Here is a 65,385-nt window from a genome sequence, read left to right on the forward strand (position 1 = left end):
GGGTTCGATTCCCGGCTTGGGTCACTGTCTGCGTGGATTCTGCACATTCTCTCTGTGTCTGAGTGGGTTTCCTCTGGGTGCTCCGGTTTCCTCCCACAGTCTGAAAGACGTGCTGGTTAGGTGCATTGGCCATGCTAAATTCTCCCTCAGTATACCGAACAGGTGCCGGAGTGTGGCGATTAGGGGATTTTCACAGTAACTTCATTGCAATGTTAATGTAAGCCTACTTGTGACTAATAAATAAGCCTTGCAATGGTTCCATGGTCATCAGTAGATTCTTAATTCCAGATATTTTTTATTAAATTCAAATTCCATCATTTGCCATGGCAGGATTTGAACTCGGGTCCCCCGAAAATTAGCTGAGTTTCTGGATTGATAGAATAGCGATAATACCACTAGACCATCACCTCTCCTGCTATCACATATTTATGTGGTTGATCCAGATACATTTCTGGTTACTGCTAACCCCAGGATGTTGATTGTAGGGGAATCAATCATGGTAATGCCATAATATTAAGGGGAGGCGTTGAGAGTCTTGGCTTTTTGGAGGTGGTGATTGCCTGGCACTTGTGTGACACAAATGCTTACCTGCAGTTACTTAGAATGAGGTCACTCCTACCTTTAACATGAACAGAATTTGCTGAGACAAATTGCCATATTGTTGACACAGCCAACTATCTTCTATAGAAGGCCTTGCATCAGAAAGCACTGGAACATGAGCTAAAATTACCATCATGGGTTGTGTGCATCACTGGCTAAGCAAATATTTATTGCCCTTGAGAAAATGGTGATTCGCCTTCTTGAACCAGTGTGCTGTAGGTACACCCACAGTGCTGTTGAAAGGAGTTCCAGGATTTTGATCCAGTGGCAGTGAAGGAACAATGATATAGTTCCAAGTCAGTCCAAAGATGTGCAGATTAGATTGATTGGCCATTCCAAATTGCCCCTTAAAGTCCCAAGATGCGTAGGGCGGCACGGTAGCACAGTGGTTAGCACTGCTGCTTCACAGCTCCAGGGTCCCAGGTTCGATTCCCGGCTCGGGTCACTGTCTGTGTGGAGTTTGCACATTCTCCTCGTGTCTGCGTGGGTTTCCTCCGGGTGCTCCGGTTTCCTCCCACAGTCCAAAGATGTGCGGGTTAGGTTGATTGGCCAGGTTAAAAATTGCCCCTTAAGAGTCCTGAGATGCGTAGGTTAGAGGTATTAGCGGGTAAATAAGTGGGGGTAGGGCCTGGGTGGGATTGTGGTCGGTGCAGACTCGATGGGCCGAATGGCCTCCTTCTGCACTGTAGGGTTTCTATGATTCTAGGTTAGGGGGATTAGCAAGGTAAATACGTGGGGTTACAGGGATAGGGATATGGCTTGGATAAGATGCTCTGTCAAGAGAGTAGGTGCAAGCTCAATAGGCCGAATGCCCTCCTTCTGTACTGAAGGGAATTTATGATGGTGTGTGGCTTAAAGGAGAACTTGCAGGTGAAAGTGTTCCCATGCATCTGCTGCCCTCATTCATTTAGCTGGTAGAGGTCGAAGGTTTGGAATCTGCTGTCGAACAGGTGAGTTGCTGCAGTGCATATTGTAGATGATACACACTGCTGCCACTCTGCCGGGGCGAGAGAATGAACGTTTAAGGGGCTGAATGGGGTGCCAATCAAGATTTGTCCTGGATGATGTTTAGCTTGTTGGGCTGTGTGAACCTTATGGATGGTGCATGGATTCTGGGGATTCAGGAGGCCAGTTACTCACTGCAGAATTTCCAACCTCTAACTCTTGGAGCCTTAAGCTCCTGTCACCAGTAATTTCCAGGCGAGGGGATTTCAGCAATGGGCATGCTGTTGAATGGGGAGGTGTTTAGACTCTCTCTTGTTGGGATGTGGTCTCTGCCTGGCATTCATGCGGCATGAATGTTACTTGCCACTTATCACCCCAAGCTTGAATATTGTCCAGACCTGGCTGCACGCTAGCAAATTGTTTCATTACCTGAGGTTATAAGTGAAATTGAATATTGTGTACTCATCAGCAAACATCCTGTCTTCTGACCTTATGATGGTGGGGCAACTACAATGATAAGGGAGATTCTATGTTATCTACATATACTTCCAGGAGGCAGTTGATCAGATTCCACACATTATTAGCTAAAATGGGAAAGTATGGAATTGGAAGTGGCCATTTAACTTGGGGTGGAAGTTGGTCAGGAGGTAGGAAAGACTGGAGATAAGATTACATCGATGGGTTGTGACAAGTGGTGTTCCCCAGGGATCTGCTTTGGGAGCCTCACCTTTCCAATGATTTTTATTTCTACTCGAATGAAAGAAGAGGGCTATACATCTTAAATTTACAGATTACACTGTTAGAAGGGATGGTAAATAAAGAAGATGGGAGCAGGAAGTTGAAAGGGGACATGAGTGAACAAAACTATGGCAGATGGAGTTCAATCTGGGCAAGTGGCAGGTCAATCAAAAAGCAAGGAACCAATTGCATCCTCCAAGCTGTAACCATGCACTCCCACAGTGTTGTCTTGTATTTTTTGGGTCAGAGGTCTCAAGTCTTACCAGCTGTCTTTTGGCTCCAAGTAACTCCCTATGCTGTAAGCTAGGTTATACCTGAGAACAGGAGTCATCCAAAGTCATTCTATGACCGGACATGTTGGAGTAGCTAACATTCTAATTTCACCTCCTGGTACATAGTATCTGGTTTCTTTGCAGAACACGGTATAGCTGAGATCAATACTAAGCTTTTGGAGGACTACACTAATAAGGTACATAGAACATAACAGTGCAGTACAGGCCCTTGTACAGTTGCGCCGACCAGTGAAACCAATCTAAAGCCCATCTAACCTACACTATTCCAATATCATCCATATGTTTATCCAATGACCATTTAAATGCCCTTAATGTTGGTGAGTCCACTACTGCTGCAGACAGGGCATTCCACGCCCTTACTACTCTCTGTGAAGAACCTACCTCTGACATCTGTCCTATATCTATCACCCCTCAATTTAAAGCTATGTCCCCTCGTGCTATCACCATCCGAGGAAAAAGGCTCTCACTATCCACCCTAATCCTCTGATCATCTTGTATGCCTCTATTAAGTCACCTCTTAACCACCTTCTAACGAAAACAACCTCAAGTCCCTCAGCCTTTCCTCATAAGACCTTCCCACCATACCAGGCAACATCCTGGTAAATCTCCTCTGCTCCCTTTCCAATGCTTCCACATCCTTCCTATAATGCAGCGACCAGAACTGTACGCAATACTCCAAGTGCGGCCGCACCAGTTTTGTACAGCTGCAACATGACCTCCTGGCTCCGAAACTCAATCCCTCTACCAATAAAAGCTAACACTCCGTACACCTTCTTAACAACCCTATCAACCTGGGTGCCAACTTTCAGGGATCTATGCATATGCACACCGAGATCTCTCTGTTCATCCACACTACCAAGTATCTTACCATTAGCCCAGTACTCTGTAATCCTGTTACTCCTTCCAAAGTGAATCACCTCACACTTTTCCGCATTGAACTCCATTTGCCACCTCTCAGCCCAGCACCGCAGCTTATCTATGTCCGTCTGTAACCTGCAACAACCTTCCGCACTGTCCACAACTCCACCGACTTTAGTGTCATCCGCAAATTTACTAACCCATCCTTCTACGCCCTCATCCAGGTCATTTATAAAAATGGCAAACAGCAGTGGCCCCAAACAGATCCTTGCGGTACACCACTAGTAACTGAACTCCAGGATGAACATTTCCCATCAACCACCACCCTCTGTCTTCTTACAGCTAGCCAATTCCTGATCCAAACCGCTAAATCACCCTCAATCCCATGCCTCTGTATCTTCTGCAATAGCTTACCGTGGGGAACCTTATCAAACGCTTTACTGAAATCCATATACACCACATCAACTGCTTTACCCTCATCCACCTCTTTGGTCACCTTCTCAAAGAACTCAATAAGGTTTGTGAGGCACGACCTACCCTTCACAAAACCATGTTGACTATCCCTAATCAAATTATTCCTTTCTAGATGATTATAAATCCTATCTCTTATAATCCTTTCCAAAACTTTGCCCACAACAGAAGGCTCACCGGTCTATAATTACCAGGGTTGTCCCTACTCCCCTTCTTGAACAAGGGGACATTTGCTATCCTCCAGTCTTCTGGCACTATTCCTGCAGACAATGACAACATAAAGATCAAAGCCAAAAGCTCTGCAATCACCTCCCTAGCCTCCCAGAGAATCCTAGGATAAATCCCATCCGGCCCAGGGGACTTAGCAATTCTGGAAAATGTGAAAATAGATAACACCTCCTCCTTATTAACCTCAATCCCGTCTAGTCCAATAGCCTGTATCTCAGTATTCTCCTCGACAACATCGTCTTTTTCCTGCGTGAATACTGACGAAAAATATTAATTTAGCACCTCTCCTATCTCTTCAGGTAGATAAGGGAGTTTCTACATTATCTACATATATTTCCAGAAGGTATTTGATCAGATTCAACACATCAGCAAAGATGGAAAGGAATGAAATTGGAAGCGGCCTTTAAACTTGGGGTGGAAATTGGTTGGGAGATAGGAAAGAATGGAGATAAGATTACATTGATGGGTTGTGACAAGTGGTTTTCCCCAGAGATCTGTTTTGGGACCTCATCTTTCCAATCATTTTCATTATTATTTAAACAAAAAAAGAGTTATATATCTAAGTTTGCAGCAACTTAGAACTGTAAAAATTCCTTGATACAAATTAGTGGCATTAACAAACAACTTGAATGCAACCGAATACAAATTGATTCAGTGACTTTGCAAATCTTTTAATGTACTCGACAGATGCTATTCCAGCAGATTTTTATCTGATCCAATTGCTTTTCCCCATTAAGCATTTCACACTGTAACCCAATAAACTTACTCAATAAACGGATTTTCCCCCTTAAAAGGTATTGCTATTTTAAGGTCCACATCATGTATTTTCCTGGCCACGAGCAGTCAGATAATCTGCTTACGTCATTCTCTAAACAATCACTGACAGGTACATAAGTCTAGTCCAGAGATAAAACCAGTTATCTTTAAAAGCAGTAAAATAAGTCCCATTTTTATAGCATCCTTTGAGAACTCACAATCTCCCACAGCACTTACAGCAAGTAGTTACTGCTAGTTTAGGAAATGCAGAGCCAATTTTTGCACAGGAAGCTCCTGCAGACAGCAATGACCAACTCATCTGCTGTCTTGGGGAAAAGTGACATACTGATGCTGGAAATCTGAAACAAAAACGCTACAACAAATGTCATTAACTTTAAACAGTTTGTTTCTCTCCAGAGATGCTCCCAGGTCTGTTTCAGGTGTTGTTGAGGTTTAAGGTTTAAGTAATGGCCACAATGCCCAGTCCCCGTCAAATAGTGCCATGGGATCACTCACATATATGAAGGCATACATTTCATTTGAAAGACAGTATGTCATCGGTCATCTTAATGAAGACATTAGGTAAAAGTACTTTTTCCATCTTTACTTAAATTACTTGTTTTTGCTTCGTCATCCATGTACCCATTCTCATCTCTGGAATCTTATCACTTTGAAACTTCAAACTATCGGTTTTGCTTTATTTTTAAACCCGAGTCGTTATCCTAATCAGTTTATTTTGAAGTCATTTTCCAAATCTAACTTTTTCATATTGTTTGGATACCTTTTATCCTTCCAGAAGATCAGCTTGCTATGAAGATTCTCCAGTCTTGAGGAATTGCGTGCTTCTTCTTTGAACTGGTTCCAGGGCTAGAAAATCTCCCATGTGTTTCAGTAACTAAACACTACAATACTGTGATAGAAACATTATAGTTCCAGTATGAATCCGCTGCACTTTAACTATGGCATTTTCCACATCAGTTCTTCCAATGCCTTTCAATACTGTCCGCACCGAGTATTGTGATCAACAAGAACATCAAACTGTGTCCATTCCATTTACCACTATTTAACCCCCCCACTCCACCCCCTCAATAGAGCCCCTTTGTCATCAATTTCCACATCCAATGCTCATCATGCATTTTCAGGGAAATGCCAACAAGCATGCCTTCCTCCTCCCTCGCTGTATTCAGAAAGGACCATTCTCTCCAACACCGTGGTCCACTGTCATCACTCAATACATTTCCACTTCAAGTCCAAATGAAAATCCACCCCCCACCCACCTTCTTTGCCACTATGCAGCATCCCAAACACTTAAAAGTGACTTACTTATACTCCTTTTAACTTAGACCTGCTGCACCACTGGGGAGACAATGCCGAATGATCTATTATTTTGTTGAACAGCAGCAAACATGTCCCTGTGGATTCTGGATGCTTACCATTTTAATTCCCATTCCACTCTATTTTGCACACTCAGAGACCTTTCCACCTTTTGCTCTTTCCTCCCTCTGCATTTGCTTGTAAACAGTTAATTCTCCAACTCTGTCCAGTTCTGATCAAAGGTGTACCAGAAACACAAATTGCTTCTTACTCGACAGATGCTGCCTGCCTCTTGGGTGTTTCCAGCATGGTTATAATTCTGATTTGCACCACTGCAGCGTTCGGTTTTATTCCTCTGAAATGTTATCTCCTGCTTCAGCTATTTAACCGGCAAGCTATTAGTTTTATCGCTGTTTGAAGCAGCTGGATTCATTCAAAACCAGGTTTGCCAAAATTCCTATATTTGCAACTTCCATTCTTATGCTGCAATGTATGGACCACCTACATCACCCATTTAGAAAAAATTACAGCACTCTATCTGCCACTGCTTCATCACAAAGATGTTCTCCAATACATTAAGGCAACCCAGGAGCTATGTAATCAATTGCCACTGCTGCCCATTTGGTAGCATCTACAAACTTTACTGATTTGAATCATCTTTCTGAATTCAAGTTGATGTAAATTGGAAGCACATTTTTGAAAATGGAATTAGAGGTCAGCTTGGTACCAAATGTGTAACCTCCCTCAATCTTCAATCCCCTCATTTACTTGTCTCGTATCTTAGTGCTGTGAGAAATACTACTGTATGTGGAGAGATTTGTTTTGAACCCCTTTAGCTAATGATTTCCAAATTCTTTATATAGAAGTTACAATTTTATTTAGATTACTGCTAAGATTGCTCATGCCTTCCTGACATTTAGAAGGAAACTTTCAGCATATTATCTTATGGTCATCTTCAGTTTGAATCCAGCTCACCATTTTTAGTATTCAGTTGTCTTCTGATTATATCTTTCTACAATACTGAAAGATTTTACATTTCAGATCTGCAACTTTACTTTTTCCTGTTATCTTTTTACTCCTTTAACCAAACATTGAGCCGGTTACTTGAGTCAATTAAATGAGATTCAAGCTAAGATATCAATCTCCTTGTAGTTTTCTATTGCTCTCATATCCATAAGCTCCAAATGCTCTACATTTATTAGCACCGAGGAGTTTGTTTATTGAGGGAAGGGGAGAAAAGAACAATGGGTTCAAAATAATTTGGTTTGCAACTCCTACCCCAGAATCTGTACAAAGGGTGGCAACTATAATACAGAATGTACACATTGCTGGTTTTGTAGCAAAATCCACACACAAATCTTTCGTTTGTATCACATGTCCGCCATAACCTCCAGTTTTACAAGGTCATAATTTAAAAGACTAAAATGTAGTTGTTAAACTTACAAATTTAACCAAAGCCGGAAAAGTGAAAAGAAGTTGACGCACAAACATTCTTTCTTGGCACAACAAAACAATCATAGTAACATTATTTACAATATTTACAACACAAGAAGTATTATTCCATTTCCGAGAATCTGGCAAACATAGCTTTTCGAACAGCATCTTTATAGGTATCTGCAGTGTTGACACCATAAGAGCTTCCACGTGTTCCAAGTCCAGCTCCTTTCATTCTCAATTGTGCCTGTTTAAGGATCAAGATCAGGCCTTTAGTATCGAGCTCAAGATGAATGCAAGATTACATTACATGTAGATATGAGAGAACACAATAATTTATTGTATTGAGTACAGAACAGCTACATTTTTAACATTTAATTAGGGGATTTTCACAGTGACTTTATTGCAGTGTCAATGTATGCCTACTTGTGACACTAATGAATAATTAGCCTCATGTCACTTAACAGCTTTCCCCACCATTGACTATTCCCAATGGAGGAGCAGCTGATCTATAACCTTTGCCGCCCACACAGCAAGCTAACTGGAAAGCATGGCAGAGCAGCCGCTCACTAGTGGTGAGAAATGGCCTTGCAAAACGTGGACAACAAATGTCCTTTTGCTGTTTCCTCCTCCAATTGCATTCATGATTGGCAGTTGGCTGTATGATAGCAGTTCCCCGACGCATTCGCTCCTGAATCCAAGAAGCTGTACCACCTCAAGTGCCACTTTGAATGACTGGGATTCTACCAACCAAACTCTGACCCTGCCGCTCCCCCACCAGTGCCTTGTACAAAATGGTTTGAGACAAATAAATACAGCAGGACTCCCCTGTGCCCCAGTAATACATTCTGTTGGAAGTTCAAGTCCCCACTGCAGAATCTCCAGTAAGAGCTGACTAACATACCTCAATCGGAGCAGTGATGCCTTGTTGGTTTCGACCAAGTCCTGAACCTTCTTTCCAACCCATGGCTTGTAACATTCGGCTTCCAATATTGTCACTTCCAATGCCATCTTTAGTTGGCTGCTCAAAATCACTGCAAAAAAGATGGAGACATTTTTAGGGGAAGACAACTTAATTCATCTGTTAATATTGCTACTTATTTTGAGAAAGCTATTAAAGTATCAATGGTCAAGTATCAATATCCTACTTCTTATGTTCTTAATATTGCCTGTTTAAATTTGGCATGAGGGCAGTTAAGGAATCAGCAAGTTGCAGATACCAGTCAACTAGGAGTAGCACAGTTGATTCGCCACAATGAAGGAAGGAGAAAACACAGAAAAGGGCAGCAGTTCGGCTCTGCAGCATGTCAGTGTATCATGTGCCATTGCTGAAGATGCAGGTTCCTCGTCTACCATGGAACAGCGCAGACTGCAAAAGTTCATTGGGATTGTCTAGCAAAGCCTTTTATTCTGGCAGATGTGAAGGGAAAAAAATCATCGTCACTCTAAGGACCAAATTCAGAGGAAACAGCGGGTGGGAAAATCGTGCGACCTAGTCCCTCAAGATTGAAGACAGGGAGTGGTGGTATCTCCTGAAATATGTGGAGATTTTTTTGTCTGGGGTGGTAAGCCAATGAGGGTGGGGGAGCACAGAGAGAGAGAGAGAGAGAGACACATACAAAGCCAATTGAAGCCTCGAGAAGATATCCTCTTCGGCCAGTTTTTTGTAGAAAACAGTATTTGGCAAAGTACTAAGCAAGTCACCATCATGTCACTCTGGAGCTGATATGAGAAGCCTGGAAAGGAAGCAACTTTGCATAATATATAAAAAGGGCAAAATATTTCTTACACAACTTGAGGTGCAAAGAACTTCTTCCTCTTGGGTTCTGGAGGCTCTGGGATACCATATTTCTCTCTCCTTTCTGCTGCCCTGTCTCTGTACTTCATCTGTGGAAAAAGTTAAATTTTAGCGATATTAAATTACTTTCAGGAGAACACTATGAGCTTGTGCTTTTCAAGGCTGCAACAACAGGTGTACCTCTCTTTCAGTCTTCTCTAAAGCTTCAAGTTCTGTATCTGTCATCCTTGCCCTTCTGTGAATCTCTAGATTTTGCTTTTTTGGTAGAAGGGATAAAAAGAAAAAAAAATTAAAAAGCCATTGTATAATTTCAGATGATACTTTTTAAACATTTAACGCATGCAGTCAATTTTTCTTTGAAAGAGTTATTATATATACCTTGTGCAGTTCAGAGAGTTGCTGGTGTCTAATGAGTGTCTCTTTACTGGGAAACTGTCTCCTACACAAAAGGCAGGCTATTTTCTTCCAATCTGTCAGCTTCTCCTCTCCATCCTCAGTCTTTTCCTGTTCTTCTTCAGTATCACTCTCTCCACTGTAAGCTGCCACCAGACCTTGCTGTGGGCTTGCTTTTCTCTGAATTAAATGATAAGCAATGGTTTGTTCATGCACCAAACACGAAGAAATACTGCACAAGATCCTTGTAAATGTAGTTTCACAGGCAAAGGTGGTCAAACAATTTACTGCAGTTTAACATCCTCAGTTATGTTATTTTAAATGATTTACTCCATTCTTACAAAGCCAATGCTCAGAATGGACTAGGCAAACCCAAAACTATTCCTTGCTTGCTCCAAAAACCAACTTCAAAATCCAATTGAATCCAATTCAAGGTCCCCACAAGGGAGACAAGATCCAAGCTGACAAGATGAGGCATTGCACCCCATCTTGGGCTTGATCAGATGCTTGATCGAAGCCAAAAGCCCGATAGTGCATAAATATCTTGTAATCAATCACCATCCAATTATCACTCAAATCACTTGCAACTTTATCAGAGTAGACATCACTAATAATCTGTGGTGGTTGGTGTCTGACATACTAATCACCATAAAGGTGCAAAAAGAAATCCTCCAATTAATTCAATGAGCATGAAAGGAATCAAGACAATTTACTCCTCTAAGTACCCTATCTGAACCTACAATTTCAGTCCTGGGCATATCCGATTTCATTTTAGAAACCTTGGCTTTCATCATTGTGCTGGAATCTAATCACAAGTGGCTAACCTCAACTGCTCAACTCTAAGATCATGTGTACTTGATTATATAAAAAAATTTACCAGTGAAAAGAAATGCATTTGTCTTAACAGAGGTTTTGGAATTATAGTGTACCTAATGAAATTCCTAACCCCCTCAGTAAAAATGAGCTTAAGATAGTCAGCAATTCTACACTTCAATATTGAATACTCGTACTGCCACCCGACTGGAACAGAACTTTTCTTCTATAAACTCACGATGATCTGATTCAACCAATTTCCAATCAAGACTATATCTGAAGTTTCACACGAAAACAAAGTGTTCACTAAAAACTGTTGCTGCAAAAGCAAGAAGTCACTTGGAGCCTAATCCCAACACTACAAGTCTAAGGGCAGCATGGTGGCACAATGGTTAGCACTGCTGCCTCACAGCAACAGGGACCCGGGTTCAATTCTGACCTCGGGTGACTGTGGTAGGCATGTCAGGGGCTTTCAGTGCATCGGTGCGGACTCAATGGGCCAAAAGGCCTCTTCTGCACTGTAGTATTCTGTGATTCTGATTCTTCTACACAGTCTAACCTTCAGCATATAGTCCTCTTCATCAGGAACAGCAGACCTCCTCAGTACTTCGATTGTTGTTGGTGACCTCTCTGCTGAAGTACCCTGCTGTAAATAAGACAACAAAACATTAATTGCAGCATGTGGCATATATTTCTGTGCAAGTTCTATCAAACAATAAGTACATTCCAACGGTCAAATAAAATTCACACCTTTTTCTCAAACAATGCAAAGCCAGCATCTGCCGCTGCAGACTCCTTCCGCTCATCCTCTCGAAGCCCCCCAATAGGCTGGAAGCTGGTTTTGAAATTTTCTTTCTGTTTGTTCAAACTCTTAGCCCACCGTTCCATGTCTTTGGCAATCTGAAAAGGCATCATCATATTAGCATCTCTTTTCAGGAGCAAATAGTGAACAGAAACATGCATAAACAGGAGAGCAATAGGCAACAGAATTAGCACATGAACTCAGTGTGCAGTGAACTGATTCATTAAGAGTGCTGGATAAGAGGCTTATAGAACTTCAATCTACTTTTGTTCTCGTGCCTCCGCTATATAACAAACTCTCCATTTCAGCAAAAAGCAATGAAAGAAAAATATTGAAACACATGACAAAAGTAAATTGAATTTCTGTGAGCCTCTTGTCCAGCACTCTAAATGAATCAGTTCACTGCACACTGAGTTCATGTGCTAATTCTTTTGCCCATTTGGTATATTCATCTGCTCCATAAAATGGAGGTGAAGTGGACTGGCTCTTGCCGATTTTGGAAGGAATGAGATCCAGGGCTGAAACTCGTCACAATTTGGGATCATTGGCCAGTTGAAAATATCATTTTAGGAGCATGGATGAAAACGCGAAAGCCAAGTTTAAACCTAGCTGGAGCTGGAACCGACAGTTTTCATGCAGCCAGGCCTTGGACTATCAAATTCCCATCGAAACCAGACATGCCTGGAACTGCTTGGCCAGGTTCTGATGGCCACATTGTTTCAGAACAAACCGTTGTTAACACCTCCAGTGAACCTAGTTTGTTAGAAGAATGCTACGCAGACTTGGTGGCACCCAGCTCAGTAGGAGGCCAGAGGAAGAGCCTGGCGAGGACAGCACTTGACAGTTGAAGGTTCAAAACCATGTTCTGTGACTTCCAAATACAGAAAGTAGTCACCTCATTGGATTGTCCTGTCCCTGCCCGAAGTAAGTATTACAATACAGGCCACAAAATCTTTGAGAACGGCGCGATGAGAGGGATAAAAGGAGCAACGTGGAGCCCCAGCTCTCTCTGCTTTTGCATCTTCTTCAACAGCATCTCCAGAGAGCACCTTTGGCTGGCAGCGAAACAGCTTCTCCAGCTGCTTGTACCTCGTGGCGGAAATCATCAGACTGACCAGACCCAGAAGCCCACCCTGGTGAAATGGCCCGAAGGCCAGAAGTAGCCCTGGATGAGAGGGGAAGCCCAAACTGACGATTGCAGATCCTGAAACATCAGCCAACACTCAAAGAACGAGGAATAGCCTGTCCCAGCCTTACTGAAGGTGTTACCAGTCTTTTCAGACAAAGGGTTCAAATACAGTGATAGGGACCCATGAATAGGGTGTAGCAAACACTCAGAAGAGCATGTCAGAACGCTAGCGTAGGTTTAAGACTGTTTACTGAAGAGTCCTGTGAAGAGATTGAATATTGTTTTCCCTTGATAAACCGTTCAAATAAAGTTGTGTTGGACCATCACCTGACACCTGTCCCCTTTGTCTATCTCACCGTGTAACGCACCCGAGTTAAAAAGGGTTACTGCAAACTGGTCAAGATTAATCAGGGTACATTTACTCACCTCTCACTTTACAACACCCTTGTTCCAGATTCTCCAACAAGAGGAAACATCCTCTCCAGCTCCAATAGCCCTCAGAATTTTAACGGTTTCTATCAAGTAGCCTCTTACTCTTCTAAACTCTATAGTGAATTTAAACCTAACCTCGCCAACCTTCCCTTATAAGATAAGCTGTCCATCGCGCAAACATTCTCTGAACTACTTCTAACACATTTACATCTCTCCTTTAAAAAGGAGACCAATATCGCACACAATAATCCAAATGTGGTCTCATCAATGCCTATACAAAAACATAACCTCCCTACTTTGTAATCAATTCCCTTCACAATAACATGGACAACAGGTACTTTTGTTATCTCATTTCAGATTCAGGAACTCAAGCTCCTGGACGCTTACCCTAAAAAAAACAAGCTCCACAAGATTGGAAAGAGGTCGTTAAGTCAATTGTGAAAGGGGCAATTGAGCACAAAGCAATTTAACTTTTAAAACAAATCGAGCTGATCAAGTCTTGGTCTGATTTGGTGCCAAAAGTAAATGTATTCATCTAGCTCAACCAAGACAGAATGACATGGTTCATTTTATTTACTTTTATTTGTAAGATGGGGACAAAAGCTAAATTAAAATGCGATCATTAGAACTGCTCTCTCTCGGTCCTAAAATAGCATATCTAGGTGTTATTCAGTTTCTCATTCTGAAGATTAGAGATTTGCACATGCAGGGATCAAAACACCCTGCTCTTGTAACAAAGGTTCCCATTGCAAATTTAGATAACAGGTACGAAAAGAAAACTTGCTATTGTAGGAAGCAACGTGGGATCACTTATACGAGACAAGTGACATTACTCAGAATATATTCAAAGGTGGACCTGAAACACTTTAAATAGTGCTCTACACATCAGAGACATCTGCTGTGCAATTTTTTACCTGCTGTGCAGTTTTGCTCTTTGGTTTTTCTTTCTTCTCTTTACCATCTTTATTAGCTGCACTAGCAGCAGCGTTCTGCTGTGCAGTATATTCTGATGCAGGCAGGTATTTTTGCTTTGCTCCATCCCAGTACAAATATTGTTGAGTTTGTGAATTATAGTAGTACTGAAAAAAGGCAAAAAGAAAAGTTTGTACAACTGCATGATCTATCAGCATCTGGTGTTGCTTTCAAACATCATAGTGATCACTTTTGAACATTAATAAGCACAAGATTCAAGGTGGGGAAGGAATGATATTTTTTCTTGAAACAATCAAGAAATAACATTGTAGAAAGATTTGAGTTTCCTGGGTCTTTGAGAAAAAGCAGCACCCAATAAATCAGTGATCACAGAAAGGGTCTTTTATATGCTTCCCCATCATTGAAGGAATCATTAAGGCACCACCAAATGAGGGAAGATTATTTCAACTACATTGTCACACAAAATACGTGGTACCTTGTATTTGGAAAGGCCAGCCATGGTTCAACTCCCACTCCGAAGACTTGAGCACATGCTCCTGGCTGCACTTCAGCACAGTAGTGAAGCAGTGCTGCATTACTGGAGATTCTGTCATTAGGATTGACGTAAAAGATCCTACGACAACATGCGAAGAGGAGTAGTGAAGTTCTCCCACCATCCTGGAAAAGGAACTATTCCTCAACCACCAAAGCAGATTATTTGGTTACTTAACTCTGATACTTGTGGGACCTTACTGTGTGAAAATTGGCTGGTGCAGCGATTGTAAACAAACACAATGATTACACTGGAAAAGTAGTTGTGCAAAGTGCTTTGGGACAACTTATTGTTGAAATGAAAATCCTCTTTCTTTTGTATGGTATAAACTAACAGTTTCAATGGAGAGAGCTTTTACCTGAGAGCTAGGATCATAGTAAAGTCCAGTCTGTTGATCATAGTAAAACCCAGATGCATCATCGTACTGGTAACTGGAAAAATCAGGCGCCGCTGTTAAAAAGGCATAAATAAATTTAGGGATTAGGTGCCAACTAATTGACAATATCCAAAAGCACATTCAGAATTGGAAGCTGTGTGTGGGTATTTTAGTTACAGATAAAACACTTTCAATCATTTACTTACAGAATTTGGCTTCCGAAGCAGTGGTACCTGGATCTGTAGCCTGCTGACCGGCAGGTGTCGATGGTTGTCCAGCATCTGCCTGCACAGTACAAAACAATACCATATCATTGCTCTGTAACTTCAGTAGACTTCACATTTCAAGCATTCCTTTAACTGGCATCAAGTTCAAAAGATTAAAATATATTCACAAAACATTTCAATATTTCAGAATGCAAAGGAATATTTCTGAGCATTAGGGATCAGAGAATGTAATGAGGCACCCAGGACCATTTCCAATTCACTCCTTCAATCCTATATATCAGCTTATAGAAGGGGGAAAAAGTGCTTTTCCGAAACGACGAGCATCAAAATACAAAAATGCTGATCCTCTCACTCTCTCCATCGCAGAGATTCAATAAAGGGATTCATGAACATTTGGGCAATGCACAAAATAGAACTGGAAATTATGTTCAAAAGTCTGTGATTTGAAACAAAACACAGCTTTCTTTCCATTTCAATAACCTTTATTTTCTGAAAGGGGATGCAAGGAAAAACAATTATATTTTGAGAAATGTTTATATGTTTGTTTAGTGTGCGTCATGGGAGAGCGATGTCTGCGCACTGCACTGAGCAAATTCCTATATCTTAATAGCAAATCACTGACCCAAACATCTAAAGCCTTGTCATCAGAAGAGATAAGATTGTGGTCAACACTGGGACCAATGCAGGGATATGGCTTTCCCATTACCCAAGCGAGAGAAACACCGGATATCTTTGATGTCAGAGCCTCTGAAAAGTCCTTTAAAGTTCTTAACATAATGCTAATGGCACTTTTACCAGTGAAGGCATTTTTACCAATGAAGATGGCAAAGCAACTTTTCAAGAAAAACTTCAGTTCTCTGCTCAAATTATCTTACCTGAGCACTTTGCTGGTAGCTTTGTGCTCCTCTTGAATACACCTGAACCTGTGATACAGGCGTATTTGTAGAACTACTAACAGCAGGACCTGCACAAAAAACAAGTTTGTTTTTCCTTAATAGCAATCTATTTATGTTGTGCAATGCATATTTAAACAGATAAAAGCATTGGCTCGACATAAAATATTCGAGCTTCTTGAATTTAAGCAGCATATTTTTGATACTATAAACAGACCATGATTACATATGCAGTAAACCATTTTAAAATTTCCATTCTATATTCTATCCAACATTCTTCCAATTCCTTATCTTTGATTCACGGGAAACATGATTATTGCTGCTGCAGCAAAAAAAAACTATCAAACTCGCAACTGTCACTAACCAAATCCTATTAATAAACATTCAGATTGTTTCAAATAGGAAATCAGCTACAGAATACATAAATGCCTAAAATTATTCGGGATTCTACAGTACACTGCAGAAATTAGTCACTAAATTGAAACAATTTTGATTTGTTGGGAAAGCAGTACAAAGAGGAAAAAAAAAAGAACGTCAAACCTAACAATCTACCATATATTTCTGCAGTCAACTTCAACTACACAAACTAACTACACAATCTACTGCTCCTGTTTCTTATGTTCTAAATGTATAATTTTGAAGCTGGGAAGCCCTTGCCACTATATACAAATCGTGCACATTTAACCAGTTTAGAGGAATTGAATTCCAAACATCTGTAGCTAATTGCATTCCAATGATTCAAAACAGTTCACAACATGCAGCACTGTAACATGCACAGCTTTTGAAAGTGCATGGACCAAATCCTGTTCTTTGTACATAACCTTTATGAATAAAACAATTCGCACAACCAACACAATCCTAAATTTGATTTAGATGCCAATTATAAAAGGATGGCTCAAAACTGAGGTTACAAATCCAGGGTATTATGTTTATGTATCCTATGGTGTTCTCGAGTTACCATGCTGTAATGTTAAGTTAAATATACTTTTCATACAAAATGCCCTCTCACATATCCGGTGTTACATGGATTGCAATACTCTACTACAAATGTACAATGCACACGATATAACACACGCCAAGTGCACACTCTCCAAGGGTGTTTTTCTACAGTACATGTAGACAGTACAACAATCACAAATTCACCATATTTCCAAACCTCCTTGTGACCTTTCTGCAATCAGCAACATAACAGAAAATAAATTATATCCACGTGCATGTTTATTCAAGGCAGCTTCTAAATTATGCAAACACAAATGGGATTGTGTAGGGAGCAGATAATGGTAATGGAATGTATTCACTGCTCCATTACCAAACATACCAATACAGTAACCTAAAGTAAACACTGTTAAATAGATTCTAGATACATTTGAAACGGCTGTAGGTGGACAGGGCTCATCAAGTTAGCTATTTGTAACTTGCAATTTACAAAAAACCCAAATTAATTATGCATTTCTCAGGACTCAAAATGACCAACACTTGTGTCATTTCTTCTTTGGCAAAACCGGATTGAATGGTTTAGTAAAGGAATAACATTGCACCAACCTCTCAATTCAGTCTTTCATTCTGAAAGGGAACGCTGACACCCTACCTGTGAGAGTAGCTGCTGCCTGGTATGTGACAGGTGGTTGTTGACTGGGGTCCACAGAGCCTTGTTGAAAGTACTGGTATTCCTGCGAGTACTGTGCCGATTGCACACATTTCATAGTTAGTGTGGTGCACATAGAAGAACTCTAATTAAGACTGCACTTTAGAATATTCGTATATAAAATACATTCACGGCACTGTCCTGTGATTCCCAGTGGAATAAAACTCAAAACTATTAAGGTACACAGCAGAATTCATGGATTTGTTTTTTCTTGCCCCTCGTCCCTTTCCCTTTTCAGCGACACCTTTGCCAGCAACATTGCTTGGATGAGAAAACAGGACAAAACCCATTCCCAGGTTTTTGTTAGTGTTGCTCTGGAACTGGTAACGAACCCACAAAATCGGCCCTGATGTGACTCCTTTTTGGCAAGGAAGTCCTAATTTCTCCTTGTACAGCTCCATCACCCATACCCACTGTTGGCAAAACTTATTCTGATTTGGTTTTAACCATTGAGACTTCTTGTAAATACTGACATCCAGTAACACTATATTGTACGCATCACAAAGAACACATATACAGTAATGTAAGATAATAGCATGGCCCAGGACAGAGGTTCATCATAAACTATTCAAGCTTTGCTTTTGCAGTTCAAAACATTAGGATGCCTGGGACAATTCAATTTATCTGCCACATTTTAATTTTCATCAACATTGGGGAACAGGCAATGCTGACTGCACATTGAGCAGCATATCCACGCATATCACTTTAGTGACAAATGCTGCCATTTTAATGAAAATTGGCTTACTGGAGATGAATTATAATGATCATGCTAAGATATGGAGAATGTTACATATTATGAATTTTTAAGTGAAGGGCACTGAGCTCTGTAGCAGGTTGAAACAAGTTGTTAAAATCGAAGTTCACTGCACCCCAGGGTGGAGTGAAAACATCTCTCGGTGGCTGTAAAATTAAGTAAGGCAAGTTTGGGCAGTATAATTCCCTTCCAAAGGGTCGCAAGCACAAAATAACCAAGAAACTGGCAACCAGTTGGAAAGCTCATCGAACTCAGCAGCTGGCCCAACCAAACATGATTTGGCAGGGTAATTAATAACAGCAAGTACCCAAAGTGGAAAAAATTCCTCAGACTCTGAACACAAAGAGAATGTCTTCATAAGTTTTTTTTTAATTCCCTAGGTCAGAGATAGGATATCATCTGCTGCACAGAGCTCACAACTGACAAGGTCCCAACTCAAGAGTGCTTCTAACAGTGTCAGCATAGTGTGCATTTTTACAAATTATGCTGATATCATGAAGATGGAAATGGGCAATCTGGATAGAAGCTGAGGAGGACATGAACACAATTATCACAGGACTCTGGAGTGTAGGAGGCTTAGGGGTGATTTTATAGAGGTCTATAAAAATAATGAGGGGCATAGATCAGCTAGTCAATGTATTTTCCCAAAGGTAGGGGAGTCTAAAACTAGAGGGCATAGGTTTAAGGTGAGAGGGGAGAGATACAAAAGGGTCCAGAGGGGCAATGTTTTTCACACAGAGGGTGAGTGTCTGGAACAAGCTGCCAGAGGTAGTAGTAGCAGCAGGTACAATTTTGTCTTTTAAAAAGCATTTAGACAGTAACATGGGTATAGAGGGATATGGGCCAAACGTGGGCAATTGTGACTAGCTTAGGGGTTAAAGAAAGGGGCGGCATGGACAAATTGGGCCGAAGGGCCTGTTTCCATGCTGTAAATCTCTATGACTATAACTAACTGGATTTCACATATCATTGCTAAAAACCTTCATTTAGTGGAAAGAAAACTAAACTTGGAAACTTTTTGTTAAATTAATTAAAGAGATGTTTATTGGAGTGATTTTCCTGTCAGATTCTCATGGAATGGGAGGACATGGAATGGAAGCATCACCACGTCTCCCACCCGGCAAAGAATTTCTGACTTAGCCATGCCATTATGAAAAAGGGAGTGCACATTTTGGCACATGATAGGAAAGGAAAAACATTAGTACCACCAGGACAGATTGTATGAATGCCTTAGCAGCTAGTTATAGAAGATTGGTTGCTTTGAGGCCCTGGCAGTTGGTAAACACAAGAAACAAACACTACAGCAAATTCAGAAAAGCTTTGAAAATGGCAAGAACCCTAGTGTACCTTAGTACACAAGAACAAATCCCTGTACAAAAACTGATTCCAAAGAAAAAGCTAAGAAAAGCTAAATAAAAAGCTGAAGAATTGTTGGGCACTATTCTGGTGGCGTTACCACAGCAGTTAATATTTATATTAATAACTGTTACGACAATTTAGTTATCTTTCCATTCAGTTATCACGCGCCACGCTACAGGCTCCATGTACAATGACACTGCCAAAAAGGTGTGCAAACAACCTGCTCCCAAATCTGCTAGTGTGCTCTGTAACTAACCACTTGAGTGAGTGACCTTTGGAGGCAACTTATGATCGATTCCATTAATGTAGTATTTTGCCACTCAATTCCTCCCTCCACAGCCTTACTCAGATAAGGCAAAAAAAATCAAAGGGTGGGGGTGCTCACATGCTGAACAAGTGACAGGAAGAGAACACCCAAATCAAAATCTTGCAGATCTTCAATCATACTGAAAATCTACTGCTAATTGGGATTGCTTGGTTTTGTTTTTGAGTAAAAGAGGGCAAAGATCTTTTGGTGGGCAACTGAAGTACTGCATTATTTCCAGATCCAGGGTTCAAATCCTGCAATTTTACTGGTTCATCAGAAATAACCACTGGAAATTCATACAACAGTTAACAGAATGACTTAGAAGGAATAAAAGGATAATTTACATTATAACTTTAAACACAAGCTTTGAATGTGTAAGCAACTTAAGCAGAGGGCAGCCAATTACCGAATTTTAAATTACTTCATTCCCTCAGACTTAATGATGTAAAATCACTAATCCCAAGAGGGTTTTGATCTCAATTGTTAACATATTAGTGGTCAATAGAAATATTAACTGTGTTCTTGAATGTGTGCTTAGGACACAATTTTAAACAGTCACACTAATGCAACATGCAATAAGTGGTTTATGGTCCCTCTGTGATTTGAGACTTTACTGCGCAAAGCTTAGCACCTTACACTAACTACCCTGGAGTAACGGAAGTCTCTCTTTCCCTCATTCCCATGGTTGGTACAAAGTTTTATATTGGATTGTACTTATTGCCCTGGATCCATTACCAACCTGTGTATAATGTTGACCATAGCTATCCAGTCCAGATGGCGGGGGGTAATTGTAATCCACTGGATCTGAACCTTGCTGAGCCTTAAAGAAATGTTATAAAATTGAACAAGTCAAAAACAGAAAGCATTTCAAAAGCATTGAGAAAAAAACCTAAAAATACATGTTAATATCAGCCATATTACCATGTGTGCACTGATTTGCTCAACTTTAAAGAATATCACATTTCCCGATGTTTTCTTCTACCAAGCTTTTATGTTGTAACACAATCTTGAAACAGATATTTTGTAAAGCATGTTCTGTCACGCAGCACCCCGGAGACACTTAGAACATTTAGAATCACTCAAGAGACTTTATATACACAACATTCACAAACAACCAATCTGTCAGCTTTAGGACATCAGCCTTGGTCCATTGTTAGAGCACCAGATTACCGACTATATATACACTAGACAATCTTACCGTGGAGCAGTTTTAGGTACTTTGCTTGTAGCATGATGCTTTAAATTAAACCAATAGAATGTGCAAAAACAACTTGGGATGATTTACTCCCCCATTTCACTTTAATGTGGGACGGAAAGTCTGCACTCAAGGTACCATAGCGACTCTAAAAGAATCTAAATATTCACAGATTCTATTTGTAGGTGCTTGGTCACAGATACTGGGCTGTTGTGGTGCAATCTGCTGAAGGAAAGCCCTGTATTTTATTATACAATACTACCAACATCAGTCAGTACTTGGTTACGAAACACAACATAATATTCCCAGTTCACAATATATTACTGAATTATATTGTTTGCAATTTCCACTATTTTCTCAGTACCTGAAGAAAATCCTTTAAAAATGTGTTGAAAAATGTATACTCTTTAGTTTTACCTGGCTTGATGACCACTGAGCTGCAGCAATGGCTGTACTTGCGACAGTCATGGCACTGATCCGATTTCCATCACCAAGGAAGAGGTCCCTGAACAGGAAAACAAGCTGAACATGAATCAAATGGTCAAACTACACGGTCATTTTTGATTTTGATCAAAGCCGATACTGAACAAATCTAGCTTCCATAACTGATTCAACATGGACAACCCAAACATCTATTTAAAATTGTGAGACGTCTTGGAAGTGTAACGAGCCATGCTAATTCTGACAGCATGACTAAGTGACTGTGCATATAGAACTTACTGCTACTTCTGAGTGGCACAGAAGTGTGTAACATCAGATTGCTAGGAGGACCTACACTTTTTCACACACAGGGTATTCAGTACTGAATAAAGTACTGAACAAACTTACTATGAAAAGGAGAAAAAAGACAGGAGAAACAACAAACTCAATTTGTGCCCTTATCCAACAGAAGGGCTTTCTTTAAAAAGCAAGCATAGGTTATCTGTACGAATTACGTGCAGCTCCAATCTGATACACGAAGTAGTGTTAGATTTAGAATTTTCCAGTGAAATCTCTAAAGGCGAGTCACTGGAAAGTGTGAAGCAGAGATCAAGAAAGAGGAGGGAGGAGGTAGAGAAGATCAACACCCATCATTCAGTTCATGGATATTTTTGCGTACCTCCAGCACCTGGAAATGCAGCTGCAATGTGGTCTATGGTTCCAGTCTGTGGCACAGAGTTGGTTTCAAACCCTTCTTACTTACTCAGTCTCCTGAATTCTCAAACTGATGCGAGTCCAGAGCAACACTGACAGTTTGAGGACAGGTTTCCAGCTAAATATAAATTTTGGGGTGAAGTAAAGATCTGAGGTGTAATGGTATCAGTGCCAACCTTAAAACTAAGACCAGTTTAGCAGTTAGTTACTTACTTCCTTGCACTCTTTGCAAAATCAACACCAATAGTTTTGCCATCAATGCTCAGTGGTGGCTGCAAGGACTGCAGTATCTGAAGAAGCTGAGACGCCTCCTGTAAATTGCAGAAGGGGAGTAAGACAGCGAGTGGTCAATTTAATTGCACTAAAGATGCGTTTGACTCAGAGGGTCATCAGATGCAATATCCATGGTTTGATGGTGTGGTTCGACAGGCAAGTTTCCAGTTCACCCACATTTCCTTCGGGTGGATTTATTGGATTTTAACATTGGCATTCTTTTAAGATTTTGAAATTGTTCACTCCTAATTCAGTATTATTAATAATTAGCCTCACACCGCCAGGGACCCGAGTTTGCTTCCTGGCTTGGGTCATTGTGCGGAGTCTGCACGTTCTCCCCGCGTCTGCATTGGGGGGGGGGGGGGGGTTTCCTTCAGGTGCTCTGGTTTCCTCCCACAAGTCCAAAAGACGTGCTGGTTAGGTGCATTGGCCATGCTAAATTCCCCCTCAGTGTACCTGAACAGGCGCCGGAGTGTGGCAACTAGGGGATTTTCACATTGCAGTGTTAATTTAAGCCTACTTGTGACACTAGTAATAAATAAACTTTATTTAGTTTTAGTGAGCAGCAGTGTTCATCACGAAGCAGGAGTTAAAATAATTTGTCCTCCCTCCTGTTGCTCTATTCGGCTAATCCTAGAAAGCCAAAGCAATTGGAAACTAACACCAGTTCTTATTTGTTCAAAGACAACACTTGCACATTAAGTGCACATGGAAAGATGGGGATTATGGTGAAAATTTACATTCCCTTGCACACAGTACAGAAGCCAGACATGCACCTGAATCAATGGCTCAAAGTACTTCACATAAATTAAATGGCAACCATCATTAATTGGAAGACGTGAAATTATTTAATGCATCCCAAAAAGGATCAAATGAATGAACTGCACTCCCAAGTCCACTTACTCAGAATAGGCCTGTTTATGGAGGGCGAGCAAGACATAATATGAAAACAGAAAGCCAAAAATAGCAAAGCTGTACTCTCAGCAAAAGAGATTACTTTGGGAGAAAGCAAGCACAAGCAGCTGTCACATTACTCAAGAACCTGCTTTAAGCATTTTACAACAGAGAAACTTTTATAAATGGTACAAATTGCAGCTTCTAGGATAGTGATTTGACAGTGATCAGGCAAAAGAATTGCTTGCCTAAACAGAAGACAGTAAAATTAATCCATATCCTTGTCTAATTATGCATTTTTTGAAAACTCGACCTTTTAAAAAAATACGCAAAACATGCAAGCAGTAACGTGCATACTTTCATTCCAAGTATCAATATCACAGGTTTTAAAGTTTATTTATTAGTGTTACAAATAGGTTTACATTAACACTGCAATGAAGTCACTGTGAAAATCCCCTTATCGCCACACTCTGACACCTGTTCGGGTACACTGAGGGAGAATTTAGCATGGCCAATGCACCGAACCAGCACGTCCTTTGGACTGTGGGAGGAAACCAGAGCACCTGGAGGAAACCAACGCAGACATGGGGCGAATGTGCAGACTCCACAGACAGTGACCCAAGGCGGGAATCGAACCTGGGTCCCTGGTGCTATAAGATTAACCACTGTGCCGCCCCAATAGACTTCATTAGCTCTTTGAGGCCTGTTCATGTTACCTAGACTTTGAGCATTAGCAGAATACTTTCGGGAGTGGATGGGGGGTGGTGAAAGGACAAACTTCATCACAGCAAACCCTGACTCAAACACATATCTATTCCCATTGGGGTGTAAGCAGCAAAATAACCTTGCTTCTGTTTTAGTTGTGTTAGCATCACAGACTAATATCCAGATTACGCCACGATTTACATGGGTAGTGCTGGCAAAAGCAGGCATGACCTGCTGATATGGGAGTTTGTCTCCCACACAGACACGGGGAGAACGTGCAGACTCCACACAGTGACCCAAGCCGGGAATCGAACCCGGGTCCCTTATCGCCACACAGCTAACCACAGTGCTACCATGGGAAGCCAGTGTTGTAAAAGGTACACTTAGGCCATTAGGAAATGTAACATATATATGTTTTTCATCTTTGAGATCCAGAAATTGAACTGGTTTTCTTGTAATGGAAAGTAAACCTCACGTTCAGAGTGAAAAATTATGCTCAGTTCCTAGTGTGCACGGGTCTGAAGAATAAAACTGTCAATTGGTATTAAATTTTTGCAATTTTATTCAGAAAGACATGGGACAGCTGATATGGGAAGTGGAGAATGTCACGAGTAGCAGGGTGCTCTGGGTATGTGTTCACATTGCTCATTGTGCTAATCTGGGAGCATTCAGGTCTTCTTTTGAGTATTCCTCAATAAGGCAGCATAAAATTCAGCAAAACCAAAATATAGTTAACAGAAGATACAACTCATATCACCCACAGATTGAGATCACTGTGGTATTTTGTCTGAAGTATAACCTGCTACACTTCAGCATTTGCAGGTTTCTCTGAGCAGATGCCTACTACCCTCTCAGCTCGCAGAGATGTATGGTGACCAATGCAAGGAGATGAAGAAATCAGATAACTCAAAAACACATGGCTTATCACTAACATATCAATTAAATGATGAACAATAAAAACTCACCACAATAGATGCAAGCTGCACAAAAGCAAATCCCCTGTTCAGTTGGGTCTGCTTATCCTTAATCAGCCGAATATTGGAGAGAGACAATGCAGCATACGGAGAAAGAGCATTTAAGATGGACTCCACCGAAGTGTGGGAGCTAATGTTTCTTAAAATGACAGCTGTTTAAAAAGAAATGAAGATTTATAAAAATTAGCAAGAGGTTAACAGAGCAAACACTACATATACAGCATATCTGTACAGCTATTTATGGTTAATCTCAGAAATCTGGACATCAATATTGAATACAATTCATGTCTGTGTACAGTTCTGGTCACCCTATGATAGAAACGATATTATTAAACTAGAAAGTGTGCAGAAAAAATTTATTAGGATGCTACTGGGACTTGGTGGTTTGAGTTATAAGGAGAGGCTGGATAGACTGAGACTTTTTTCTCTGGAGTATAGGGGGCTTAGGGCTAACCTTAAAGAGGTCTATAAAATAATGAGGGGCATAGACAAGGTAGTCAATATCTTTTCCCAAAGATAGGGGAGTTTAAAACTAGAGGCATAGGTTTAAGGTGAGAGGGAAGAGATACAAAAGAGTCCAGAGGGGCACTTTTTTCACACAGGGGGGTGGTAGTAGAGGCACTCTTTTAAAAAGCATTTAGACAGTTACATGGGTAAGATGGCTATGGAGGGATATGGGCCAAACGCGGCCAATTGGGACTAGCTTAGGGGTTAGAAAAGGGGGCGGCATGGACAAGTTGGGCCGAAGGGCCTGTTTCCATGCTGTAAACCTCTATGACTCACTACCTTCTAACAACACAGTTTGTCCAATGCATAGCTGACAGCAGAGGGAAGAGTGCATGTTAAATATAAGCAGGTTAGAATCATTGTGCCAAAGTTATCTGCTGTAAGATTAACAGCTAATGGCTGTTTGGAATATGTATTTCACAAACTCACTGTCACAGAACCAAGGAATGAAACACATTCAAGAGTTAAGAGCTATGGAGAAAATGACCAAGAAAGATATATTACCCCTATTTGCCCCTGTCCAATCCAACTAAACACATGTGGCCACTTGACCAAATGAAATCATATTTTAATTGTAACAACAAGATTCACAATGGGGATACTCAATTCCAACCAAAACAGAAGAAAAACCGATATCACAAGAGGACAACATATACTGAGGTAACAAAATGTGCTCTTCTAGAGTTAAGGGACTTGGCTGGACTTTTACTCTAATATTGGGCCACAAAGTACTTGATGTTGTGTTGCAATGGGAGAGTATCCCATTGCCATATCTATTACAGAAAACACTCAATTTCACAAATCTAAAAAGATGAAATAAAGCATTTGTTCACTGATTTTTTTTAAATTTTGCAACACTTGCACAGCTCTGTATCACCATATTACAATCCCAATCCCTTGTGATACACGGCAAATACAGCACTTAATGTGACATGTACACCTTGTCCCATTTATGAACTGCAAATTCAACTAAGCATTTTCTTGATCTCAAGTCAATGCGTAAGCAGAATGCGAATATGCACCAAAAGCAAATTCCATCATTCACCCTGCTTCAAAACAATATCGGTTATAATTAGGTGTGCTGTGCACCAATGTTTCCTTAAGCAGTACCACAAAATTAAAGTTCCCATACAGGCCATTCACGAGAGGCTTCATTACATGCGGCTGCACAAGATAATTTAAAGGGATTATGCCCAAACCAGTCTGTGATGCATTCCAAAGAAAGTATATTTAATATTTTACAATTTTAAAATCCAGGCTACGAAGCTCTGCTTAAGCCATGAAAATGAATGGGCTCATGGCTGCTGACTGCCTGCAAAAGCTGAACAAATACAAGGCTTCTCAATGATTAGGGATGGACAATGAATGTTAGCCTAGCCAGCAACACCCACATTCCATAAATGAATTTTTAAAAGATGGATGAATAATTAAATGAATATAGACTGTAATTATGGAAGAGAAGAAAGGAACAGGAGAAAGATTTATAAGTTTTGAAATATCTTTCTATGGTTTAATATAAATCATAATCTTCCCACCGCTATTAATGTAGTGCATGATTTATTAGTGGAAAGTTATTGAAAACCTAAATCGCAACGATTACCAAGAAATTCTGCAGCTAAAATACACCATAAATTTTCACAGAACTGTTTTTAAAAAGATTAGGCAGGAAATGCTCAGAAAACCATTTGAACTTACTATCACTGTAGTAATCAAGTGACTGCTGAACTTCGACTGATGCAGGGTGCTGATCCTGTTCAGACTCTGATTAAAAGAAAAACAGGTGCTAAGTTCCACCATAAAATGAGGAAATCAGTGATTTTTAAATAAACTGGAAATCGTGCAACAGTGCAAAAGATATCATCTGTTTCATGGAACAATCCTGTAAATTAAAACAATTCTCCTCTCAGTCCTAAGCGGCTGACACTTCATCTTGAGACTGTGCTCCATAGTTCTAGAGTCTCCAACCAGACGAACAGCCTCTCAGCTTCTACTCTATTAAGCCCTCATTTAAATTTGTTTGTTTCAAGGGTATCTCAGATTTCTAAATCTCAGAATATATATTCTCTTCTCATAGGGCATTCCTCTCAAACCAGGAATTAAATGTCAATCTTCATTGCATCCTTGCCAAGTCCTTTAAATTTCTAGTCAGCCTACCATTAGTTTTTTTATCTGAAAGAACATTTCAAAGTGGCCATCACACAAAGTGGTGATAAATATTCAGGTTTTCTGCACAATCACGTTGCACTGAGGTGATTCAAAACAGTTGAAGAAACTTAGACATTTCAAAAACAATGATCAATGAGCAACTGTACAGCATCAAATGTAATCCTGTTAAATTTTAGTAACATTTTTAAGTTACTTATCCAACAGAAGATACTTCACAGTGAAGCTGCCACCGATTATTATTGGGTAACTTCTCTAAACTAAATCTCCCCCTGCAAAACCAACTGGAGTGAGGCTCCCTTACTTATAAACTTCAGGGAAAATAAGATCAGCACTTAGGTGACAGATATCCAAATTCAATCAATCTGTTTACATTCAGCAAGTGTACAATGATTAGTTTGTTCAGGCAAAAAGAGGCCATGGAGTGATCTTAAAATTAGAATTAGCATGCAAATTAATTGAAGCATAGAGGTGGGGAGGAAAGGGTCGACGTGGACTGCATTCATTCTAAAATAAAGGCGACGCTGATTAGGCGCAGCAGCAGCAACGCAGCAGCGATGGTAATGTGCAGGTAAAAGCATTCCATGTTTCAGAAACCAAAAGCAGTCAATGGATCAGATGTAGAAATTAACCATACTTCCAGAAGCAGTCCAAGTGGAAATTCAGGGTGGTGGAAAAAGTTAGTCAGAAACATATAGGTTCTGGGAGGAATCATAAGGAATGGTTTTGGTTTTTAAATTGAGAAAAGGAAATGCAACTCACCCGGAAATTAGTTGGTGTTATCATGTGAAAAGCTGGTCCATGTTACCAAGGTATCATACAGAATTACATGCAGCATAGAAGCGAGCCATTTAGCCCAAACAACATCTATGCTTCACTTGAACATCCTCACACCGTTCCTCATCTATCAGCATATCCTCATTTCCTTTCTGCTGCATATGCATCTCCAGTACCCCCTCAAAAATGCATCTCATCTCAACTATACCCTGTGGTACCAATTTCCATATTCGCACCACTCTCCAGCTAGAAGTTTCTTCTCAATTCCCCATTGCGTATCTTGATGACTATCTTAGATTGATGGTTTCTGGTTCTGTTCTTCCCCACAAATAGAAACACATTGACACCAGATTATCAAAATACTTCGAAATTTTATGAGGCCTCTAATGGGTCACCAGCTTCAGAAAAAAAAAGACACACAGCCTGCTCATCCTTTCCTGATATAGCTATAACCATCTCTCAGTTCTGGTTTAATTCTTGTGAAAAAAATTTGCACCCTCTCCAGTGCCTCCATATTACATTTCTAACTTGGTGGCCAGAAGTGTAGAAAGTACTTCAATTGTACTCTGACTATGTTTTAATACAGGTGAAGGACAACTTCTCTACTTTTCAATTCTATCCCTCTAATAATAAACGATATTGCTTGGTTTGCTTTAGTTATGGCCCTATTGAACTGTCACAACTTCCAAGTGCATTTGTACTCTTAGGCCTGTTTGCTTATCTACCCATTTAGATTCTAATTTCTAACATGTGATTTTTTTAAAAACCAAAATGTAAGATTTCACGATTATCTGCATTGAAATTCTTTTGCCAATTATGTGCCTATTCTACAAGTTAATTACAAATTCTTGTTTGCTGCAGTCCTCCTCAGAGTTGACCATCTCTCTCAATTTGATACAATTCAAATTTAGAGCTATGTTGTTGATTCCCAAGCATAATCATTTGTGTGAATTGTAAACAGTTGTCCCAGCAATAACCCTCTCTAAATAACTGGCCTTTACCATACCTCAGCTTTGTTTTCTAGTCCGGTCTATTCGACCATTTGTTCCCCAACTTAAGCTCCAGCCTTATCCATCTGTCTATTATGTGGTAGTTTATCAAAGACCTTTTGGTAATCTAGAAACATCTACATTTCCCTTGTCTATTAGCCCTGTTACTGCTTCACAGAATTCAGTCAAACAAGACTTTCCCTTTTAGAAATCCATGTTGGCTATTCATTATTATATTTTTGGTTTCTAGATGTTTTTCTATTTCCTCCTTTAGTCGGGATTTCATTCCTTTTCCTACTACTGATGTTAAGCCAACTGGTCCACAGCTTCCTGGAAATGTGATCTCTCTTAAACATTGGTACAATGTCAGAATGGTATGTGAATAATGAAGAGGTAATCAAGGAGAGACTCCTGTATCATAATGAAGGTGGCTGTAGACAAATCCAGTTAAGTTCAGCTTCTTTAAATGGAATTTAAATTAGAACATGGCAGTGAACCACGACGGTGACACAATGCAATTCAGTGCACTGCCAATTCTGGATAAGCACTGAAATCGATATCAGCTCATATTTACTTACCAGATTTCGAAGCCCCACATTTGAAACATTTTTCTCGCCTCTTGAAGTTATATATGCCGCACTATATTTGCAAGTTTATAAAATTTACAAACATCAGAAACTGATTTATACATGAAGTATAATTTTAAATTAGTAACCAATACAGAAAGTATAAAATTACATTCCAATATGGCAGATAAAACGTGTAGTGAATATTTTACAACAACAATTTATATTTTTACGGGGTCATGAATTAACAACTATTTCATATTATCTCTTTCCAACTAACTGAAATTTACTGAGATTAGATACTGGGAAAGTATTTTAGTTCTAATGCAGTAAAATGACCGCATTCAACATATGGAAATTTAATTCATTAAAAATTACTTTTATTTAATAACTAATTGTTCAAAAGGTTATCTTTTAAACATATTACCCCACCCTTCAAATAATCATGGCATGTTGTAATATATTAATATTTTTAAAAAGCATTAAAATAGATCCCCACAACACCAAATCTATATAACTACTATTGGTGTATAATCAAAATACCTTGCCACAAAGCCAATCTTCATAAGCCTTTGGTCGTGGATTGCTGTAGTGCATGGTGACATACTTCCCTTGTATGGTCAGATATTTCTGTAAAAAATGAATGATCATTTAGTACTGTTTCAAGACAAAAGTATCAATATTCCCATGGCAGTGCACGTGTAGGGAGTTACTTCTCCCAAATTAGTGCGTGAATGCACAAATATGCATTTATGGACGTATTGGGAAAGGGAGCTCAGGGGATTAGGTTACCTACACTTAACCCGTCCTTATTAGTCTTCAATAAGATGGAAGCAGGCCAAGTCACAAGGTCCAGTAAAAATAAGCGATCTGGAGTGAGACACGCTCTATTGTGTTAATGCTTGCAGAAAAAAATTTAAATTATGCTTTATAATTATACAGATTTATTTTAAGTCATGCTTTGCCTTAATGATATGAAAACTATTTTCCTTTTTTAGCATTACTGCTAACCTTAGCAGAATCTGTTGCCTCATCTAATATCACTAATAGAGAGTTTCTGACCTACTGCACGAGTTGAACAAAGTTCAAGTAGCGTGAAGGTGCTGCTTAATCATAGAAATCATAGAAACCCTACAATACAGAAAGAGGCCATTCGGCCCATTGAGTCTGCACTGACCACAATCCCACCCAGGCTCTACCCCCATATCCCTACATATTTTACCCACTAATCCCTCTAATCTATGCATCCCAGGACACTAAGGGGCAATTTTAACATGGCCAATCAACCTAACCCGCACATCTTTGGACTGTGGGAGGAAACCGGAGCACCCGGAGGAAACCCACGCAGACACGAGGAGAATGTGCAAACTCCACACAGACAGTGACCCAAGCCGGGAATCGAACCCAGGTCCCTGGAGCTGTGAAGCAGCAGTGCTAACCACTGTGCTACCGTGCTGCCCCTCGTGATGAATCTGTCGTGACCTTGATCTGGTCAGATACTTTGTCCTATATGCTATCAACCTCTATTGCATCTTCTTCGAAATCAACATGCACTCCCTTATTTTTGGAAAGCCATCTGTACTTTCAAGCTTACGAATTCAAGGTGGACACAATAAAATTTGATTTGCATGTTTTGCTTTTGGCAGTACAAGAGGGAAAACAAGCCCTACATTTAGTAAAAGTTTGCTGACACTACTGAAAGCCGATGTTACTGGATAGAAACACCACAAGCACAGAATTATTACAAATTAAAGGCGCAAAGGGTTTACAAAATTTATATTAAAACACAAGTTGTGAACTGGGGGCTTAGTTTACAATGCACTTTCAGGGTATGCCCGAAGTCATTTAATCAGTCAGGAACAGCAAGTACTCATCTGCTGCTTCTGCTGAGCCAGCCCTAGTAGATAACCCAGTGTAATCCAGGAACCTTGGGGATAAAATACTTATCCACAAATCAGCTCACCATTGCAACCCAAAAGTGGAAAATGCACTATTGCTGATTAAATTTCATGCTGTTAAAAATCCTCCAATTTCAATTCAAACTCTCATGCCTATATATTTTCAACTCAATGCTATTTTCTGTTGGCTAAACAATGGACCCAACAATATAAAGCTACAAAAAGATGTCGGAATTTCTGAATCAAATCAATAATAATTTCATAAAGAATCCGACTAATAAACTTAAGCATAAGATTGCTGGCTATACTTTGGAGTTAAAATGCAATTATTTGATAGATTACATCATAATATACAATATTCCCGCCATAGTATAAATTGTACAGAGCTTTATAGAACAGCTTGAGTAACGGGTAATTGGAGGATTTCTTTTCAAGGGTAAATATTTTACTTTGCAGAGCTAAAACAGGCTGCACAGGTAAACCTTGTTCTTTCTAAAACCTGCAGACTTTTTAAAAGAACTATTTTCTAGATTAGACATGAGAATTTACTCTGCATACCAAATTTCTGAAGCGATCTCTAATACTCCTACCTTTTCAAACTTTAAGGGAAGGTCTGATAATTCTTATTAAAAAATTAGAAATGTGGAAAAAAACTCGAAGCAAAATGGATTAACACACTGACTTTTCACTGGAGACTGTAATAATGAATAATCTTAATGAAGTGTGCAAGTCATAGCAAGCCAGTTCCATAGCACAAAGCTGGCACTACAATGTCATTTCCAAACTTTGGGCAATGATCAATTCTCCATTACTGTGCATTACACTATCTCCAACTTAAAAAAAAACAGGGAGTGAGTTTGTTGTCAAACCCCTTCCAGTAATATTCTCCTGCACACCATATGTTATATAAATGGATGCAAAAAGAGTGGAAGTGACTAGCATCAATTTTGTAGATGAGATAAAAGAACAGTAGTGTTACAAAAAGTTTAAAGTTTTATTTATTAATCACAAATAGGCTTACATTCACGCTGCAATGAAGTTACTGTGAAAATCCCCTAGTCGCCACACTCTGGCAGCGCCTGTTCGAGCACACGGAGGGAGAATTTAGCATGGCCAATGCACCTAACCAGCACGTCTTTGGACTTTGGGAGGAAACTGGAGTGCCCGGAGGAAAATCACGCAGACACGGGGAGAACGTGCAAACTCCACAAAGTGACCCAAGCTGAGATTCAAACCCAGGTCCCTGGTGCTGTGAGTCAGCAGTGCTAACCACTGTGCCACCATGCCGCCCTAAATTGTGTATGCATGTGTGGAGGCACAACCCGACTGGCAAAGATATGCTGCAAACATCAAAATTATCCAGCACCCTATTGAATCAGAACTCGGATGCCTTCCCATATCACTTAATGGGACTTCAGACTGGGTTTCCTCAAACCTGCAACTCATCATTATAATGCACTGAATTGACACTTTGTACTTGAACCAAGAGAAACTGATCCCTTTTCTTAGCTAAATGCCGGCAGCCAGTTTAGCAACATCACCCCACCTGAATGAAGCAGCTGTCAAAAGTCTGGTGATACAAAGCAAACCTACCAGGCATGTATACAGAATGCAAACAGCAGTATGCTACTAACACATTTGGTACCCTCTGGAATCAGTCTTCAGACTAGCCATAGCCCAAGCTGTTCAATAAAGCTTATTGTTGCAAGATACAATTTATATTGTGCTGGAATATTGTTTATTATGGCATAACATATCAAATAATTGCATTTTAATAACTGAACTCCTCATCAATAGAGGAATTATTTTCCACTCCCATCTGTCACAGAATCACAGTTAGACATTATCTTTAAACCTAATCCCCTTAATGTGCCTTAATCCTAATTTAGTATCTCCTACTGTACTGCACTGCTTACCACATCCATCCCTGCATCATCTCAACCACTCCTAAATTATGGAAAATTTGGTGTTGTGAACTCACGACCATTTAGTAAAAGATCCATACTGCCAAAAAACACTCACGTCAAGATTCTTACAGGTGTTAGAAGAGTCTTCCACCCAAAAACATGGGGCCAAATTTAAATCCAAGCCACAGGACAGTGTTTGCTATCCCATCTCATTAGGCTACTTGTCAAAATACAACTCAGTTGCAATTAAAATTTTTCAAGTCATTCCAAAACTGATTTCATACACATCATAGTGGCAGATTTCAAGGCAGGTAACTGAGGTCTGGGAGCAGATCCCTCAGCTGCCTCCAACAATGGTACAATGTGCATTTTGAAAGGAGCAGAAACTGGTGAAGAAAGGGTCTAAAATAACTCATTTTTCATCACTTACTACTAAAGCTTGTTCCTGACCTTTTGAAGCTCAGCAGCAACTTGCTTCATATTTATGTTTTTTAGACTGCTCATGACCTTGAGTGTATCATAAAATTTAATTTGTACTTTAATAAAAATGCCTTTGACACAATGTCATTGTTCTGTATAAAGCACAAATACATAGATCTGATAACAAGCACAAAATGTAGTAAGCAATTTAGAAGTGGTTAAACACAAAGTAGCATAGTTCACTTCAGAGGAAAATTGTTTTGCTTCAGCTTTTGCTTTCCTTTACCAGGAATGCCCTTGGATAATTTTGGATATGAGGCATTGCACCACATTAGTGTACTAACACCTTACAACAGGATATGGGTTTGTGCTTGCTGTTTATCAGAAGTGTGCATGCACAATCGGGCATCACAACAACCAGGGTAAACTTTTTTAGATTGAAAGGCAAGTCAATCTTGCTGCAGCATACCTTCCCATCAAATAGGTCTAGAGACCAGATACCTATGATCACTTGACGTCCTGATCTCTTGAATGGGAAACAATATTGAAAGTAAAGGGCAATATACAATGGTTGCTGCTACTCTCACATTCATCCCACTGCCTTTGTATTATTCGACCTAGTCACCTATGTACTAAGAGAAGCTTTGTAATCTGACATTTGTGCCATTGCTCCCATCGTGTGGAAAAATTGGCCTGTTCTCAGCTATTAGAAGACTAACTTATTGCTAGGCTGGATTTTATGTCATTCCAAAAAGGTCATACTGAACCTAACATTTTCTTAAGTGTGAAGAAAACAGCAATGTATGCATCCACAAAAGGCCAAATTTAGGATTAATGGTTTTATTTTCACCACTGTCTTTGCCACCGCATGTAAAGTGAATCAATGCTCTAACTGGTTTTTACTTATTTATAAAAGGGCTGTACTTGAAATCAGTCCTATGGAGCTTGCGATTTATACAGAAAAACAAAATCTAATTTTCTTCTTTTGGAAAAAAGCCCCTGTGTCTCATTACATCAGTTTTCAATACAGACAATTTGATCCTTTTTATTTTTTTTCTCCAAGAAATCTAGACTTGTGATGAAGCAACCTGATTGGCTTCCATCCATCTTGTTGCGTCCTGCAAGTGATTAAACTCCACGAAGGCGAAACCACGGCTTTGACCTAGAGACAGCATTCAGATATAGACGGGATTGTGTTAGTCAATGGGTTTTAAAGCAGCCATTCTCAGATGAATCTCTCAAGTCACCTTCCTGCTTCAAAGCGCCTCCATTTACAATTTTGTGAAGCAGTGTTTCTGTGATCTCATTTTTTTTTCCTTTTCTTTGCCATGGCAAGGAATTGAACAGTGCAAAAGGTCAATGTCTGGGAGTAACAATACTTCTACAAAAAGAACGGAAAACGTTGCAAGGAAAAAGACATCCTTCATGCAGACCATGACAAATTGACCTTAGAAACAACAAATTCCGTATGCGGTACCCACCTGCAACCTAGTTTTCATTGGCATTACATTTTCTGCAAGTCACTTCAGCTGTTACCACCACCACCCTCGTGTATAACATGAAGCGAGTGCAGTGGAGACAAATGCACAATACTGAGGTAAAAGAAAGAGAAAAGCAGAAAAACGAAAATACAAGAAATGGGAACTGATACTTTGGGAAAGGCAATGCAGCTTTTCTGGCCCTAGCCCTTCAGTGACGGGACCTCTTTTTAATCCTGGGTTTATAAGCCTTTGCAATTTACAAAATGAGAAAGACACAGTGACTACTATTGTCACTGCATAAATAAGATGGAAGCTACAACTTGCTATTAAATTTTACTTTTCATGTTCCTCAGCCATGGCAAATTCTTGTGTTCTAATTCTGAATTCTCAGCCACTGGGTAAACCAAATGTTTTTTTTGCTTTGGGGGAGAGAGGGGAGAAACCTGGAGTGGGAACAGAAATCTCACCTGACATTTTGCTCCTCATTAGTCGCACATCTCTTGGCTGAACTCCATCATAAGGCTCTAAAACAGTTCGAATCTACAAAGGAAGTGGGATTTAGTAAGCTAACTCAAATGTACGAACTGCGCTGCTCACAAACACTAAACATGGATCAACAGTTCTAGCTGAACTTAACGGAGGACATAAGGACTGTCACAGTGCTCCAAACACAACTATGCTGAGGAATAGTGGGATACAACCTTTGCTCCAACTGTTCCATAGAGATTACAATTATCAGTCACCGTGATAAACATAAATAGGGCACCTCTTGGGGACTAGAATTCACTCTAAAAAATAACAAAGGTTCATGATCTTATTTAAAGCAAAAAATTCAATACAGGCAGATGTTACCACCTTGACTTAGCTGAATATTTTTTGCACCACATTTAATTACAGCAAACTTCAATGAAACAAGGTGGCAATTTGAGGTGTTTGATTGCAGTAGTACACACTGCAGCCCTTCATCTTCTGACCATGCTAGATTGTATTAACTGATACTGATTGCCTTTTGCAGCTCTACGTTTCAATTTTGATTTTTAAACTAGCCACAATCAAACCACTCTCATCTAACAGCCCAAATATTACTCCACCTCCTCTCCAAATTGTTCTCGAAAGCATAACTTATGTAACATTTTTGCACACCCAAAAAATACTGTCTTTCATTCCCAATCTTCTGAGCTCAAATCTAGTACTACTATGCAAGTGCTGAGTAGATAACTGAACAATAACTCAAACTTTTGTGTTGCAACATGCTACTATTCACAAACAGCTGCAGTACCATTAAAGAACAAATTTACATTTATATTGCTCTTTAACAACCGTAGCACACTCTAAAATACTTTACTGGCAATGAAGCATTTCCCACATACTTCAATGAATGTTGTTGGTGATACTGGTTGCGGGATAAATGTTGGCTGAGACATCTGGTTAGCATGTGTTAACTTATAAAATATAGTCTCAAATTTAAATTATTTCACTCGATCAACTTTCATCTTTTATCTGTGGTTGCAAAACAGAGATGCCAGTTGCCCAGGTTCCCCATTTTTGAGAAGTCAACATGGAATCCCAAAAATAGTTAGTTGCCAAGGACACAGCTTATAATTCATGGAGAAAATAAACAATATTTCTTTTCTGCTTACTTTAAGTAGCTCACAATGTTGCAGTAAGTACATCACTTTCTTTAGTATCAGGGTAGTAGGCAGTTAGGAAACACAAGTTTAACAAAAGTAATAAAACTGCAAGAGGTAAAAGGAAGAGAGCCAGGGCTCACTTTACTGCTGAAAAATGTTTGTGTTTGGCCTGTGAATGAAAGCAGTATTGGCTTGACTGGCATCACTCGCTTTTAAGCACCTGGAGCAGAATATGCCCACCCTCACAGTATACATTCCAAACAGCAGGCACAAATGATGTGAAATGCTACCACGACCACAAAATATGACAGCAAGCCATGCAATATCTTTTACTAAACTAAAAGAAAAGCTACCACAAGACTTTCCCAGCTTTCTTCTCATTCTTTTTGTCCTACTGCCCAGCTATAATTTCTAGTTTTTCCACCGTCTTTTGTTTCTAAGAGGAATAAAAGTTCATAGAGAAAAAACACCTACATCATCCTCAGTCGTAGATGAGGGAAGTCCTCGTAACATAATCGTTTTGCTTTCTTTTTCATTGTTCAGGTCATTCCGGTCTGGATCCCTATAGTCGCCATCTGAATGATAACCGCCATCCGACCTATCACTGCTTCTTCTCTCTTGATGTCTCTAAAAGCAAAGAAAATTTGAACCAAGAACATGAGCATAACAGAACTAGAGAAAACTTTAGAGCAAAGGTTTTAATTGACAAGTGAGAAACTGACAAGGCATTCAAAAGCAGGTATAGTGGATGCTGGAAATATTTTAGAAAGGTCAGCTATCTGAAACATTAACTATTACTCTTGCCACAGATGCTGCCTGACATGCAGAGTGCTTCCAGCATTTTCTGTTTTAATCTAACTGATGAGACATATTGAGAATACAAGTACGCACTGCCAAGTAAGCAAGCGCTGATTTGATCAGCCCTATCCAACCATTGCTGAGAAGCCATGCACCTTCTTGCTAAGAAAAATAAATCGGGTGAGGCGTGATTACTGGATTATCACCCCTCACCTCCCAGAGGCCGGCCAAAAAGGGGACTTTCCAAGGTGGTAAACCTTTCATCCCTTTATCAACAAAGACCCTGAAGGTGAACGATAATTCAAGCACAGATATATTTTTAAGTTAAACTATGTAACCTACAGATTCAAAGTTTGTCATAAAAGATGTGTATTTCACTATCTGACTGGCTCACTGAATAACTGGATTCAGTCATCCAGAAAACAGGTCAGATTCAACCAAATTTAGAGGGTATGTTGAGTTTGAAGTTTAGCTCTTTTCAGACTTTCATACTAAAGCCATTTGTCAATGCTGCTGTAAAACAAATTATGAGAAGGGAGCAAAACCAGACCTTGTGGGCTCTCCTCTCCTATCTGTGGAGATGCACTCAACTGATTGCTGATGAGGTTATGAAATCAGAGCTACATTCATTGGAATAGATTCAATTTTGGATATTTGAGTAGATACCAGAATAGATGAATGACACAAAGAAAAATTAGGTCAGGCTCAGTGTGCAGCACAGTAGTCAACAGATTACATGACTGATTTTAATTATTCTTTCATTGGTATCTTTAAATGGATCTTGTCTTCAGCACATTCATGTACACGAGATGAGAATATCTCCTTCTGCCTTGCACCATCACCCCTTTTGTCATTTAATTACTTTTGACCTCCAATCAAGAGCCAATGTTGTTCCCTTGTTTAAGGGAGGAAGCAGAGATAATCCAGGAAATTATAGGCTGGTGAGCCTGACATCAGTGGTGGGAAAGCTTTTGGAGAAGATACTGAAGGACAGGATATGCGCACATTTGGAAGAAAATTGACTAGTTAGTGACAGGCAGCATGGTTTTGTACGGGGAAGTTCATGTCTCACCAACTGTTTTTTGAGGAGGTGACAAAGATAATTGATGAGGGAAGGGCTGTGGATGCAGTTTATATGGACTTTAGTAAGGCATTTGACAAGGTCCCACATGGCAGACTGGTACAAAAACTAAAATCGCAGGGGATTCGGGGTGGGCTGGCTAGATGGATACAGAACTGTCTTGGTTATAGAAGACAGAGTAGCGGTCGAAGGATGTTTTTCAGAATGGAGATCTGTAGCTAGTGGTGTTCCGCAGGGATCAGTGTTGGGACCTCTGTTGTTTGTAGTATATATAAATGATCTGGAGGAAAATGTGGGGGGTCTGATTAGTAAGTTTGCGGATGACATCAAGATTGGTGGAGTTGTTGATAGTGCCGGGGATTGTCAGAGGATACAACAGGATACAGATAGCTTGGAGACTTGGGCACAGAAATGGCAGATGGAGTTTAATCCGAACTAATGCGAGGTGGTGCATTTTGGAGGATCAGGTTTAGGTGTGAATTATACTGTAAATGGCAGAACCCTTAGAAACATTACATGCAGAGGGATCTGGGCGTGCAGGTTCACAGTTCCCCAATTGTGATAACACAGCTGGCCAAAGTGATTAAGGCGGCATATGGCATGCTTGCCTTGTTCAGCAGAGGCACTGAGTACAAGAGTTGGGAAATCAAGTTGCAGCTACATAAAACCTTGGTTAGGCCACATTTGGAGTAGTGTGTGTAGTCCTAGTCACCACAATACCAGAAGGATGTAGAAGCTTTGGAGAGAGTGCAAAGAAGATTCACCAGGACACTGGCTGGTGTCGAGGTTGCTGGCTATGAGGAGAGGTTGAATAAACTAGGATTGTTTTCACTGGAAAGACAGAGGCTGAGGGGAGACCTGATAGAGGTCCACGAAATTATGGGAGACATAGACAGGGTGGATAGTCAGTGGCTTTTTCCAAGGGTGCAAGTGTCAGTTACAAGGGGGCACAGGTTCAAGATGAGGAGAAAGGTTAAGGGAGATGTGCGGGGGACGTTTTTTTACGCAAAGAGTGGTGGGTGCCTGGAACGCACTGCCAGAGGAGGTGATGGAAGCAGGCACATTAGCAACATTTAAGAGGCATCTGGATGGCTAAATGAATAGGGAGGAAATGTGGTCGGTGCAGACTCGATGGGCCGAATGGCCTCCTTCTGCACTGTAGGGTTTCTATGTTTCTATGAAATAGAGGGATACAGACTGAGTAAGGGCAGAAGGTTTTTTTAAATTTAGTTAGGGCATCATGATCGACACGGGCTTGGAGGACTGAAAAGCCTGTTCCTGTGCTGTACTTTTCTTTGTTCTTTGTAAGAGCCTTCTATTCTTGCCCTGTCTCACTTTCCATTAATTCCGTGATAGGTTAAAAACTGGAATCTTTCCAGCACCCAGGAAATTTTGGAATTTCTACCCAGACTGATTCTAAGTCTTGATCTCCAGTGCCTACATCATTTCTCACTATAGCACTGATCTTTTCCTGTACTAACAAAGCAACACAACCTTCTTTTACTTTCTGTCTGACCTTTTGAAACACTGAGTACCCTTGGATATACAATCCCCAAACCTGGTCTCCTCGTAACCATGTCTCAGCAATCGTCACCAAATCATACCTATTTTTTTTGATTTGCACTGTTAACACAATTTTATTCCGAATGCTTCGTGCACTCATATACAAAGCCTTTAAATTTGTTCTGGTATCAAATGTGAGCTTCCATGTTCTGTTCCTTCTTTTTGTTACCAGAAAATAATCAGCCTCATCACTCACCTGTACCCCTACCTTCTCCTTTAACTTTGATTTTCCATCACCTGAACCCTCCTCACCTACTATTTATCTTAAAGCCCTATCTAGTAGCTATATAGATTTCTGGAATGCATTGATTTGATAAAGTTCTACACGAAATTGATGGCAAAAGTGGAAGCGCAGATAACTGAAGGTTACCCTGTAATGTGTTTTGGTAACTGGTTAGAAGGTAGGAATGATGTGGAGATGCCAGCGTTGGATTGGGGTAAGCACAGTAAGAAGTCTCACAACACCAGGTTAAAGTTTGGTAGCACAAGGAGGAGGTAGGAAACAGTTCAGGAATAAAGGGAATAACTAATTGGGAGGATCTAGCAGTGTTCCCCAAGAATGAGTACTGGAGCCTCAGCATGTCATCATTTATATTAATGACTTGGATGAAGACTTTTATATTCAAGTTAGCAGAAAAAAGTAGGAGGTGCAGAAGTTTGTCTAGATGGGCTCAGAAAGTTACAAAGAACATAAGCTAAGTGGGTGGGCAAAACAATGGCTTTAATGATAACTGTTTCTGTCCACAGAGGCTCCACAACAACTTCACCATAAGTTACTCAGAACAGACTGTCAAATTCCAATAAATTTTCACTTACACCAACTTCAGAACTCTCAGAGTTCCGAAAATCTTGATTTCGACGATTACGACGATCATCATTAGAACTTCTGTGATCATAGTCCCGATCGGTACCCCTTGAGCTCCGGTCCCTCCGGTCTCTCAGTTCAACTCGGTCCTTGATCTGATCAGATCCATACCTGCCATTCCGTTCAGTTCTACTTATTCTGCAGAGACAGAGAAAGCTATGAGATAAAAGCACCGGACACACAAGAAACAAATAGACAAAGATGAAGTTTCAATGGCATATTTAAAATATATAAACACATAGCCCAATTGAACTGCTGACATAATTTGCAATGTTTATATCTGTAATTTGTAAAGTTTATAGGTAATTGAGTCATACACACCAGACGTCCAAACTCATTTCAATGCTCCCAGTTAGGGGTGCTAAAAACGGCCTATAGACACCTTGCACTGGGGGTTGGAGAGAGAGTTTAAAAAGAGATACAACCAGAACTCCACTTCTGATCACTATCTAGTTAATTTTAGTGATTATCTGGTTACCCATCATATGTGCAATTTCTATTTGGTTAGAAATTGCACAAAAGACAAATACCAGGTTGGACTGTAACGCTCCACAAGGAAAAAAAATCTAACTGCTCTATTGGTGACATTTGCAGAATGTCTACCTGAGGGGAATATCAGAGACCACCTTTAAACAGCAAACTAATAAAAAATTAATACTTTTGCAAGAGGATGGGAATAAACCTTTTAAACTAATAAAAGGATGACAAATACATACATCAGTTTTAAGTGTACACTATGGTGCCAGACACACTAAGTCAGCACATACAATGCACAACTGCATTATTCTACTGTTAAAGTAGTTATATGTTCAAGTCTGCATCATACAATGTACTGCTTTCTCGAAACCAATGCGTTTTCTTCTTATACAAGATCCATATACATAAGCTGCATCATTTGTGCGGTGTGACATCCAGACTTGAAGACTCGTTGATCTTGTATAGTTATATACAAGAACCAATGAAAGACAGCCATTAGCTATTACAATAAATTAAGACTCAAGCCCAATATTCTGAGGAGATCGTCAACATTTGTCTATCTTAAATGTACCAATGCTTCACAAGAACTCAGCACCTTGTCGAATTCAGAATGACTGACACATGATCCAAAGCAGTACAACTTGGAGAAAGTCTAGATGGAACACTTACAAAGGCTGCCAAACTTATTCTGAAGGTCAAGAGCTGACATGGCCTTCTAAATATGATTGCAGCCTTAACCTGGAAAGCTAGCCACGTTAATCAGTTGGAAATATAGCTATGCGTTGTTAAGCTTTCCTCCACAAAACTAGATGTATAATTAAATCAAACCATGAGAGCAACAGGGCTAAAACATCAAATGACCACTTCTGTTCTCAAATATAAGGAGACCTAACATTAGATGCCATACTGCAAAAAAGGACCGCAAGGAAAACTGGAGGGTGCCACAGTTGCCACTTTTCAATGATATTCAGAAGCCCTCATCACGGACTCGCTGCACAGGTCTCAACTATGCTATGAACCAATACCACATTGCATATTGTGAATGTGTAAGTGGTGAAATAAAAACTGGAAAAAGTTCAAAATAAAAACAAAGCAGGGAGGGACATTTTCAAACTGTCAGTGGGCTTTGAGAGACATCGTAGGTGTTCTAGTTATTCAACAGCCTGAGGGTCTGTATAGTGGAATTTGGGTCCTGATAGCTCAGAGTGAAATGAGCAGGAATTCTGATGTGTGGCACCCACATCTGTAAATGTAGGGGTGTTCTTGAGTGTCTAGATGTGGTGTATTATGCTTTAGAGCAAACAACTTGACAGTAGGTGTGCGTAAATGCATTCACATGGGAAACATCCATCATAAATGTGGTTTGTAAGAGTTCATAATGAGGAAAGATGACCAAAGATTTTGCAGACAAGAAGTACAAATGTAATATTATGTGCGGAACAGCAATTTATCTGTTGGTTACAATTATCAGAGCCACACACTATGATTAGCTTGAAAAAAACTACTTAACTATTCATTACTTTTTTTTGCTTCACTTTCCCAAGATGACAATACAGGTATGTCAGGAGCAAAAGGATAGTGAGGGATAAAATTGGTCCTCGTGAAGACCAGAGTGGTAGACTGTGTACGGAACCAAAAGAGATGGGGGAGATACTAAATGGTTTTTTTGCATCTGTATTTACTGAGGAAACGGGCATGGAGTCTACGGAAATAGGGCAAACAGGTAGGGAGGTCATGGAACCTTTACAGATTAAAGGGGAGGAGGTGCTTGCTGTCTTGAGGCAAATCAGAGTGGATAAATCCCCAGGACCGGACAGGGTATTCCCACGGACCTTGAGGGAAGCTAGTGTTGAACTTGCATGGCCCTGGCAGACATATTTAAAATGTCAGTATTCACGGGGGAGGTGCCGGATGATTGGAGGGTGGCTCATGTTGTTCTGTTGTTTAAAAAAGGTTCCAAAAGAAATCCAGGAAATCATAGGCCAGTAAGTTTGACGTCGGTGGCAGGCAAGTTATTGGAAGGTGTGATAAGGGATAGGATCTACAAATATTTGGATAGACAGGGACTTATTAGGGAGAGTCAACATGGCTTTGTGTGTGGTAGGTTATGTTTGATCAATCTATTAGTTTTTCGAGGAGGTTACCAGGAAAGTGGATGAAGGGAAGGCAGTGGATGTTGTCTACCTGGATTTCAGCAAGGCCTTTGACAAGGTCCCTCGTGGGAGGTTAGTTAGGAAGGTTCAGTCGCTGGGTATACATGGGGAGGTAGTAAATTGGATTAGACACTGGCTCAATGGAAGAAACCAGAGAGTGGTTGTGGAGGATTGCTTCTCTGAGTGGAGGCCTGTGACTAGTGGTGTGCCGCAGGGATCGGTGTTGGGTCCATTGTTGTTTGTCATCTATATCAATGATCTGGATGATAATGTGGTAAATTGGATCAGCAAATTTGCTGATGATACAAAGATTGGAGGTGTAGTGGACAGTGAGGAAGGTTTTCAAAGCTTGCAGAGGGATTTGGACCAACTAGAAAAATGGGCTGAAAAATGGCAAATGGAATTTAACGCAGACAAGTGTGAGATATTGCACTTTGGAAGGACAAACCAAAGTAGAACGTACAGGGTAAAGGTAGGACTCTGAAGAGTGCAGTTGAACAGAGGGATCTGGGAATACAGCTACAGAATTCCCTAAAAGTGACGTCACAGGTGGATAGGGTCGTAAAGAGTGCCTTTGGTACATTGGCCTTTATAAATCGGAGTATCGAGTATAAAAGTTGGAGTGTTATGGTAAGGTTATATAAGGCATTGGTGAGGCCGAATTTAGAGTATTGTGTACAGTTTTGGTCACCTAGTTACAGGAAGGGTGTAAATAAGGTTGAAAGAGTGCAGAGAAGGTTCACAAGGATGTTGCCGGGACTTGAGAAGCTGAGTTGCAGAGAGAGATTGAATAGGTTGGGACTTTATTCCCTGGAGCATAGAAGAATGAGGGAAGATTTGATAGAGGTGTATAAGATTTTGATGGGTATAGATAGAGTGAATGCAAGCAGGCTTTTTCCACTGAGGCTAGGGGAGAAAAAAACCAGAGGGCATGGGTTAAGGGTGAAAGGAGAAAAGTTTAAAGGGAATATTAGGGGGGGGGCTTCTTCACGCAGAGAGTGGTGGGAGTGTGAAATGGGCTGCCGGATAAAGTGGTAAATGTGGGGTCACTTTTAACATTTAAGAAAAACTTGGATGGGTTCATGGATGAGAGGGGTGTGGAGGGATATGGTCCAAGTGCAGGTCAGTGGGACTAGGCAAAAAATGGTTCGGCACAGACAAGAAGGGCCAAAGGGCCTGTTTCTGAGCTGTAATTTTCTATGGTTCTATAAGATCATGCACTGCTGGATTTCCAATCTTCAGTTTCACTTATTGAATTGTAAGGTTTCAAAACTACGATGAGGAACTCAAAGCCTGGAAACTCTGATCCAATTGACAAAAAAACAGCAGCGTCTTACTTTTAACTCAAATTCAAACACTTCAAGGTGCAGAATTTGTGCTGGCAGCTGAAATACATCTCCAAGTGAAACCCCGTGTCAAGGTTAAATGCTTCCTCGTCTCATTTCCACCAACCATACAACGTTCTTTAACCCCAAACTCCCAAGAACAACTTCTACCACACTACTACAAGACTCCATTTTGCCTCATAAACTAACAAGTCGATTCAGGATACTCACCTTTTATTGGAACCCATCCTTCAAAAGGACTCACACGTGAGAACAGCTTCAAAACAATGACCTGTGCTTATAACCTGGTTTAAAAAAAGATAAAGCAAATCAGCACTAACACACCAAGTTAAACTTAAGTTCAACATAAAAATCGCTAGTATTTTGCATCATAGCCTCAAGCTCCTGTTACTATGGAAAGCCACTGCATTTTATTTCGTTTTTCAGTGATTCTGTTCAGCCACTATGTTATAGACTTCCTTGCGTTAAAGTATATTTGAATGTAATTGAAGTTTGACAGAAAAATCTAGGTCTGCCTAAATGATCAAGTAAATGTACCATGTGGGGCACGGAGCCAGAAACCAGACAGTATCGGTATGATTTCTGACCCGTGGTGTATTAAAAGATCCATAGATGGACATGATGTCTTTAGGTCAAGCCCTCGCATACTGGGCTGAACAGGGTGAAGTAGTCACATTCACAATTCTTTTCAGGGAAGTTTTTCTTCAGAGTAGAGCATCCATAACTGCAGACAGAGGCTAAGCAGCTTCGGGATTACATACACATTTTTATATACTTTTACTGCAGATCAGCAAGCCATCAAATCAAAATTACATTGAGTTTTGACACTAATATATTGCCCAATCCCTCACCCCATTATCATCCGTTTTTGGACCATTCAGCTCCCTGATCAGGGTAGCTGTGGCAATACCAGTAAAAGTGCCTTCATTCCAAAAAAATAATATTCTTAATCCTTCAGAAGCTCCTTCGGTCCTGCAGTCCAAGAGATAACGATCCTTCTTTGTGTTTAGCACAGGCTATACAAGGGTGCCAATCTCAATACCTAACACACACAACATCTCTGCCTTTGTGTGCCTAGTATCCATATTCAGCTTGCTCCTTGGGTTCTATTAAACTTTTCCTAGTAGAAATACCTAATGCTAACTTTCCTAGTAGTATAACTTGTGCATCTCAAATGTTCTAATAGAGAGAGGCAAATCTTTACAACATACAGAAAGTAGTATTAAAGTAATTAAAGATATTAGCAGGACAAAGAACATATGAAACATCAAGAGTGCGTGGCAACCTGATGTGGTGACGAAAAGGAGAAACAATTTGTACTCTACTTCCCAGTATCCCACTAATACACATTGAGCTAAGACTTAATCAAACCACAATCAGAAATTTCAACACTCATACATTCTGAATATCTAACGGCTACTACAGAAGAGCTATATGTACTTCAGCACAAGTTCTATCAGATTGGTACAGTCAGTACATTCGAGGCAGAAATGTCTTGGGTTAAGCCCCACTCTCACTGCAGTAATACCACCCCCAGGGCAAAAGTGGTATTGGGGCCACTTTTCTTGATCTAGATTAATGGCTGGGTGTGGAAGGCACAATTTTAAACTTTGCAGATTACATAAAACCTGGAAATATTGAGAGCGCTAAGGGGTAATGGCAAGGGAATGGAGCTAGCTGAATTGTTCTTCAGACAGAGTGGGCAAAATGGCGTCTTTCTGTGCTGTAACCATTCTACGACCCCATGCACCCCGGACACTCTCCTCCACCTTCTTCCCTCGGGAAAAAGATACAAAAGTCTGAGAGCACGTACCAACCGACTCAAGTACAGCTTCTTCCCTGCCGCCATCAAACTTTTGAATGGACTTACCATATATTAAGCTGACCTTTCTCTAAACCCTAGATATAACTGTAACACTATATTCTGCACCCTCTCCTTTGCTTCTGCCCTATGTATTCTATGAACAATGTCTGTATAGCATGCAAGAAACAATACTTTTCACTGTACCCCAATACATGACAATAATAAATCAAAATATGTCAGTCAAGAGGTGTCATTGACAAGTCACGCAATTCGATTTCAGGTGAATGTAAAAAGTTCTATGATACATTCATAAGAGCATAAGAAATAGGAGCAGGAGTAGGCCATCTAGCCCCTCGAGCCTGCCCCGCCATTCAATAAGATCATGGCTGATCTGACGTGGATCAGTACCACTTACCCGCCTGATCCCCATAACCCTTAATTCCCTTACCGATCAGGAATCCATCCATCCGCGCTTTAAACATATTCAGCGAGGTAGCCTCCACCACCTCAGTGGGCAGAGAATTCCAGAGATTCACCACCCTCTGGGAGAAGAAGTTCCTCCTCAACTCTGTCTTAAACCGACCCCCCTTTATTTTGAGGCTGTGTCCTCTAGTTTTAACTTCCTTACTAAGTGGAAAGAATCTCTCCGCCTCCACCCTATCCAGCCCCCGCATTATCTTCTCAGTCTCCATAAGATCCCCCCTCATCCTTCTAAACTCCAACGAGTACAAACCCAATCTCCTCAGCCTCTCCTCATAATCCAAACCCCTCATCTCCGGTATCAACCTGGTCAACCTTCTCTGCACTCCCTCCAATGCCAATATATCCTTCCTCATATAAGGGGACCAATACTGCACACAGTATTCCAGCTGCGGCCTCACCAATGCCCTGTACAGGTCCATCAAGACATCCCTGCTTTTATATTCTATCCCCTTCGCAATATAGGCCAACATCCCATTTGCCTTCTTGATCACCTGTTGTACCTGCAGACTGGGCTTTTGCGTCTCATGCACAAGGACCCCCAGGTCCCTTTGCACGGTAGCATGTTTTAATTTGTTTCCATTGAGATAGTAATCCCATTTGTTATTATTTCCTCCAAAGTGTATAACCTCGCATTTCTCAACGTTATACTCCATTTGCCATATCCTCGCCCACTCACTCAGCCTGTCCAAATCTCTCTGCAGATCTTCTCCGTCCTCCACACGATTCACTTTTCCACTTATCTTTGTGTCGTCTGCAAACTTCGTTACCCTACACTCCGTCCCCTCCTCCAGATCATCTATATAAATGGTAAATAGTTGCGGCCCGAGTACCGATCCCTGCGGCACGCCACTAGTTACCTTCCTCCAACCGGAAAAACACCCATTTATTCCGACTCTTTGCTTCCTGTCGGATAGCCAGTCCCCAATCCACTTTAACACACTACCCCCAACTCCGTGTGCCCTAATCTTCTTCAGTAGCCTTTTATGGGGCACCTTATCAAACGCCTTTTGGAAATCCAAAAACACCGCATCCACCGGTTCTCCTCCATCAACCGCCCTAGTCACATCTTCATAAAAATCCAACATGTTCGTCAAGCACGACTTTCCCCTCATGAATCCATGCTGCGTCTGATTGATCGAACCATTTCTATCCAGATGCCCTGCTATCTCCTCTTTAATAATGGATTCCAGCATTTTCCCTACTACAGACGTTAAGTTGACCGGCCTATAGTTACCCGCCTTTTGTCTCCTTCCTTTTTTAAACAGCGGCGTAACATTAGCCGTTTTCCAATCAACCGGCACTACCCCAGAATGCAACGAGTTTTGATAAATAATCACTAACGCATCCACTATTACCTCTGACATTTCTTTCAATACCCTGGGATGCATTCCATCCGGACCCGGGGACTTATCCACCTTCAGTCCCATTAGTCTACCCAGCACTGCCTCTCTGGTAACATTAATTGTATTAAGTATTTCTCCTGCTGCCAACCCTCTATCGTTAATATTTGGCAAACTATTTGTGTCCTCCACCGTGAAGACCGACACAAAAAACTTATTTAAAGACTCAGCCATATCCTCATTTCCCACTATTAACTCCCCCCTCTCGTCCTCCAAGGGTCCAACATTCACTCTAGCCACTCTATTCCTTTTTATATATTTATAAAAACTTTTACTATCATTTTTTATATTAATTGCTAGCCTAGCTTCATAGTCTATCCTTCCTTTCTTTATCGCTTTCTTAGTCTCTCTTTGTTGTTTCTTAAATTTTTCCCAATCACTTGTTTCTCCACTATTTTTGGCCACTCTGTACGCAGCTGTTTTTATTTTAATACTCTCCTTTATTTCCTTCGTTATCCACGGCTGGTTCTCCCTTTTCTTACAATCCTTGTTTTTTGCTGGAATATATTTTTGCTGAGAACTGAAAAGGATCTCCTTAAAAATCCTCCACTGTTCCTCAGCTATCCTACCTGCCAGCCTGCTCTCCCAGTCTACCTTAGCTAATTCATCCCTCATCCTATCATATTTCCCTCTGTTCAAACAGAGGACACTGGTTTGGGACCAAACTTTCTCCTCTTCCATCTGAATCAGAAATTCGACCATATTGTGGTCACTAGACCCAAGAGGGTCCTTCACAATAAGATCCTTAATTCTACCTACCTCGTTACACAATACCAGATCCAAAATAGCTCGTTCCCTCGTCGGTTCCGTAACATGCTGTTCAAGGAAACTATCCCGACAGCATTCTAAGAACTCTTCCTCCATTCCACCCTTACCGACTTGAGTCTGCCAGTCAATGTGCATGTTGAAGTCCCCCATGATTATTGCCGTTCCGTTTTTACACGCATCCCTTATCTGCTTGTTTATAGCCCTCCCTACCTCAACATTATTATTTGGGGGCCTATATACCACACCTACTAGTGTCTTTCTCCCTCTACTATTCCTCATCTCTACCCATAATGATTCCACGTTTTGTTCCTCAGAGCCTATGTCATCCCTCAGTACTACCCTGATATTATCTCTTATTAATAGCGCGACCCCACCACCTTTTCCTTCCTGTCTATTCTTCCTAAACGCCTGATACCCCTGGATATTCATCTCCCAGTCCTGGTCACCTTTCAGCCACGTTTCTGTAATGGCCACTAGATCGTACCCACTCGTGCTGATTTGCACCATCAACTCATTTACCTTGTTCCGAATGCTTCGTGCATTCAGGCAAAGTGTCCTTATTCCAGCTTTTATCTGGACCCGCTTTGATGAGTCGCGAACACCCTCTCCCTCTACTCCCTTATCTAAATTACCGCCTTCATTCACTTGCACCCTCTCCTCTACCATTAATTTTGTAATTCCCCTTACCCCTGCATCCTCCACCCCATCAATTAGTTCCTTGATCCTAGTCAACTCTTCTAGCTCCCCTCCCCCCAACCTATCTAGTTTAAATTCTCCCCAGTAACCTTAGCCAACCTACCGGCCAGGATATTGGTCCCCGTGTGATTCAAGTTCCACCCGTTTTTTGTATACAGATCACCCCTGCCCCTAAAGAGGTCCCAATGGTCCAGGAACCTGAATCCCTGCCCCCTGCACCAGTCCCTCAGCCACACATTCATCTTCCACCTCACTCCATTCCTGCCCTCACCTTCCCGTGGCACAGGCAGTAATCCTGAGATTACTACCTTTGCTTTCCTCTTTCTCAGCTGTCTCCCTAATTCCCTGTACTCCCTTTTCATTACCCCTTCTCCCTTCCTACCCACATCAGCGGTACCAATATGTACCGCTACCTCAGGCTCCTCTCCCTCCCACCTCAGGATTTCCGGGACGCGACTAGCGACATCCTGGATCCCGGCCCCAGGGAGGCAGACCACCATGCGAGAATCCCGCCTACCTCCGCAGAAACGCCTGTCTGTCCCCTTCACCATCGAGTCCCCGATTAATACCACCTTCCTCCTCTTTTCCTTAGCCCTCTGAGTTACAGGGCTGGACTCCACTGCGGAGACACGGCCACTGCTGCTTCCCCCAGGCGGGCTGTCCCCCCCAGCAGTACTCAAGCAGGAGTACTTGTTGTGCAGGGGCAAATCCACTGGGGTGCTCTCAACCACCCTAGCCTTACCCTTCCTGGCCATCACCCACTTGGCCTCCTCCCGTTGCCCTGGTGTGACCACCTGATGATAGCTCTTGTCTATCACCTCCTCATTCTCCCTCATCAGCCTAAGATCCTCGAGCTGCAGTTCCAGCTCCCTAACACGGTCCCTCAGGAACCGCAGCTCGACACACCCCTCACAGATGTGGATGTCCGGGAGGCCAGATGCCTCCAGGACCTCCCACATCCTACACTGGGAACAACACACTGGTTTCACACTCATACTGGACACTTTATGTCAAGTAAGACAGTGAAAAGTTAATAAGAGTGTAAGGAAACAAAAACTCACCCCTGCTCGTCCAAGCCCTGTGAGCCAAAGCCCTGACAGCTCACTCAACTTCCCACTCACTCTGCTGCCCGCTACGATGCTGCCCGCTGTATACTTTGGTGCGCTTTTAAACCCTCCAAAAACTTCCCCAGGCCTCTCCTGGCCCGACTTCCGGTTTTGAAAAAAACCTCCGATTTTAAACCCAAAATTAACTGAAAAAATAAATAATTAATTAAAGTCAGAAAACCCACTCTCTTACCCTCAGCCTGCTCCTGGGAACAAATCCCTGATATTAACAACTGATATTAAACCCAAACAACTGAGATTAAACCCAGAACAACTGAGATTAAACCCAAACAACTGAGATTAAACCCAAAACAACTGAGATTAAACCTAAACAACTGAGATTAAACCCAAACAACTGAGATTAAACCCAGAACAACTGAGATTAAACCCAGAACAACTGAGATTAAACCCAGAACAACTGAGATTAAACCCAGAACAACTGAGATTAAACCCAGAACAACTGAGATTAAACCCAGAACAACTGAGATTAAACCCAAACAACTGAGATTAAACCCAAACAACTGAGATTAAACCCAAACAACTGAGATTAAATCCAAACAACTGAGATTAAATCCAAACAACTGAGATTAAATCCAAACAACTGAGATTAAATCCAAACAACTGAGATTAAATCCACAACAACTGAGATTAAACCCAAACAACTGAGATTAAACCCAAACAACTGAGATTAAATCCAAACAACTGAGATTAAATCCAAACAACTGAGATTAAATCCAAACAACTGAGATTAAATCCAAACAACTGAGATTAAATCCAAACAACTGATATTAAACCCAAACCACTGAGATTAAACCCAAAAGAGGGTTTAAAGAGGCATTGCTCATTATCCAGCCATCTTTCCTCTGGGCCCAACGTCCACAAGAAAAATCAACTATTGAATTCCATTTGCTATTCATTATTTTACACAAGTGTTTATTACATTTACCTACATAACAAAAAAAGTGCTTTAAAAGTATTCCATTGATAATAAAGCACATTGGCATTTCATGGGGGGGAGCACAGTAAGAAGTCACACAACACCAGGTTAAAGTCCAACATGTTTACATGGGAGGGGGGGGGTCATAGATAAATGTACTTTTTTTCTTTATAAAACGACGTTCCAACAATGTTAACTCATTAGATCAAAGATCTGCTCACCGATCATCCTTGTGATCAGACTCATCTATTGGCTCCTGGTCCAATGGCTATATTTTAAAATCTCATCCTCCTTTTCAAAATCCTCCATGGCTTCAAACCTTTCTACCTCTAACTTGCTTCAGTCTCACAACCCACTGAAAACTCTGCCCTCTTTACTATATTACAACAGTAACTACAAAATGTTTTAAACTGGCTGTAGGGCGCTTTGGAGCATCCTAAGGCTGTGGAAGATGTTACATAAATCTGAGTCTTTTTTGTACACTTCTCACTTTTCTTGCCTTCAGTCAAAATTCAGGTGCTTTCACCATTCAAAAACAAACCAAGTGTCTTCAATCTAGTCAAACATCCCAAGTAGCTTCACAGGCATGTGAACAAAACTAAACCCAAGACTGAGCCCACAGAGATATTAGGGTGGACCAAAAGCTTGATCAACGGGTTTTGAGAAAAGAGGCAAGGGAAAGCATTCCAGACCTTAAGGAAAGGTCATCAACCTGAAATATGAAGTGTTTCTCTCTCTATAGATACTGCTGGACTGGCGTATTCCCAGTCTTTTCTAGTTTTAAGCCTTGGTGGCTGTGCCTTCAGCCACCACGAATGGTGGAGCAACTGAAATCCAGAAACTCAAGGGGCACAAGCTGGAGGAGTCTAGACCTCTGAGGGTTTTGGGGCTGGAGGTTACACAGGTAGGGAGAAGTGAGAGTATGAAGACATTTGAAAACAAAGATGTAATGAGCAACTGGAGTAAACAGCAAAACTAAAACCCCTCTCATTTGAAGGTGCGCTGCTAAACCTACCTCTTTGATCACCCGTCCCAATATCTCTTCCTCTTTGCTAATTTCACTATTGTTTTTTTAAAATTGGAACCAAGTCAGCGGTTTAGAAAAAAAACAGCAAGTTAGGCTGCTCAAGTGAACAGAAGGGGAATTTTTGGAACATATTAAGTTGAATCTAAACAGGATAAAAGTTTAAAAACGAAAACAAAATGGTAGAAAACAGACAAGTGGAAATCTAAAAGGGGTTAATCTGAAACTGGAATAAGTAACACAGCGAAATCCTATGCCGAATAAACGAGAATGGAAGCTCCCCACTGCAAACTTGAAGATATATTTAACTCATTTAGCATTAGAAAACGACACAAATGGAAGATAAAGCTTGCAGAAGGATCTCACCCCCCTCCCTACAGGCCTTACCCGGTTAAAGCTGCTGAAACTTGGCGATCCTCAGCCGCCCGATTTTCCCCACCGAGCTCTCCGATACTTTGCAGAGTCCTTACCGCCGGCTGGAAAATTGGACACCCACTCCCCCCCGTCGCTGGTTCCGCCGCAGCAACAGCAACAATCTCGCCACCCAAACGCGCCTGGCCTGGCTTCACCGCCTGTCAACAGCCCCAACCGCCATTACACTCACACACACCCCCACACAGACAAGATGGCGACTGGCAGCAGCCTGGCCCGGCATGCACCCTGATTGCTTCAAACCCCAATTCACCCTTTGCATTCTGGGAATTGTAGTCCCATCGCCTCAAAACAAAATGGCGCCAGGCAGCCAGAGTTTGCATTGACATCGCGCCTTTTAACATACTCAGTTCAAGTTTATTCATCAAGTAGGCTTACATTAACACTGCACTGAAGTTACTGTGAAAATCAAACCCAAGGTTTGCACTGTTCGAAATTTAATTATTTTTTTAAGCTGTGCTGGGATGGCATGATGGTCATGATGTGGAGATGCCGGCGTTGGACTGGGGTGAACACAGTAAGAGTTTTAACAACACCAGGTTAAAGTCCAACAGGTTTATTTGGTAGCAAATACCATTAGTTTTCGGAGCACTGCTCCTTTGTCAGATGGAGTGGCCTGTTTGAGAGCACATCTGTGCCCTGTTTCAGAGCACATTTCCACTCCATCTGACGAAGGAGCAGCGCTCCGAAAGCTAATGGTATTTGCTACCACATAAACCTGTTGGACTTTAACCTGGTGTTGTTAAAACTCTTACTATGGCATGATGGCACAGTGCTCAGCACTGCAACCTCACAGCGCCAGGGTCCAGGGTTCAAATCTGGCCTCAGGTCACTGCTCACTATGTGGAGTTGGCACATTCTCCCCATGTCTGCATGGGTTTCCACTGGGTCCTCTGGTTTCCTCCCACAATCCAAAGATGTGCGGGTTAGGTTGATCAGCTATGATAAATTGACCCTTAGTGCCAGGGGGATTAGTAGGGTAAATGCATGGGGCTACAGGCATTGGGTGGGATTGTGGTGGTACAGACTCAATGGGCCAAATGGCCTCCCCTGTACTGTAAGGACTCTATTTTATTTTTGGATGTATTACTTTAATGTGATATTTGATCAATGAATATAGTAAAGGGGCAATAAAAGCAAACAAAAATACTGTGGATGCTGGAAATCTGAAATAAAACAAAAAATGCTGGAATAATTCCTGGGTTTCCGTCCACAGTCCAAAGACGTGTGGGTTAGGTTAATTGACTGAGCAAAATTGCCCCTTAGTGTCAGGGGGTTTGGCAGGGTAAATACATGCGGTTATAGGGATAGGGCCTGGGTGGGATTGTTGACAGTGCATGCTCAATGGGCTGAATGGCCTCCTTCTGCACTTTAGGGATTCTATGAACTCAGCAGGCCTGGCCAAATTAGTGGGGAGAAGCAGAGTTAACGTTTTGGATATATAAAAATAATGTAAGAAAGGGTCTCATCTGTACTTGTGTCTTGGTAGCACATTCAATATAAAGCTCTTGGTTGAAGTCCCACTCCAGGGTCTCTGCACAGAAATCAAAACTGACAGTGCTGAGTGTCCTTGTGCAGGAATCTCAAGGAGTTGGTTTGCAGATGCAGCAGGTAATTAAGAAGGCAAATGGAATTTTTTCCTTTATTGCTAGAGGGATGGAGTTTAAAAACAGTGAGGTTATGTTGCAGCTGTATAAGGTGCTGGTGAAGCCATACCTGGAGTACTGTGTACAGTTTTGGTCTCCTTACTTGAGAAAGGATATACTGGCACTGGAGGGAGTGCAGAGGAGATTCACTAGTTTGATTCCAGAGTTGAGAGGGTTGGCTTATGAGGAGAGACTGAGTGGACTGGGGCTACACTCGTTGGAATTCAGAAGAATGAGGAGAGATCTTATAGAAACATATAAGATTATGAAGGGAATAGATAAGATAGGAGCAGGGAAGTTGTTTCCACTGGCGGGTGAAACTAGAATTAGGGGGCATAGCCTCAAAGGGGAGGCAGATTTAGGACTGAGTTGAGGAGGAACTTCTTCACACAAAGGGTTGTGAATCTGTGGAATTCCCTGCCCAGTTAAGCAGTTGATGCTACCTCATTGAATGTTTTTAAGGCAAGGATAGATAAATTTTTGAACAGTAAAGGAATTAAGGGTTATGGTGAGCGGGTGGGTAAGTGGAGCTGAGTCCACGAAAAGATCAGCCATGATCTTATTGAATGGCGGAGCAGGCTCGAGGGGCCAGATGGCCTACTCCTGCTCCTAGTTCTTATGTTCTTATTACCTTGGGAATCCTAGATGTGATGTGGAGCTGCCGGCGTTGGACTGGGGTAAACACAGTAAGAAGTCTTACAACACCAGGTTAAAGTCCAACAGGTTTATTTGGTAGCAAGAGCCACTAGCATTCGGAACAGGCTGTCCCTTCGTCAGGTGGGTGGGAGTTCTGGGAGCAGAAGGCTGGGTTAGTAAATTTGCGGATGACACTAAAGTCGGTGGAGTGGTGGACAGTGGGGAAGGATGTTGCAGGTTACAGAGGGACATAGATAAGCTGCAGAGCTGGGCTGAGAGGTGGCAAATGGAGTTTAATGCGGAAAAGTGTGAGGTGATTCACTTTGGAAGGAGTAACAAGAATACAGAATACTGGGCTAATAGTAAGATACTTGGTAGTGTGGATGAGCAGAGAGATCTCGGTGTCCATATGCATAGATCCTTGAAAGTTGGCACCCAGGTTAGAACATACATAGAACATAGAACATTACAGCGCAGAACAGGCCCTTCGGCCCACGATGTTGCACCGACCAGTTAAAAAAAAAACTGTGACCCTCCAACCTAAACCAATTTCTTTTCGTCCATGAACCTATCTACGGATCTCTTAAACGCCCCCAAACTAGGCGCATTTACTACTGATGCTGGCAGGGCATTCCAATCCCTCACCACCCTCTGGGTAAAGAACCTACCCCTGACATCGGTTCTATAACTACCCCCCCTCAATTTAAAGCCATGCCCCCTCGTGCTGGATTTCTCCATCAGAGGAAAAAGGCTATCACTATCCACCCTATCTAAACCTCTAATCATCTTATATGTTTCAATAAGATCCCCTCTTAGCCGCCGCCTTTCCAGCGAAAACAATCCCAAATCCCTCAGCCTCTCCTCATAGGATCTCCCCTCCATACCAGGCAACATCCTGGTAAACCTCCTCTGCACCCTCTCCAAAGCCTCCACATCCTTCCTGTAATGTGGGGACCAGAACTGCACACAGTACTCCAAGTGCGGCCGCACCAGAGTTGTGTACAGTTGCAACATAACGCTACGACTCCTAAATTCAATCCCCCTACCAATAAACGCCAAGACACCATATGCCTTCTTAACAACCTTATCTACTTGATTCCCAACTTTCAGGGATCTATGCACACATACACCTAGATCCCTCTGCTCCTCCACACTATTCAAAGTCCTCCCGTTAGCCCTATACTCAACACATCTGTTATTCCTACCAAAGTGAATTACCTCACACTTCTCCGCATTAAACTCCATCCGCCACCTCTCGGCCCAACTTTGCAACCTGTCTAAGTCTTCCTGCAAACTACGACACCCTTCCTCACTGTCTACCACACCACCCACTTTGGTGTCATCAGCAAATTTGCTAATCCACCCAACTATACCCTCATCCAGATCATTAATAAATATTACAAACAGCAGTGGCCCCAAAACAGATCCCTGAGGTACACCACTTGTAACCGCACTCCATGATGAATATTTACTATCAACCACCACCCTCTGTTTCCTATCCGCTAGCCAATTCCTGATCCAATTTCCTAGATCACCCCCAATCCCATACATCTGCATTTTCTGCAGAAGCCTACCATGGTGAACCTTATCAAACGCCTTACTAAAATCCATATATACCACGTCCACTGCCTTGCCCCCATCCACCTCCTTGGTCACTTTCTCAAAAAACTCAATAAGGTTAGTAAGGCACGACCTACCTGCCACAAAACCATGCTGACTTTCACCTATCAATTCATTACTCTCCAAATAACTATAAATCCTATCCCTTATAATTTTTTCCAACATCTTGCCGACAACAGAAGTGAGACTCACCGGTCTATAATTCCCGGGGAAGTCTCTGTTCCCCTTCTTAAACAATGGGACAACATTCGCTAACCTCCAATCTTCTGGTACTATACCAGAGGCCAACGACGACCTGAAGATCAGAGCCAGAGGCTCTGCAATCACTTCTCTTGCCTCCCAGAGAATCCTTGGATAAATCCCATCCGGACCAGGGGATTTATCTATTTTCAGACCCTCCAGAATATCCTGCACATCCTCCTTATCAACTGTAATACTGTCTATTCTACTCCCTTGCAACCCAGTGTCCTCCTCAGCTATATTCATGTCCCCTTGCGTGAACACCGAAGAGAAATATTGGTTCAATGCTTCACCAATCTCCTCCGGTTCCACACATAACTTCCCTCTGCCATCTATAACTGGCCCTAAACTTGCCCTAACCAACCTTCTGTTCTTGACATACCTATAGAACGCCTTAGGATTCTCTTTAACCCTATCCACCAAAGTCTTCTCATGTCCCCTTTTAGCCCTTCTAAGCTCGCTCTTCAACTCCCTCTTAGCCAATCTAAAGCTTTCTAGTGCACTACCCGAGGTTGGTAGGGTTGTTAAGAAGTCGTACAGTGTGTTAGCTTTTATTGGTAGAAGGATTGAGTTTCGAAGCCATGATGTCATGTTGCAGCTGTACAAAACTCTGGTGCGGCCGCACTTGGAGTATTGCGTACAGTTCTGGTCGCCGCATTATAGGAAGGATGTGGAAGCATTGTAAAGGGTGCAGCGGAGATTTGCCAGGATGTTGCCTGATATGGTGGGAAGGTCTTATGAGGAAAGGCTGAGTGACTTGAGGCTGTTTTCGTTAGAGAGAAGGTTGAGGTGACTTAATAGAGGCATACAAGATGATCAGAGGATTAGATAGGGTGGACAGTGAGAGCCTTTTTCCTCAGATGGTGATGGCTAGCATGAGGGGACATAGCTTTAAATTGAGCGGTGATAGATATAGGACAGATGTCAGAGGTAGGTTCTTTACTCAGAGAGTAGTAAGGGCGTGGAATGCCCTGCCTGCAACAGTAGTGGACTCGTCAACATTAAGGGCATTTAAAGGGTCATTGGATAAATATATGGATGATATTGGAATAGTGTAGGTTAGATGGGCTTTAGATTGGTTTCACAGGTCGGCGCAACATCATGGGCCGAAGGGCCTGTACTGCGCTGTAATGTTCTATGTTCACAGTGAATCAGACATCTCCAAAAAAGATAAAAGAAACAATTCAAAAATGGAGAAAGGAAAAGCAGCAGATAAAGCCAGTCTTACTGGAATCAAAGCTTCATTGGGGGAATAGTGTAGGGATTTCTGTGGAGGAATTGTTGTGAGAGGGACAGGTTTAAAAAACATTGTAAACTTATATGAGATCTCACTTTTACATTTGCTCTGCTACCAGTTGTAATGAACATAGAACATAGAACATAGAAAGCCACAGCACAAACAGGCCCTTCGGCCCACAAGTTGCGCTGATCATATCCCTACCTCTAGGCCTATCTATAGCCCTCAATCCCATTAAATCCCATGTACTCATCCAGAAGTCTCTTAAAAGACCCCAACGAGTTTGCCTCCACCACCACCGACGTCAGCCGATTCCACTCACCCACCACCCTCTGAGTGAAAAACTTACCCCTGACATCTCCTCTGTACCTACCCCCCAGCACCTTAATCCTGTGTCCTCTCGTAGCAACCATTTCAGCCCTTGGAAATAGCCTCTGAGAGTCTACCCTATCCAGACCTCTCAACATCTTGTAAACCTCTATCAGGTCACCTCTCATCCTTCGTCTCTCCAGGGAGAAGAGACCAAGCTCCCTCAACCTATCCTCATAAGACATGCCCCCCAATCCAGGCAACATCCTTGTAAATCTCCTCTGCACCCTTTCAATGGCTTCAACATCTTTCCTGTAATGAGGTGACCAGAACTGCGCGCAGTACTCCAAGTGGGGTCTAACCAGGGTCCTATAAAGCTGCAGCATTATCTCCCGACTCCTAAACTCAATCCCTCGATTAATGAAGGCTAGTACGCCGTACGCCTTCTTGACCGCATCCTCCACCTGCGAGGCCGATTTAAGAGTCCTATGGACCCGGACCCCAAGGTCCTTCTGATCCTCTACACTGCTAAGAATGGTACCCTTCATATTATACTGCTGCTTCATCCCATTGGATCTGCCAAAATGGATCACTACACACTTATCCGGGTTGAAGTCCATCTGCCACTTCTCCGCCCAGTCTTGCATTCTATCTATGTCTCGCTGCAACTTCTGACATCCCTCCAAACTATCCACAACACCACCTACCTTGGTGTCGTCAGCAAACTTACCAACCCATCCCTCCACTTCCTCATCCAGGTCATTTATGAAAATGACAAACAGCAAGGGTCCCAGAACAGATCCCTGGGGCACTCCACTGGTCACTGACCTCCATGCAGAGAAAGACCCCTCCACAGCCACTCTCTGCCTTCTGCAGGCAAGCCAGTTCTGGATCCACAAGGCAACAGCCCCTTGGATCCCATGCCCTCTCACTTTCTCAAGAAGTCTTGCATGGGGGACCTTATCGAACGCCTTGCTGAAGTCCATATAGACCACATCCACCGCTCTTCCTTCGTCAATGTGTTTGGTCACATTTTCAAAGAACTCAACCAGGCTCGTAAGGCACGACCTGCCCTTGACAAAGCCGTGCTGACTACTTTTGATCATACTAAACTTCTCTAGATGATCATAAATCCTGTCTCTCAGGATCCTCTCCATCAACTTACCAACCACTGAGGTTAGACTCACCGGTCGGTAATTTCCCGGGCTGTCCCTGTTCCCTTTCTTGAATATAGGGACCACATCTGCAATCCTCCAATCCTCCGGAACCTCTCCCGTCTCCATCGACGATGCAAAGATCATCGCCAAAGGCTCCGCAATCTCCTCCCTCGCCTCCCACAGTAACCTGGGGTACATCCCATCCGGTCCCGGCGACTTACCAACCTTGATGCCATTCAATAGTTCCAACACATCCTCTTTCTTTCTGTCCACATGCTCGATCCTTTCTGTCCACCGCAAACCAGCAGTACAACCACCCAGATCCCTTTCCACCGTGAATACCGAGGTAAAGTATTCATTAAGCACCTCCGCCATTTCTAACGGTTCCGCACAAACTTTTTCCCCTTCACCTTTTAAGGGTCCTATGCCTTCACATCTCATCCTTTTACTCTTGACATATTTGTAGAAAGCCTTGGGATTCTCCTTAATCTTACCCGCCAAGGTCTTCTCATGACCCCTTCTCGCTCTCCTAATTTCGTTCTTAAGCTCCTTCCTACATCCCGTATACTCCTCTAAATCCTTAACACCTCCTAGCTCTCTGAACCTTCTGTACGCCTCTCTTTTCTTATTCACCAGGTTCATCACAACCTTCGTGCACCACGGTTCCCGTACCCTACCAACACCCCCCTGTCTCATCGGAACGTTGTCATGCAGAGCTCCAGACAAACATTCCTTGAAAATGTGGCACAATGGCACAGTGGTTAGCACTGCTGCCTCACAGCATTAGGGACCTGGGTTCGATTCCCAGCTTGGGTCACTGTGTGTGTGTGGAGTCTGCACTTTCTCCCCGTGTCTGCGTGGGTTTCCTCTGGGTGTTCCAGTTTCCTCCCACAGTCTGAGCTGGTTAGATGCATTGGCCACGCTAAATTCTCCTGTGTACCCGAACAGGTGCTGGAGTGTGGCGACTAGGGGATTTTCACAGTAACTTCATTGCAGTGTTAATGTAAGCCTACTTATGATACTAATTAATAAACTTTAAACAATCAGTGTTTAAAACTCTTGCGGCCCACTTCTCCCAGCATCTTGAAACATTGTGTACATCTGTAGCATAAGCATTAGGCCCGAACAGTTAAGACTTACTGAGACTGAATTTGTGGGAACTGTGGTAAAAATGGAAGAATCTGTACTCAAAGAAAAAAAGAGAGCTTGCATTTAGTGCCTTTCCCAACATCCAAAAATAATCTACAGTTAATGAATTATTTTAGAAGTGACTGTTGTAGACAAACACTGCATTCCTTCAGTATTACACTGAAATATGAGCCAGTGGTGTTTATGGCCATAAATTCAAAGCCAAGAGCTTTGCGGCAAACTGACATTTACATATAATATCACGTCTCTTTCAGTGATACCTGAATGGGGGTGCATGGGGAGACAGATGCTGCAAGCACCTGCCCCACTTCTCAAGGAATTCAGGAGAGACACACAAAAAGGGATGTATATCCAACACAACAATTGATTTCACTCCCCCTTAGTCTCTAATAACAGTGATTATCCTCAGAGGAAATTCACCAGAAGACATCACAATGCAAAGTGACATCATAAAGCGATCTCAAGTGATTTCCTTATAGAAACTAAACATTTTTGACAATAATTCCATCTAGAATACCGTGCAGATTCTTTTGAATCTTTGCCAATAATGAGGTACATTGTGTCGCAAACATGAATCATAAAATTGTAGTGCACTTCAGGACCTGCGCACTTAAAAAAGGCTGTAAACTTCAGCATAATAAAGAGAATGCTACACTGGCTGAAGTGCTATATTTCAGATGAAACATTAACTGGAAAATCACTTACCTGCTCAGACGAACATGAAAGATCCCATAATGGCACTACAAGGGAAAGGATTCTCTTGATCTCTGGGCCAAAGTTTATCCCTCAGCTAACAACAGCAAAAAAACAAATTAACTGCTCATTTATTTCACAGTTGTTTGTGGGGTCATGCTATATGCAAATTGATTGCCAAATTTGCCGACACAACAATGACTTCACATTGTTGGCTGTGAAATACTTTAGGTGGCCTCTCTGAATGTCACCATATAAATACAACCTCTTTCTTTACTAATAACTTATTCATCAGCTATCTGGTCATCAGGTGTGCATGTGCCCATTTCCCATCCTCAATAATGCTATTTATTCATTTGGATACTCTCTTGCAGTTACCTGCAATACATTTAATGGGCCATGAGTCTATATGACCTGGTGTCCCCGGTGATCTATTTCACATCAAAATAGTGATGTCATCCAAAAACACATCAATTTCCACGACACCCATCTCTACCTCACCTGTCTTTAAATTTGTCAGACTACTTATCGGACAATCAGTATTGGAGGAGCAGAAATCACCCCGCAGTAACCATTGAGAATCTACCACCAATGCCATTTACTAGCCCCATCCCTCTCCTTGGCAACTGTCTGAGGCTGACCAGACTGTTTGCAACCTTGGTGTCACATGGCCCAGAGATGAGCTTCTGAGCACTTTTCCATGTCGCCATCAGACAGCGTATTTCCACCTCTGTAACACTGTCTGACTGTGTCCCCAGCTCAGCTCATTTTCTGCTGAAACCCTTATTCATGCCTTCGTTACTTCTAAAATTGACTCTTCCAACAGACTCCTGGCTGGCCTCCCATGTTCGACTCTGTGTTTTCAAGCTCATCCATGGCCTTGGCGCTCCCTATCTCTGGAATCTCCTCCAGCCCCTCAACTTTCTGAGATATCTGTGCTCTCTAATTCTGAACTCAAAGTATCCTTGATTTAAATATTCCACTACTGCTGTCCATGCCTTCAGCTTCCAGCCCCAAAGCTCTGGAATTCACTTTCTAAAATTCTCTGTATCTCTATCACTTTCCTCCTATAAGACACAACTTAAAACCCACCCCTTTGACTAAGATGTTGGTCAAAGCTGACCTAATATCTCCTTATGCCTCTTTGTGACTTATAATGCTCCTGGAGACACAGGTATTAGCTGTACTACTCTATTGACAACTTTATACTGTATTGAGTTGTTGTTTCCCCTCACATTAGTATTCTTGTGATTGTCCTGGTGAGTGCAGGACAAACAGCTTTGACAAAATGTCTTTTTTCAGCAACACTCAAGCCAGTCACAGTTGAAGAGCACCATGAGGTCATCTTAATTCATCAATCCATAAAGATCCAAGATGTTCTCCCAATGTTACATCTAGTTGTTTCCTAAATTAGTTGAGGGTATCTACCCTTAACAGGATGTTTATTCCACATAATTATTACTCTATGTGAAGAACAATTGCTAGATAAGTCCTAAAATTATCTTTTACTAATTTGTACCTGTGTCTCCTGTTCTACAGCTACAGATTAATTCAAAATGATATTCTCAATTTACTGTTTCTCATATAAATCCAACATATAGGTCACATTTCAGATGCTTCCTTTTCAAGCTGAAAAAGCTCTAGGCTATCCAGTCAGTCTTTCTTCATGACGCAGACTCCTGACTCTTTGCTGGCTCTTTTGGCTCTAATCTGTACTGCCTCCAAGGCTTGATTTTCTCCACCCAATGCCTTCCTTGTTCCTTTGGCAATTCGAACTGGGATCAATATTCAAGGTGCTGTCTTGCCACAGCACTACACAGTTTGTTGTTACATTTTCTAAGTTATATTCTACAGTTTTGACAATGTAGTTCAACATCCTCATCGTCCAGTAGCTTTGCTGATTGTTGTCCTGCATTGGTTGGACATATTCAGCATTCAGGTTTACCGAGGTTCTCCATAACATTAACTTTATTCTTATCTATTTTTCACAACGGTGTGTATCACTGTATACTCAGCATTAAACTTTATCTGCCCAGACATGTTTTGTCAGGCTCATTAAATATTTTATGATCTGCTTCAACTGCAACCCCTGGTTAGATAAGGTCTCCAAAAGGTAATCATTTTCAGTTAAATTCCAAAATCAAGGTCACTTATGTAAAGAATTAGTAGTGGTCCCAGTACCAAACCTTGAGGTATCCCACTCAATTCTTCACCCACTCTG

The 65,385-nt window shown here is 41.5% G+C and overlaps 1 protein-coding gene across 2 annotated transcripts; it reads right to left on the reverse strand.

The window, feature by feature from the left end:
* Nucleotides 1-4,787: 4,787 nt before the first annotated feature.
* On the reverse strand, nt 4,788-54,664 carry LOC144491704 (RNA-binding protein 5-like). Of its 2 annotated transcripts, none has more exons than XM_078209905.1 (25): nt 54,433-54,664; nt 46,038-46,111; nt 41,803-41,989; nt 38,019-38,171; nt 36,381-36,453; nt 35,521-35,594; nt 30,751-30,837; nt 30,220-30,280; nt 27,408-27,473; nt 25,197-25,357; nt 22,573-22,670; nt 21,643-21,730; nt 20,770-20,850; nt 17,554-17,644; nt 15,948-16,036; nt 15,052-15,130; nt 14,828-14,919; nt 13,919-14,083; nt 11,392-11,541; nt 11,201-11,284; nt 9,814-10,008; nt 9,616-9,690; nt 9,427-9,524; nt 8,542-8,671; nt 4,788-7,884 (listed from the first exon to the last, which is right to left on the reverse strand). In XM_078209905.1, the coding sequence occupies exons 2-25, from the start codon at nt 46,052-46,054 to the stop codon at nt 7,759-7,761; spliced, it is 2,520 nt and encodes an 839-aa protein (XP_078066031.1). In that variant the 5' UTR covers nt 46,055-46,111; nt 54,433-54,664; the 3' UTR covers nt 4,788-7,758. The 2 variants fall into 2 exon arrangements, with proteins under 2 accessions (XP_078066031.1, XP_078066030.1); XM_078209904.1 differs by having other exon boundaries at nt 11,201-11,287.
* Between the last annotated feature and the right edge of the window lie 10,721 nt (nt 54,665-65,385).

The sequence above is a fragment of the Mustelus asterias genome, chromosome 3, assembly GCF_964213995.1.
Source record: "Mustelus asterias chromosome 3, sMusAst1.hap1.1, whole genome shotgun sequence".
NCBI classification, from domain to species: domain Eukaryota; kingdom Metazoa; phylum Chordata; class Chondrichthyes; order Carcharhiniformes; family Triakidae; genus Mustelus; species Mustelus asterias.

Excerpts from the sequence above, each read along its gene's own strand:
- LOC144491704 (XM_078209904.1), bottom strand. Across the intron at positions 30,838-35,520 it reads GATGGATGGAAGCCAATCAG|AAATATCTGACCATACAAGG; the intron begins GTTGCTTCATCA and ends CATTTTTTACAG. Across the intron at positions 9,525-9,615 it reads TAGAGAAGACTGAAAGAGAG|ATGAAGTACAGAGACAGGGC; the intron begins GTACACCTGTTG and ends CTTTTTCCACAG.